This window comes from Amborella trichopoda, chromosome 7 (genome assembly GCF_054954075.1).
Source record: "Amborella trichopoda isolate Santa Cruz 75 chromosome 7, AtrichopodaSantaCruz75HAP2 v2.0, whole genome shotgun sequence".
NCBI lineage: Eukaryota > Viridiplantae > Streptophyta > Magnoliopsida > Amborellales > Amborellaceae > Amborella > Amborella trichopoda.
This window is the reverse complement of record NC_142342.1, coordinates 28,168,966-28,241,054: the sequence shown is the minus strand read 5'-3', so window position 1 is coordinate 28,241,054 and position 72,089 is coordinate 28,168,966. Positions and strand designations below refer to the sequence as shown.

Genomic DNA, 72,089 nt, shown 5'->3' with positions numbered 1-72,089 from the left:
TGAAATTCATATTAATGATTTTAGTGATACGTTGAGTACATGATATTGCTGCTTTCGAATGTTTAAAGAGATTTTGAAATACTTTAAGTATGCAAGTGGACTCATCCGGTTCGCCGATGAGGTATAAGTGGACCTATCCGAGACGCCGGTAGGGATTAAGTGGACTCATCTGGTATGCCGGTGAGGTATAAGTGGACCTGCGGGGATTAAGTGGACCTATCTGGGACGCCGATAAGGATTAAATGGACCTATCAGGACGCTGATGGGGTATATAGGTGACCTACTTGGGACGCCAGTAGGGTATTTTGTGAAATCCTTTGAATTATGCATTGACATGTTAAAGTGTTATGTGCATTTCAGTTATTCAGATTATACTTAATTATGCATTTATTGAAAGTGAAACTGTTGATGCATTTCTGTTAATAGATCTTCATTTTGAAAATATTGATATCTTTCAACCATGATTATTTTTTAGGATTATGATGATCACTTACTGAGTAGCCAAACTCATCAAACTATGGTAAACATTTTTTCAGGATAACTACGGATTCATTTTTAGTGCTAGTCAAGATCAACCTTGGAAGATATTGTTGTTGTGCTAGCTTTCTTTATTTACTTTGTAAGACCTCGCCACTGTAAATTTGTCCTATCAATAGATGTATATATGTTTTTTCTGTCACATCTCAGGAATAACAGTATTGTAAATTCTTGGGGTGTGACATAGACCCTCAAGTAACTGTCCACCATCTCGACATTGATCCGACTATCAAACTCGTCAAACAGAAATCAAGAAGGTTCAGGCCTGACCTCGAGATGCAGATAGATGCCGAGGTGACCAAACTCAAACAAGCAGGTTTTATTAGCAAAGTCAGGTATGCGAAATGGCTAACAAATGTTGTTCCAGTAAAGAAAAAAAATGGTCAAATCATGGTTTGCATTGTCTTTCGCGACCTCAATACCGCCAGTCCCAAGGATGACTTCCTGTTGCCAGTCACTGAGATGCTCATCTACTCTACAGCTCACTGTCAAATCTTTTCCTTCATGGACGGATACTTTGGGTATAATCAGATAAGGATGGCTCCCGAAGATGAAGAAGCACTGCGTTCTTAACTCCAAAAGGGTCTTCTGTTACACGATGATGCCTTTTGGATTGAAGAACGCTAGTGCCACATACCAGAGAGCAATGACGACCATCTTCAAAGACATGATGCACAAAGAAGTGGAATGCTATGTAGACAATTTGGAGGTAAAATTCAAAGAGGTGGATGCTCGCATGAGAGACTTTGGAAAGGTATTCACACGTTTGCGTCTTCATCAACTTAAAATGACTAAAATACGCTTTTGGCGTGCAGTAGGGAAAATTCTTGGGGTTCATCATCAGACATCGAGGGCTTGAAGTTGAGCCAGTTAAGATTAAGGCAATCCAAGAAATGTCGTCACTGACTACACTTCGAGAACTGCGCTCCCTCCAAGGGCAACTGGCATACATTTGCAGGTTCATCTAAAAACTACTTACGTCGATGTAAACCTTTCATACACCTACTAAAGAAAGATACCCCATTCATCTGGTATGAAGCATGTTAGGCAGCCCTTGACGACATCAAGCATTATTTATTCAACCCTCCAGTGCTCTCTACATCAGTATTGGGAAACTCATTCTATACATAACTTCTTTAGACAAGTAACTCGGAGCATTGTTGACACAAAACAATGAAGAGGGAAAAGAGACTGTGTTATATTACCTCAGCCGTAGGATGCAAGGGGCCGAGAAGAATTATTCCCTGATAGAAAAGATGTGCCTGACCTGATCTTTGCAGTACAAAAACTCCGCCATTACTTGCTTGGTCATGAAGTGAAACTTATATCAAAAGTTTATCCTATAAAGTTTCTCATGACACGCCCATGCTTGTCGGGACGCCTCGCTAAGTGGGCATTATTGCTAATGGAGTTCGACATCATGTATGTCCCACAGAAGGCCATCAAGGGACGCCTTGGCTGACTTCCTTGCAGCACACCCCGTATCAGCAAAATCTCCTCTATCAAGCGACCTCTCTGATGAAGAAATATTATGTGCTGACCTTGCTCATATGTAGGAATTGTACTTCGACGGAGCATTCCAATCAAATCGAGGAGGCACCGGAGTAGTACTCTTGACTCCGAGAGGAGGAATATTGCCACTTTCTTTCTCTCTCGCTTAAGCCGGTTCTCATAATGAGGCAGAATATTAGGCCCTTATAATCGGACTGGAGCTAGCCTTCGACCTTGACTTAAGGCAGCTCAAGATCTATGGCGACTCTGAGTTGGTTATCCGACAGCTCAAAGGGATCTATGATGTGAGAAAAGACACGCTCAAGCCTTATCACAATACTGTAAAATCGTATGTGGCCCAGTTTGAGGACATATCCCTTAATCAAATCCCGAGTAGGCAAAACTCACAGGCTGGTGCACTTGCAAAACTTGGCGCTACAATTTAGTTGTCCTCATCAGGACCCACGTTTCTTTGGGTGGCAGAATGGAAGCATGTCGATCTAAGAACCAAGGTCGCCGCAAATGACGAGAGAAATATCTTCCCGGAGTGCCCTCCTTGTCCGTTCAGCGCACTCCTATCGGCCAAAGAAGCAATCAAAACTGAACAAGGAATAACACATAGTCAAGCAGCTAAGGGGTCAAATTCAAGAACCAGAATTCTTTGACCCAATATCAGGTAGAAGATTGGAGAGAACCATCACTAATTTCCTAAAACATAGCAGGCTCTCGGAAGATCGTGCCGAATGGAACAGCATACGTCGAATGTCCACCAAGTATACCTTCCTTGCAGGAGATGCTCTCTTCAGACAGTCGTTTGATGGAATTCTTCTTAGATGCGTTGTTATCTAAGAAGCAAATAAGGTGTTAGAAGAAGTCCACTCAGACATTTGTGGACTACACCAGTCTGGTCCTAAGCTCTATGGACGAATACACAGATTGGGATAATATTGGCCTTCTATGATCTTCAATTCCTTAAGCTATGCTAAAAAGTGCCAAGTATGCCAAATACACTTCAGCCTGGTTCATCAGCCTCCAGAGCCCTTACACCCTACGGTTGCATCATGGCCCTTCTCATAATGGGGTATGGACATCGTAGGGCCTACTAACCCTCCTTCCGCAATCGGTCATGTTTTTATCCTAGCTGCAACAGATTATTTCTCTAAGTGGGCTAAAACGGTCCCCCTTAAGCAGGTTTCTAGGACAGCTGTGGCTTACTTCGTTTGATATCATATCATATATCGCTTCGGAGTGCCCGACCGGATTATATGGGACAACGATCCTCAATTTAGGAGTCTTCACATCAATCGCTTAATTAATCAGTTCCGTTTCAAATGGAGGTACTCGACTATGTACCACCCTCGGACGAATGGATTAACTGAGGCTTTCAATAAAACTATGTGCAACATTTTAAGAAAGTCAATCTCAAAAACAAGGAAGAACTGGCATGAGAATCTTCCCGAAGCACTATGGGCTTATCGTACTACTACTCGAAATGCTACTGATTCCACTCCTTATTCTCTGGTCTATGGGGGTGAAGCAATTTTGCCTCTTCACTGCAAGTCGTTATTCACCAAGGAATAACCGAAGATGAGAGAGTTAAGCTCCGGTGTCAAGAATTGGACGCACTGGATGGAAAGATGTTAGAGGCTCAGCAGAGCCTTGAACTCAACTAAGGGAGAATGACAAGGGCTTTTGACAAGTCTGTCAAAGTCCGCTCATTCACCCGTGGTGATCTAGTCCTAGCTGTCAAGAGGCCTATTATTATGCATGGCCGGCATAAAGGGAAGTTTGAGCCTAAGTGGGAAGGTCCCTTTATAGTTAAAAAGGTCTCGCCCAACGGAGCCTACATACTGGCACATCCTGAAGGAGGGGAAGCAATGCCCTATCAATGGACAATACTTAAAGAAGTAGTAACCGTAATGCGTATTCAAAAGAAGGGACTCAATAAGAAAATAAGCAAGATAGTCTAAACAAACTCTTAACTATTTTTACTGCAGTAAAACAGAGTTACAAGTTACAAGAAGCCCGTTACTTAGAAGGTTACAAGTCTCTTGCATCTGAGGATAAGAGGACAGTTACAAATATCAAAACTTGTACTTTTGCTCTTGCATTTGAGAATAAGAGGACGGCTACATGCCAAAACAAATGCCCTCCCCATGAGGAAGAAGCAAACCCACCAAATAAAGGCCCTCCTCATGAAGAAGAAGTTAAACCACTTGGAGAGTTGGCTTTAATTCATCTGACGAGTAAGAGGATGGTTACAGGGCAGAAGATAAACAAATCCACTCCAAGAAGTTAGCCTCAGTCCATTGGATGTGTATGTCAAACATACAAGCCAGATATTTCATCTGACATGTATATCAGACATACATCGTAGGATTCATTAGACGTGTATATCAAACATACAAGGTGGGCTGCCCTGGCAACGAACAGGCCTATGACGGAAAGCATACCCTGTTCACAGTGGATGCCCTTCCACAGAACAACATGGACCTCACTGTTGTGCTAGAGGATTTGGCTTCCAACAGGTACCACAAGCCACGCCTTATCATCATTCACCACTTTTTGCCGACCCATGAACATCGTCGTACGTAGCTCATCGCAGAGCGTCGCAACTCTCGCTTAACTTACTGTCACAAGCGAGCATCACTTTCAATTATGATAAGCCACATGTACTGATGAGCGCCAACTAAAGCCAGCATCGGCTGTGTCCTCCAAAGATCAGTGCGGTTTGTGTTCCCAACCCCTAACGCCGGTTGCTTTTTTTTTAGGTTCAGCGTTGGTTGTGTCAACACTCCAAACCACCAGCGCCCATTGTCTCAGTGTCGTCTGCACTTCTATTTGCACTAGCCCTATCACGATTATTCTCTTCCCGAGACTCCATTATCCCCAGTGGAGTAGTACTCAAGCCGTGACTTGTCATCCCCAAAAGACTTGCACCCAGGCTGCTGCACCTAAGCCATGTCTTGTCATCACCAGTAGACTTGCACCCAGGCCGTTGCACCCAAGTCGTGACCTATCGTCCCCAATGGAGTTAGAAGAAGGCCACTACCCCTCATCCCCCAGTAGGAGTCACACTCGTACTACAGCCCACTATCCTTAATGGAGTTATCTTACTTCTTCAATTCCCAGTGGGTGTGTTTCACACCAAGCTACCTTATCCCTGGGGAGTTAGATTGCCACCCACATACCTATTCCCCAAGGAACTCCACCTACACCGCGACCCAATCACGGTCCGTGCTGCATGACCTTAAACTACATAGCCTCTGTTCATGCTACATGACCTTAAACTGCACAGCCTCGGTCCGTGTTGCACGATCTTAAAATGTACAGCCTCGGTCCATGCTACACAACCTTAAACTGCATAGCCATAGACCGTGTTGCATGACCTTAACTACACAGCCTCGGTGTGTGCTGCACGACCTTAAACTGCACAGCCTCAGTCTGTGTTGCACGACCTTAAACTGCACATTCTCGATTCATGCTGCAAGACCTTAAACTGCACAGCCTCGGTTGATGCTGCATGACCTTAAAACTCACAGCTTTGGTGCAAACTATATGACCTTAAACTGTAGCGGAGTTCTAAATGCACGACCTTAAACTGCACGATCCGAGTTGTATGACTTTAAACTGCATAACCACTATCTAGTTACATGACCCCAAAACTACTTGGTCAGAACTATATGACCCTAAACTGTAGCTGAGGTCTAGTTGCACGACCTCAAATTGCACAGTCCTAGTTGTATGACTTAAAGCTACATAACCACGATCCAGCTGTATGACCTTAAACCATAGTCTATGTCCTAGCCGCATGACGATAGAAAGCTCAGCTTCATGGTCTGAACTATATGACCCTAAATTGTAGCGCAGGTCTAGTGGCATGACCTTAAACTGCACGGTCCTAATTGTATGACTTAAAACTACACAACCACGGTCCAGTTGTAAGACCTTAAACCATAGTCCACGTCCTGGTTGCATGATGATAAATTGTTGTGCACAGGTCCCAAAGGCATGACCATAAACTTTCTCCACATATGCGCATACACCTTTATGTGCACTTTCACACACGCCTTCCCTAACCCACCTGTTAGTGTGTGTGTGCCACCTTCATTACCTCCCCAGTGTGTCCATTCACTTCAACACCATACTTCATTCCCCAGTGAGTCTCACCCGTGCTCACAAAACGGTGAACCATCCCGCCATCCATACTCATTGTAAGTCATAGGTAGTCTAACGTCATTTCCCCAAGTGAGTCAAACCACCACCATACTCACTCCGTGCTCTCCACAGACTGCCATTCATCACCACCACAGTCCTGTTGTTTGACCTTAAACTATAGTGCATGTCCTAGCAGCATGACGTTAAACTGTTTCGCACAGGTCCAGGAGGCATGACCTTAAACACGCCTTCACAAAAAAAATGATAAAATAACGGACATGGTGTATACCTGAACAAGGGTGCGCCATGAGTAAAAATGATGAATGGGCATGGTCATGAAACCGTGGTAAAAGAGTTTCGTGAATAAAATAAAACCGGGCATGGTGAAAACCTGAAAGAGCATTGTGAGTAAAATGGATGAAAGGGGTGGACATGGCCGAAGGTCATGGGTAAAAGATCCCTAAAGGTCATGGGTAAAAGAGCCCCAAAATGAAAAGAAGTTGGTGAAAACCGTCTCTATGATGCCACTTCCCTAGTTCAAGTGAAAATCTGTAAAGGACGCTTAGACCAATAAATAAGTTGATGCAGCACTCTCCTCAACAGGCGACTTCAGCCCTCACTCAAAAATAATACAATTCCTGGTGTCACAATGCCAGGACTCCAAAATACGAGCTTCAAGGAAAAGATTCTGACAGCCTGAGTCCAGTTGCAAAAGGACTCGAAAGGCAGAAAACTCGCCAAGACGGCAAGACAAGTCTCATGAAGACTAACATTATTCCCATGAAGTCACAAACATACTCTAGAAACAAACATTACAAAGGCAAGAAACTGACAAAGCCAAGGTGGAACCTGTCAGAGACTTCAGCTCGCGTAGCAGGCACGCGGAGACCTTCGGGATTAGCTAATAAACCTGCCCCCGACTGGACTCGGTAGACGAGACCTACAGTGGTACTCTGAACGTCAAAAGCAAACTTGGTGTAGCAGCAAACCGCACCGACCAAAATTAAATAAATGAACACAGAAAAAATGGGAACAATGCCCTTCCACTTGGCACTCAATTGCTAGACGGGCCTGATTCTGACTGACGAGGTCCGTACAAACTCCTCAACTTCATAATCACCAACAGTCTGCACGAGGATGAGGACTTCGACAAGATCCCTCAAAAAAATGTCTCTTCTCCCCCAAAAGTCTCCACGAAAGGACCCGTGAACAATGCATCCCTACATCTGAGCAGCTTAGTTACATCATTACGTGAATTTCCTCGGTGTTCACGTGGTTCTGTGGCTAGGAAAAAAAAAATTAAAAGCCGAAGGAAATTTTTCGAATGATTGTCCTTCTCGCTTCTCCTAAAGTACAACATTTGGTGGGGCAAGCTGTTTGAGCGTATTTTTCAGCACCTTGATCCCTGGTAGGAAGCAGGTCAATAAAAGCCTACAAAACAGTGGAAATTCGTGACGGTGTTAGAATGACCCCATAATTGGTCAAGATCTTCATCAGCACTTCAAAATACTACTTACCAAGTTTCATCTCGATTAGACATGTCTAAGGCAGTGAACACAAAGAAACAATTTCAGCGAAATCGATCTCTTGTACTCTAAAATGGACCCTGTAACTAGATCCATACTTTTGGTGTGTCAAACAATTGTGGGACCATCGCCATTAGATCTGACACAGTCGAAAACCTTTATGAGTCAAGTTTCAGCTTAATCGGGCACTCCAAGACAAAGTTACAGGTAAAATACCGACAAGGGGTAGGCCACACACTATTCTTGTGTGGCCACTCTACATTAAAACACCATTAAAGGTGGTTGTTTTTACAGTCATGGGTGGTCACTTTTAGGGCCTATATCTCACTCGTTCCAAGTCGAATCGCTCTCAAATTTGATGAGTATGTTCGTCTCATCAAGACGAGCAATTCGATATGTGGTACGCCCCATGACGACGCCCGAGCAGAGAGAAAAACTAAATGAAAGTCGCTGATCCGTGAAGGTAGTTGCAGAAAATACAACAGCAACACGCCTCGTTCGAGCAGCCAGATCACGATGCTTGCATACCCGATCGGCACGAAACCAATTGCATTATGTGCGTAAGGTCCGAGGCTATCTCTTATCGAAACTTTCCATATGATGAACGGTTGGATTTTGTACACAAAGGCATCAAAGCTGTTACAAATTCTGGTCGCTGAATGTCAAGATTCTAGCAAAAAACTCAAGGTGACAAAATCTTCATCCGGACATGAAATCAAGTTATGTTCGTTGCAACGTGATCATGACGGCATGCTCAGTGTGATTCAGCAAAGAAATCATGAAGAAACATTAAGGAACGTGCACATAAATGATCCAAAGTTTTCAAGATTCATACAAGATTCATGTCTCATAATCATGGCTAAAAAGCATGATTGATGGCTCGAAGTTAGTATCAAAATGATCGTCTTGCCGAGCCTTACAAGAAACAATGATCTTCTGATCAAATGGGCATCAGAACGACCTCGAGTCAACCACGGAAGATCACGTAAGTTCTCGATTCTCTCTTTCATCAAACTCTCAGGCCCGTGCTAAAGGGCGGAACCGTCATCACTTACTCCTCACTCCCCTCACTCCTACCTGATGAATCTCCCGTCATCCTCTTGTGTCTCTTTCACCCTCTTCTTTATGCAAAGCATGAGCTCATGACTAGGGCGTGCCTATCAGCTCATTCATATCCCGTCTATGTTCTCTCTCTTAATAGTGTTTGGACCAACAACCAAAGGGCGGGCCCATTACATCCTCTCTCATTTCACCCACTTACTCAACATCTCTTTTTCATCTCTCACTTTCAACCAACTTACATGGTTTAATCATGATCTCAGCACACACTGGTGCACCTCAACACTAAGTGGTTAAAGAGGTTATGCCGTTTGACTCACTTGCACACACCCCCTAGTGGTAACCTTGTTCGAGCTAAGTGAAGTGCAGAACCTAGAGCTCATTAGACCATTTTCAAACCCTCTAGGTTTAGACCATAAACCTGTTAACCCAATAAAACCTTGGGCTCAGTTTAATGAATTTTGATGAATCTATGTTACCCATCCAAAAACCACTTTAAAAACCATCTTCAAAACCGTCAGGTTCAGATATCCTAAAAATAATGTACCTCACCCAAGTCATAATCATTGTTGAGGATGTATCTATATGCATGATCCTCAATAAAGACACATTCTTAAAATGTGTACGTTTGAACACATTTTTCAGCACCTTGGTCCTTGATGCGAATTAAAGAGGAAGCAGGCCAATAAAGCCTAATAAAAAAGTGACAATTTTGATAGTCTCAGAATGGCCCAGAATTGGTCACCAACTTCATCAGCACTCCAAAAGGCCACCTATCAAGTTTTATCACAATCAGACATTTCTAACACTATATTTTTTGTGTGTCAAATAGCTGTGGGACCACCTCCGTTGGATCCGAAAAAGTCGAAAACCCCTATGGGTCAAGTTTGGACTTAATCGGATACGTCAGAACAAAGTTATGGGTAAAATACAGAAAGGGGTAGGCCACACATTATTCCCGTGTGGCCACCCTGCACCAAAACACCATTAAAGGTGGTTGTTCTCAATATCACGGGTAGTGACTTTCGGGCCTATATCTCAGTTGTTCTGAGTCGGATCATGCTCAAATTTTATGAACGTGTTCGTCTCGTTAAGACAAGCGTTTTGATATGTGGTACACCCCGTGACGATGCCCGAGCAGGGAGAAAAACTAGAGAGAAGTTGTTAATCCGTGAAGGAAGTTGCAAAAAATTTAGCAGCAACACGCCTCACTCGAGCGGCGAAATCACGACGGTCACACGCCCAATCGACACGAAACCAATAGCATTATGTGTATAAGGCCCGTGGCTATCTCTGGTCTGAACTTTGCATATGATGAACGATTGGATTTCACACATAGAGGTTTCGAAGCTGTTATAAATTCTAGCCACCAGATTTCAAGATTCTGACCAAAAACTCAAGACGACAAAATCTTCATTCCGACAAGAAATCGAGCTATGTTTGCTACGATGTGATCGTGACAGCATGCTTAGTGTGATTCAGCGAATAAACTGAAGAAAAACATCAAGAAATGAGCGCACTTTCGATCCGAAATTTTCAAGATTCATCCAAAATTCAAGTCTCATGATCATAGCTCAAAAACATGATTCATGGCTCAAAGTTGGTATCAAATCGATCGCCATACCGAGCCCTACAAGAAAATCATCATCTTTCGATCAAACGGCATCAGAGCAAGGCCGGATCAGTCATGGAAGATCACGCAAGTTCTCGAGCAGTAGCAAGGACGGTTCTGAAATTCCACACATTGTTAGGCAGGGGCAAAACAATCCTTTTGCACCCCTTTTTAGAATTTTTTTTAATTCAATAAATTGTAATTATCTTTAATCTTAGGTAGTCTTTGGGCATCCGCCCATGTTTGGGCCCAATTCTATATAAACATGGAAAGCCAAATTGTAAAGGACATTGACTTCATTTCACAAAAGCATCAATAAAGTTTCAATTTCTTCTTGAGTTCATCGTTACGTCTTGGAGAGAGAGAGAGAGAAGAAAAGGGATGATACCCTTTGGTAAGATAACTTTCTCTCTCCTCCCCTCTTTCTCTCTCCTCTTCTTCCTCTTTCTCTCTCTTCCTCCTCTTTCTCTCTACTCCCCTCTCTTCTCTCTCCTCTTCTTCCTCTTTTTCTCTCTTCTTCTCATCTTTATCTCTCTTTCTCTTTCTCTCTCTCTCTCTTTTTCTCATCTTTATCTCTTCTCTCTCTTCTTCTCGTCTCTATCTCTCTCTTCTTCTCATCTCTATCTCTCTTCTCTTTTCTTCTCATCTCTATCTCCCGTACTCTCTCTTCTTCTCATCTTTATTTCTCTTTCTCTCTCTTCTTCTCATCTCTATCTCCCTTTCTCTCTCTTCTTCTCGTCTCTATCTCTCTCTTACCTTTCTGCCTAACCCAACTGATAATGCTTAAGGCCGACTGCGTCTTCTCTCTCTTCTCTATCTAGCACAGTCGGTAAAGCTCAGTGCCGATGGGATCTTCTCTCTTTTCTCTGTCTAGCACAATCGGTGAAGCTCAACGCCTGCTGCGTCTTCTCTCTCTCTTCTTTGTCTAACACAACCGGTGATGCTCAACGTCAACTATGTTCTCTCTCTTCTTTGTCCAACACAATCGACGATGCTCAACGTCGATTATGTTCTCTCTCTCTTCTTTGTCTAACACAGTATGCGAAGCTCAGCGTCGACTGTGTTTTCTCTCTCGTTTTTGTCTAACACAGCCGGTGTCGCTCAGTGCTGACTGTGTTTTCTCTCTCTTCTTTGTCTAACACAGACGGTGACGCTCAGCACCGACTGTGCTCTCTCTCTTCTTTGTCTAACACAACCAATGACGCTCAACGGCGACTATGTTCTCTCTCTCTTCTTTGTTTAACACAGTCGGTGAAGCTCAACATCGATTGTGTTTTCTCTCTCTTCTTTGTCTAACACAGTCGGCAAAGCTCAGCACCGACTGTGTAGTCTCTCTTGTTTGTTTAACACAGCTGGTGACACTTAGCGCTGATTGTGTCTTGTTCCTTATCTTTGTCTACCACAGCCGGTGACGCTCAGCGCCGACTGTATCCTCTTCCTCGTCTTTGCCTAATACAGCCAGCGACGCTTAGTGCCGTCTGTGTTCTTCTCTTTTCTCTCACACTCTTCTCCTCCTTTCTTTCTCTTCCTCTTCTTTTTTATATTCTCTTCTTCTTCTCTTATCTTACTTCTTATTCTTTCTTTATGATCTTCACTCTTTCTGTTATTCTTTCGTTTGATTAAGAGAGGTTGAGATTAGCCCATCATGATAGTCCTGTCATCTAGTCGAAATATTGTTGTGCCAGAACTACTGTGCCTGCTTTAGTGCTACAAGAGACTAACCATCATGTCTAACTAGTCAGTATCAGTATTGACATCTAATAGTAATTATGTTGAGCCGATCTGAGTTATCAAGCCCATTTTCTACCACGTTAGGCCAATTACCCACCCGCTTAGTCACTGTGTTGATATCCTCGCCTAATCAAATTCTTCTCTCTCCCATCTTCCTTCTCTTATTCTTCTCTTCTTCTTATGAATGTGCATGCTTTTGTATGTTCACCAAAGAGGCAAGGTGAGGTATGTTGACCCACCTGTCTTATAACATTTGCCATATGTGTGTGATTGCAGAAAACAGGAGATATAAGCCAAGGGAGGCAATTCCGAACTACTTTTACGACTAGGGGGCTTTCTTAGTGATCTAAGAGGGCGCCCACGCGAGCCAGCCCAAGAAAGTCCTGAATCCACCTTAAATTCCTCTCTCATCAGTTGGTAATACCTGCCCTTGTTCTCAAATGAGGTCCCAAGAGAACGTTCTCGAAGTCTCGGGTCTTCTTTGAAACCTGAGATGCGTGACGCCCAATCATCTTGATCTGGATGGCGAGATCGAGGCACCTAACCAGCTTGGCGAGTCCATTGGGGACTTACTACCCCTTAGTCGGATCCTACTTGTTTGGCTAAGTTTCTCTATTTATTTTCAATGTTTGCACTTATGGCTGCTGGGTTATGTAACCCATTCATCCGGATCGACTATTTTCTTATCCTCGCAATCGCGAGTGTCCCCAGGGAACAAGTTCCTCCAACTTCGTTCCCAACCCTTCTTTCGAGCAAAGACCCCAGGTCTAGCTCCCAGGTATTAACCTAGGTTGGCGTGAGGAGGGACCCAAAAGTCCCTCACTCCCCATCTCCTCGCTCTGATGGAACCTCCACCAAAGCACCTTGCATCGGTAGCACATCTATTGCCCCACAAAGCATGCACCCTGCCACGGGCAAGTCACTTGTCGGTTGTATTGCCAAGGTACGTCGAAAGGCTGCTCAGTCCCTCTTTACAAAAGGCAACCAAGTTGCCATTGCTCTTGTGGGTCACCGCAAGGCTACCCTCACATTCCTGCACCACCACGAGTTTCTTTCCCTAGAGGCTCGACACATCAAGGCGGAGACCCTGCCATGTCCACCCCTCACACACACCACAAGGCTCGTGATCACCCATGCGAGCCATACCTCATGGCAACCCTCAAGTCACCCCGAAGGCCGGGTCCTGCATACACTACTCATATGCATCTCACTGCTCAAGACAACGCCGTCAGTGTGCCAACCCGAGTACACAGGAGATGATCTTCTTGTCCTCCTACTCAACACACACAAGCGCACCCTATAAGTGGCATGCCTCCACCTGTTCTCTTGTAGACACTTGCTCGCAGTTCTCGGCCTCCTAATGCCATACCACTTTCTCGAGCCCGGGCTGACCCCCAGGTCAACCGTGATCCTTCGTCAAGGGGTACACACATGTCGCCATTTCAGATAGCCCCTTGCCCTCGACTCAAGCATTCTCATGAGTCAACCATGCTCTCGCCTGCTCCCCCTTCTTCGAGTAAGCGCCTCCAGCCATGGTACTCGAAGACCTTCCCTAAGAGTACCATCTTGAACCAGCCCCGTCATTTCGGTCATGTCTCCGGAGCCCACAAGAGAGCTTGGGGTAAAGACTTAATTGAAGATCAAGTCCTTCATCCTCCTCGGCCCAAGATGACTTCAATCCCTGGCCCTCATCCTTTGAGGCACCCGATTGAGACAGCTCTCTTTTGTGTAAGAAAAGTCGACCAGAAGCAGTCCTGATCATAGTTTTGGCGTGAGGTCCATCATAGCCTTAGAACTAAGCGTGATAAAGGTCTGTGAATTCTGACTAAGGAAATGACCAAGGCGGTCGTGGCATACAAAAGCCGAGTTCAGTCAAGGCATGCCAACCTCCTGCTGACCGATCTACCATGCATGACTCGTCAAGCTCGCAAGCCCTCCACCGCAACTAAGGTTGACCCCCCTGAAGAAACAGTTAGCGTGATGGTTATAGACGAACCTGATCACAAGAAGATCGCATGAACAAGTTTGAATACATGGTGCGCACGACGATGGAGAAGATTGATTGTATAGATGCCGCACGACAATCAGCCAACCATGAGGTCAATTCTCACCACTCAGATGGTGCACCTCCAAGGTAGCCCCTTCCCTCTGCCTCACAAGACAACTCTGTCCCCCACCCCATCTCACAGGCCGACATTGATGCTATGGTGACCCATAGCTTAAATAACAGGCAAATTTCAGGAATACAAGGTACAACACCTTATCAAAGGCTGTACCCCTCATACATTGACCGGGTCCCGTTTCCCTCATATTATAAGAAAGGGAAATCCCCTATTCAATGGAACCAAGTCCCCCAATCAGCATATCGCCTACTTCCAAGCAGCATGTCGAGAAACAACGTCTGATGGGAGACTCCTTCTCCATCAATTTGTTGAAACCCTTGACAGCTCAGCTTTTCAGTGGTATGCTCGACTCCCTCCAAACTCAATACATACTTGGAAGTAAATGGAGAAGTTGTTCCACTAACATTTCTATGAGGTCGAGAGAGAGGTTCTAACCATCGAGCTTCTCACCCTGACTCAACATCCCAATGAGCCCATGAATCAGTTCATATCAAGATGGAGAATTTGGCCTCTCACCATCCCAATCCCATGCCTAAGAAGGAAGTAGTCCAAACTTGCGTGCGGAACATGCGACCTAAGATTATTCTACACGCCGAGGCCTCTAATCCAACTTCCATATCAGAGCTGATTTCTAAATCAGTCTGCATAGAAAGTCTATCACACCACCACGACTGGTCACGACAACCGTCTACAAGCTCAAGGAACAATTGGGGTAATGGTAGCTCTCAGGCTAACATCCAGGGCAGCCAACAGAAAGGAGTGATCAGTGCAGCTGTCATAGTCACTGATCCAAAGAAAGCTCCCTCCCAAACTTTGGACCTCACTAAAGGGGTGAGCACAGCAAAGATAATGCCCCAGGCGGCAAGCAACAACAGTCGTACAACTGAGTACCCCCACCGGCGAATCTTAATCGTGATGATTATTTCACTAGGCTTAGGAACAAGGTTTACCCCTTTGAGAAAGAATGGCTCATGCACTATTTTTGTTATTGTTGGAACAAAACATGAAGCCAAGTTCCCTGAGCAAGCTGGGCTCGACACCTAGGTGAATTAATGTGCCTACCATCGAAGCATCAATCACCCCACAAATGATTGTTACGTGCTAAAAGATATTATCGAGGCCCTGATCCATAAAGGTCAGATAAAGAAGGCATTCGGGGCATCAGAAGCCTCCCATGCAGTAACCATCCAAGAGGAAGATGAAGCCCCTGGTATCCTTCATGTCTTCTTTGTTATAATGCTTCAGGAAGGCCTAATCACACTGAAGCCGGTAAGGCAGCCTCGACGCCTTGCTCAGGGGACTGAGGACCGTTGGTGCTAGTATCATCAGATATGGGGCCACTTCCAGTGGGAATGCACCAGTTTCCATGATATATTCGCAAAGAAAATGTAGAAATGTCAGAAGTTTTACAATGTCTCAGTAAGTGATACCCACTGCTCCACCGATACAAGAGGATCTCCCAAAACAAAACCTTCCTAATAATGATTCAGACTCTGATAAACCCTTAACTTCCCAACCGTGGATAGTCCACCATGAGCGAAGTAGAGTCAAGTCCTTAAGAAGAGAAGCAGTTCAACAAGCTAGTGCTGTTCACAAGCCTAGCGAGACGAATCGAACACCACTTTAGAGAGTCAGAAGGAGACGCGCATTAAAGGCTGCTCGTTGAAGAAAAAAGACTGCTCAACCTCCAATTGAACTGGGATTTCTCAGGCCCCTTCCCCCACTGCCAACTTTACTAGACTTTATCCCTGGCACGGTCCTTCTTCCTTCTCCATCCCATGAAGAAGATGTTCCCATTTCATCTTCTCTTCAGAGCACGTCCAATGGGGGTGACGAAGTTAAAAGCACTCCCCAACGATCTAAGCACAGGAAAGACCAGAAAGATTCCCTACACACATCCAACCCTGGTGATGACTTAACAAGACGCTCAGATCGATCCGATGAGGGGAACGACCTCAAAAGTCCCCCACTTTCTAACCCTTCTCCGTCTTCTTTTACTAATTCTCATCTGTCTTCTCCTATGTCTCTTGCAGGTACAACAATGAAATGTCCGGACTTCGAGGCTCTCGACAAAGAATTCGAAGGAATCAACATAAGTAAGACGCAACAAAAACGAGTGAGAAAGACCCTGACACAGGCAGCAGGATTCCTAATAGTTGCTGACTCCCTGGCAGCTAAAGCTAAAGCGGAGCCATCCACTTCAAAGAAGCGTAAAAAGTTAAAGCTAAAGAAACCCCAGTGGCCTCCTGAGCCCAACTCTAAGCAGAGACTGAGAGAATCAAGAGGGAAAAGCTTCTACTCTCAGGAAACTTACCACATGGTACAAGTCTACGAAGTGCCAACCAGCGAAGCACAAACACTGTAGACACTCGTTCAAAGACCGTGTGATTCGTACGAGGACACTTCTTACGCTACAATTGCTGAATCTCAAATTCCCTATAACCTCCAAGTTGAACTCATTCAGCCTGAGATACAATCTATATTTACGAAAGATCCTTTTGTTCCTCAATCAGGGGAAGGTGCAGAAATTATGATCCACCCTGGACCTCTATTGGAGGCGGAGATGTCAAGATGGTGGGTCTCAGCACTCGAGGTTGATCAAAAGACATATGAAAACAATGAGGAAGAGTTGCATGAGGCCCCAAAAGAGTGGAAGGAAGGCGGTCAAGCCACAACTGACTCGAGGAGATAAATCTTAGAGACAAAGCCTACCCCAGGCCCACTTTCATTTCAGTGAATATGTCTTCATAAGAGAAAGAAGATTTCGCTACCTTCTTAGAAGAAAACCGAGACGACTTTGCTTGGCATTACCATGAGATGCCTGATTTATACCCTCAAGTCATCGTTCGCCGTATCGGCATTGATCTGACTGTCAAATCTGTCAAGCAGAACGCAAGAAGGTCTAGGCCTAACCTTGAAATGCAGATAGAAGCCGAAGTTACCAAACTCAGACAAGCAGGCTTCATTCCTGAAGTCAAGTTCCTGAAATGGCTAGCAAATGTGGTTCCAGTCAAGAAGAAGAATGGCCAAATCAGGGTTTGCATCGACTTTCGTGACCTTAATACTACCTGTCCTAAAGGATGACTTCCCGTTGCCATTCACCAAGATGCTCACTGATTATACGACTCATTGTCAAATCTTTTCCTTCATGGATGGATACTCCGAGTATAATCAGATACGGATGGTGCTTGAAGATGAGGAAGCCACTGCATTCATAACTCCTCAAGGGGTCTTTTGTTACACAATGATGCCTTTTGGATTAAAGAATGTCAGTGCCACATACCAGAGAGCAATGACAGCTATCTTTAAAGACATGATGCATAAGGAGGTGGAGTGTTATGTAGATCACTTGCTGGTAAAATTCGAGGAGAAAGATGCTCATATGAGAGACCTTGAAATGGTATTCGAGCGACTACGCCTTCATCAACTAAAAATGAACCTGCTGCAATGTGCTTTTGGCGTGCGTTAAGGAAAGTTCTTGGGGTTCATTGTCAGACATCGAAAGCTTAAAGTAGAGCCCGTCAAGATTAAATCGATCTAAGAAATGCCATCATCAACTACACTGTGGGAATTGTGCTCTCTACAAGGGAAGTTGGCATACATCTGCAGGTTCATCTCAAATCTCTCAAGTCGCTGTAAACCCTTTACACACCTGTTAAAGAATGATACTCCTTTCATTTGGGATGAAGCATGTCAATCAGCCCTTGATGACATCAAGCAGTATTTGCTCAATCCTCCAGTACTTTCTACACCAGTGTTGGGAAGACCCCTCATCCTGTAAGTGATCGCTCTAGACGAGTCACTTGGGGCATTGTTGACACGGAACAATGATGAGGGAAAAGAAACAGTACTGTATTATCTCAGCCATCGGATGCAAGGGACCAAGAGAAATTATCCCCCTATAGAAAAGAAGTGTGTTACTTTGATCTTCGCAGTTCAAAAGCTTCGCCATTATTTACTTGGTCACAAAGTGAAACTTATAACAAAAGCAGATCCTGTAAAGTTTCTCATGACACGCCCCTACTTGTCAGGGCGCCTTGCTAAGTGGGCATTATTGCTGATGGAATCCGACATCACGTATGTCCCACAGAAGGCCATCAAGGACCAAGCCTTGGCTGATTTTCTCGCAGCACACCCCGTACCGGTGAAATCTCCATTATCGAACAACCTCCCTGATGAAGAGGTGTTATGTGTTGACCTTAATCATGCGTGGGAATTGTACTTCGACGGAGCCTTCCAATCAGATCGAGGAGGTGCCGGAGTAGTATTCCTGACTCCGAGAGAAGGAGTATTGCCACTTTCTTTCTCTCTCACTCAGGCCGATTCTCATAATGAGGCAGAATATCAGGCCCTTATAATAGGGTTGGAGATAGCCTTCAACCTCGATTTGGAACAGCTCAAGTTCTATGGCGACTCTAAGTTAGTTATCCGACAGCTCAAAGGGATCTATGAAATGAGGAAAGACACTCTCAAGCCTTATCACAATACTAACAAATCATATATGGCCCAATTGGAGGACGTATCTTTGAGTCATATCCTTAAGAGGCTAAACTCGCAGGCTAATGCACTTGCGAAACTTGGGGCAACAATTCAAGTATCCTCGTCAGGACCCACATTTGTTTGCATGGTAAAATGGAGACACATTGAACTAAGAACGGAGTTAGATGGGGATGATGAGAAAAATATCTTCCCCGAGTGCCCTCCTTATCCATTCGGAGCACTTCTATCAGGTAAATAAGTAATCAAAATTGAACACGAAATGACACAGAATCAAGAAACTAAGGTTCAAAACCAAGAACAACAATTCTTCAACCTCATGTGCATAGAAATTGAGCAGGTAGAAGATTGTACAGAGCCCATCACTAGTTTCCTAGGCAAGCTCTCAGAAGATTGTGTCGAACACAATAGTATACGTCGATTGTTACCAAGTATACTCTCCTTAAAGGAGATGTTGTCTTCAGATGGTCATTTGATGGCATTCTTCTTAGATGTGTGGATGTGCAAGACGCAAACAAGGTGTTAGAAGAAGTACACTCAGGAATTTGTGGACTACACCAGTCTGGTCCTAAGCTTTATGAACAGATACGCAGATTGGGGTATTATTGGCCTTCCATGATCGCTGATTCCATTAATTATGCCAAAAAGTGCCAAGTGTGCCAAGTACATTCAAGTCTCGTTCACCAACCTCCAGAGCCCTTAAACCCTACAGTGGCGTCATGGCCCTTCGTACAATGGGGTACGGACATTGTAGGGGCCTATTGACCCTCCTTCACCAATGGATCATGTCTCTATTCTGGCTGCAACAGATTATTTCTCTAAATGGGCTAAAGCGGTCCCCCTTAAGTAAGTTCCTGGGGCAACAGTGGCCAACTTCGCTCGATATCACATCATATATCGGTTTAGAGTGCCCGACCAGACCAGATTATATCTGACAACGGTCCTCAATTTAGGAGTCACCACATTGATCGCTTGGTTAACCAGTTCGGTTTCGAATGGAGGTGTACCACCCTCGGGTGAATGGCTTGGCTGAGGCCTTCAATAAGACTCTGTGCAATGTTTTAAGAAAGTCAGTATCAAAGACGAAGAACTGGCACGAGAAGCTTCCCGGAGCACTATGGGCTTATCGTACTACTACACGAAATGCTACTAATTCCACTCCTTACTCTCTGGTCTATGGGGGTGAAGCGGTTTTACCTCTCGAAATTCGGATCCCTTCATTACATGTCATTATACATCAAGGACTACCCGAAGATGAGAGAGTCAAACTTCGATATCAAGATTTGGATGCGCTCGATGAAAAGAGGTTAGAGGCTCAACAGAACCTCGAACTCAACCAAGGGAGAATGAAGAGAGCTTTTGACAAATCAATCAAAGTCCACTCATTTGCCCGTGGGGATCTAGTTTTGGCCGTCAAGAGGCCGATTGTTATGCATGGCTGGCATAAAGGGAAGTTTGAACCCAAGTGGGAAAGTCCCTTTATAGTCAAAAAGGTCTCCCCAAATGGAGCTTACATACTAGCACATCCTGATTGAGAGGAGGCAATGCCCCCTATCACTGGGCGATACCTAAAGAAATACTATCCGTGATACATATTTAAGAAAAGAGACTCAACTCAAAGCAAGCAAGACAGTCCGAACAAAGTCTAACTCTTTTTATTGCAGTAAAAACGAGTTATAAGTTACATGCCAAAAGGCCCATTATTAGGGAGGTTAGAAGTATCTTGCATCTGAGGATAAGAGGATGGTTACAAACCAAAATCTATAGTTTTACTCTTGCATCTGAGGATAAGAGGATGGTTACAAACCAAAATCTGTAGTTTTACTCTTGCATCTGAGGATAAGATGATGGTTATAGGTCCAAAAGAATTGCTCTCCTCATGAAGACGAAGAAAACCCACCAAAGAATTGCACTCCCAGAAGAAGCAAACCCACGAAAGAATTGCTCTCCCAGAAGAAGCAAACCCACCAAAGAAGCACCCCCATCATGAAGAAGAAGCAAAACCACTTGGAGAGTCAGCTTCAATTCATTTGATGAGTGCCACCATAAGAGGATGATTACAGGCCAAAAGAAGAAGCCAACCATTTTCGAGTCAGCTTCAATCCATCTGACGAATATATCAAACATACAAAGCCGACTTCTCTGGCAAGGAACTGTCCTATGAGGGAGAGCATACCCTGTTCACAATGGATGCCCTTCCATAAAACAACATGGACTTCACTGTTGTGCTAGAGGACTTGGTTCCCAACAGGTATCATAAGCCAAGCCTCACCACCCGTCACCATCCTTTGCCGACCCAGGTCAGTGCCACCCAAGAACATCGCCACACATAGCTCATCACCACGCGCAACAATTCTTACATGCAACGCACTGCCACATGCGAGTAGCATTGAACGCATCATGATGCTCACCATGCGCTGATAAGCGCCGTCTAAGGCCAGCATCGGTTATGTCCTCCAAAAGCCAGCGACGGTTGTGCTCCCAACCCCTAGTGCCGGCTGCCTTTTTTGAGGATCAACACCCGCTATGCTTCTAATCGCCAATGCCAACTGTCTTTTGAGGGTCAGCACCAGTTGTGTCAGCACCGGCTGTGTCTAGCGCTGGCTGCCTATCCTAAGTCAGCGCTGGCTGTGCCAGTGCCGGATGTGTCCAGCGCCAGCTGCCTATCCTAAGTCGGCGCCGACCATATACTTCACCGCAACTGTTCACCTCTTGATGACTCCTTTTTTTCCAAGACTCCTCATTTTTAGGGCCTAAGACGTTTCGCCTCCCCGAGGGTTGCATGATTTCCAATGCAACTGTCACCGCAATGACAATCCACCTCTCATGACCGTTCATTTCCCTAGACCCTTCGGTTTCTCGCTATAAGTCCCCTGACACTACCGGGAAACCCCTGCAACTTTCCCTAAGTCGTCGGGTAACCCCTTTCAATCACAAAGAAACTGCTGAAACTGTCAAAAAATCCCCTGGAAAAATTCCCAAAACTAGCAGATATTGCTCACTGTTGTAGTTCCCACCTCTTCTACCCTGAAAATCCATGGCTAAAACTCCTTGTCGTCCCAAAAAACTCCTTGAAGAATCCCTTTTGCTCGCTCCCTTCCTGCAACTTCACCAATCCCCGGCAAACTTCTCCTAGGCTTGCCGAAGCCTTCCCAGTTAACCTTGCCGAGACACCCACTGTTTGCCAGAGCTTCCACCAGGAACCCTCTTCTCACCGTTAAAAGTTTTTTACTTAATTCCTTTTTACCTTTGGTCAAACATAGTGGAAATGGGGTTTTACCCCTTTTATATAGTCGAGGTTTCCCTCAAATGTCCTTTGCAAACTGGGAATTCCAGCCTCATCCTAGAAAGCCAAGTGACAAGCGGGTCGAACCGGGTCGGGCTCTGACCTGAGGCTCAGGTAAAGTTTCATTGCTGCCTCATCAAATGCCACGTGACACAAACCAGGACCAGGTTGGGCTCGGGTCATGGCTTGAGTATCAATCCTTACCCAGCACCGGCCACGCGGTCCAAGTTGCCTAGCGCTTACGGCGTGTTAACAACCCTAGCACTGGCTGTGTTCACGAGATAGCACAGGCCGTCCTCAGTGCGAGCTATGTTTTTAACAAATTCAGCACCGACTGAGTCGTTAAGAAGCATTGTTGATTGTTTACAACGTCGTTTGTATTTTCGAAGACTCATCGCCGGCTACGCACTCAAAAGAAATAATGGTTGATGTGCCCGACGTCGACTGTGTTCTAAATAGTCCATTGTCGAACACCCCATGCTGAAGCCGTGTGTGTCTTATTATTATTATCTCTAGGGACTCTAACCTATTATCCCTAGCAAAGTGGAACCCAGGTCGTTCAAACTCAGACCATGACTTCTCATCCCTAGTAGGAGAGTCATACTCGTACTACATCTTGTTATCCCCAGTGGAGTTAGGGTCATTTTATTGCTGCAACCCCTAGTGGTCTGCCTCACACTTATTTATTATGTCCTTTTTCCCAATGAGGTCGGCATTCCTATCTGAACCCCTTGTTGGTCTTACCTATTTTTCCCCCAAGGGGTTAGATTGTCGTCCAGAAACCTATTCCCATGGAGTCTCACCTACATGATGACCCAGACCACGGTCCGTGCTGCATGACCTTAAACTGCATGGCCACGGTCCGTGCTGCACGACCTTAAACTGCATGGCCATGATCCGCGCTGCATAACCTTAAACTGCATGGCCACGGTCTGCGCTGCATGACCTTAAACTGCATGGCCACAGTCCGCACTGCATGACCTTAAACTGCACAGCCACGGTTCACGTTGCATGACCTTAAACTGCATGGCCATGGTCCTAATTGTATGCCTTTAAACTACATGACCGCGGTCCGCGCTGCATGACCTTAAACTGCACAGCCTTGGTCTAGGTGCACGACCCTAAAATTGCATGGTCCAAACTATACGACCATAAACTGTAGTGAAGGTCCACGTGCACCCTAAACTGCATGGTCCAAGCTATATGACTTTAAACTATAGTACACATCCTAGCCGCATGACGTTAAAAGGCTCAGCACCATGGTCCAAACTATACGACCGTAAACTGTAGCGGAGGTATAGTCCCATACCTTAAACTGCATGGTCCTAGTTGCATAACTTTAAACTGCATAACTACGGTCCAAGCTATATGATGCTAAACCATAGTGTACGTCCTGACCGCATGACAATAAACTGCTTTGCATAGGTCTCGGAGCTATGACCATAAACTTGCCCCCGCATATGCACACACACCTTTTATGTGCATCTTCATGCACATCTTCTCTAACCAACCCATTCGTGCGCATGCACCACTTTCACTACCTCCCCAGTGAGTCCATTCATTTCACCATTCTTCATCATTCCCCAGTGAGTCTCACCCATGCTCACAAAACGGTGAACCTTCTGGCCACCCATACTCGTCGTAAGCTAGTGGGTCACCATTTTTAACCCATCTTTCATACATCATCCATCTTTCATAGGTAGCCTTGTGCCATCTCCCCAAAAGTGAGTGAAAATCACTGCCATACTCACTCCATGGCCTTCACAAACTGCCATTCATCTCCACCACGATCTAGTTATATGATCCTAAACTAGAGTGCATGTTCTGGCCGCATGATGTTAAAAGGCTTCACAAAGGTCCCGAAGGCATGATCTTAAACATGCCTTCACAAAAAGTAATGAGCATGGTGTATACTTGAACAAGGGAATGCCATGAGTAAAAATGACAGATGGGCACGGTCACAAAACCATGAGTAAAAGAGTTCCGTGAAAATAAAAAACCCAGACACAGTGAAAACCCAAAAGGGCATCGTGAGTAGAAAATAGAAGAATAAGGGTGGACATGGCCGAAAGGTCATGAGTAAAAGAACCCCAAATAAAAGGAAGTTGGTGAAAATCATCTCTAAGGCGCTGCTTCCCAAGTTCAAGTGAAAATCTGTAAAGGACGCTTCGACCAATAAATAGGTTGATGCAGCGTTTGCCTCAATAGGCGGCTTCAGCCCACACTCAAAAAAATAAAAAATCCTTGGTGTCACAATACTAAGGCCCCAAAATACGAGCCTCAAGGAAAAATTCTGACAACCTGAGCCCAGTTGTAAAGGACTCGAAGGACAGAAGATTTGCCAAGAAAGCAAGACAAGTCTCATGAAGAAGAGCATCATTCCCAGGAGGTTACAAATATACTCCAAGATGCCGAAGACTCCTTGAGAAGGCTAAGTCAACCATGACTTTGGACCTGCTATATAACGACCTGCACAGCAGTGGGTAGGGGTTATACTCAAATCTGGTCACCTCAAAAAACTGAGGTACCCTAGTCGCCAAGGAACAACCGGTGCATAATGCAGAAGAGTGCCAACAAAAGGCTCTTTTAGTAGAACAAACAAACAAGAAAGTCATTCCAATAAACCAAAGATGCCCATGAAGACAAGAAACTGACAAAGCCAGGGCCAAACCTGCCAAAGATTTCAAGGTGATGCCTCGCCATGAGGCCGCCTCCCCAAAATCCCTCCCTAGCCGACAGGCTTAGACTTTCGGGACTAGCTAACAAATGCCCCCGACTGGACCCAACAGGATGGGACCCACAGAGCCTGCTTGTCAAAAGCAAACCTGGTGTAGTAGCAAACAGCGTCAACTAAAGGCCCTTTGGCTGTCTATCCAAAGACAAACAAACCCAGACCAAATGGGAACAACGCCCTTCAACATGGCACTCAATTGCCATACAAGCCTGATTCTTACTGATGAGGTCCGTACAAAATCCTTAGTTTCAAAATCACAAATAATCTGCACGAGGGTGAGGACTTCGATAAGATCCCTTAAAAAGGTCTTTACTCCCCCTAAAGTCTCCATAGGCATACCCGAGAGTAATGCATCCCTAAGTCTAAGCATCCTAGTTGACCACTACGTAAATCTCCTTGGCGTTCACGTGGTCTTGTGGCCAGGAAGGAAAAAGTAATAAAGCCGAATGAAATTTTTTTAAAGTTGCTCTTCTCACTTCTCTCAAAGCACAACATTCGGCTGGACAAGCTGTTTGAACATATTTTTCAACACCTTGGTTCCTGATGCGGAATAAAGAAGAAGCAGGTTAATAAAGCTTGATAAAATAGTGGAAATTTTGACAGTCTCATAATGGCCCGATAATTGATCATCTTCATCAACACTCCAAAAGGCCAACTACCGAGTTTCATCACGATCAGACATTTTTAAGGCAGTGAACACAAAGAAGCAATTTCGGTAAAATCGGCCTCTAGCACCCTAAAATGGACCATGTAACTAGAACTATATTTTTAGTGCATCAAACAGCTATGGGACCACCATCATTGGATCCAGCACGATCGAAAACCCTTATGGATCAAGTTTTAGCTTAATCGGGCACTCTAAGACAAAGTTATAGGTAAAATACCGAAAAAGGTTAGGCCGCACACTATTCCTATGTGGCCACCCTGCACCAAAAAACAATTAAAGGTGGTTCTCACAGTCATGGCTAGTAACTTTTGGGGCATAGACCTCACTTGTTTCGAGTCAGATCGCGCTCAAAATTTGTGAGCATGTTCATCTCGTTACGACGAGCATTTCAATATGTGGTACGTACCGTGACGATGCCCGAGCAGGGAGAAAAACTAGAGAGAAGTTGCTGATTCGTGAAGAAAGTTGCAAAAACTTCAGCAGTAGCACGCCTCACTTGAGCGGCCAAATCACGATGGTCACGTACCTGATCGACACGAAACCAATTGCATTATGTGGGTAAGGTTCGTGGCTATCTCTACTCCGAACGCGACGTATGATGAATGGTTGGATTTCAAAAATGGAGGCATCTAAGCTGCTGTAAATTCTAGCTACCGGATTTCAAGATTTCGGTCAAAAACTCAAGACGACAAAATCTTCATCCGGACACGAAATCGAGCTGCTTTTACTGCGATGTGATCGTGACGGCATGCTTAGTGTGATTCAGCAAAGAAACTAAGGAAAAATATCAAGAAATGAGTTCACTATCGATCCGAAGTTTTCAAGATTCATCCAAAATTTAAGGATCAGAATCATGCCTTAAAAACATGATTCATGGTTCGAAGTTGGTATCATTTCGATCATCATGCCAAGCCCTACAAGAAAACCATCATCTTTCGATCAAACGGGCATCAAAGCAACGCCGGATCAATCATGAAAGATCATGTAAGTTCTCGAGCAGCAACAAGGACTGTTCTGAAATTCCACACATTGTTAGGTAAGGGCAAAATAGTCCTTTTGTACTCATTTTTAGAAATTTTTTTTAATTCAATTAAATTGTAATTATCTTTAATCTTAAGTAGTCTTTGGGCATCCACCCATGTTTGAGCCCAATTCTATATAAACATACAAAGCCAAATTGTAAAGGACCTTCGGTTCATTTCACAGAAGCATCAATAAAGTTTCAATTTCTTCTCGAGTTCATGGGTGTGTCTTGGAGAGAGAGAGAGGAGAGTGAAAAAAAGGGTCGATACCCTTCAATAAGGTAACTTTCTCTCTCCTCCCCTCTTTCTCTCTCCTTTTCTTCCTCTTTCTCTCTCCTCTTTCTCCTCTTTCTCTCTCCACTTCTTCCTCTTTCTCTCTCATCCCCTCTCTTCTCTCTCCTCTTCTTGCTCTTTCTCTCTCTTCTTCTCATCTCTCTCTTTCTCTCTCTTCTTCTCATCTCTCTCTTTCTCTCTCTTCTTCTCATCTCTCTCTTTCTCTCTCTTCTTCTCATCTCTCTCTTTCTCTCTCTTCTTCTCATCTCTCTCTTTCTCTCTCTTCTTCTCATCTCTCTCTTTCTCTCTCTTCTTCTCATCTATCTCTTTCTCTCTCTTCTTCTCATCTCTCTCTTTCTCTCTCTTCTTCTCATCTCTATCTCTCTTCTCTTTCTTCTTCTCCTCTCTCTTTCTCTCTCTTCTTCTCATCTTTATCTCTCTTTCTCTCTTTTCTTCTTATCTCTATCTCCATTCCTCTCTCTTCTTCTCATCTCTATCTCTCTCTTTCCTTTCTACCTAACTTAGCTGGTGATGCTTAGTGCTGACTACATCTTCTCTTTCTTCTCTATCTAGCACAGTCGACGAAGCTCAGTGTCGACTGCGTCTTCTCTCTTTTCTCAATGCCGATTATGTTCTCTCTCTCTTCTTTGTCTAACATAGCCAATGACACCTAATGTTGATTGTGTTCTCTCTCTTCTTTGTCTAACACAACCGACGAAGCTCAGTGCCGACTGTTTTCTCTCTCTTCTTTATCTAATACAGCTAGTGACACTCAGTGTCGACTGCATTCTCTCTCTTCTTTGTCTAACACAGCTAGCGACGCTCAACGTTGACTGTATTCTCTCTCTCTTCTTTATCTAACGCAGTCGATGATGCTTAGCACCGACTGTGTTCTCTCTCTTCTTTGTCTAACACTGTCGATGAAGCTCAGCGCCTCTTTGTCTAATAGAGCCGACGAAGCTCAGCATCGATTGTATTCTCTCTCTCTTCTTTATCTAACGCCATCGGTGATGCTCAGCACCGATTATGTCATCTTCCTCGCTATGCCTAATACAGTCAGCAACGCCTAGCGCCGTCTGTGTTCTTTTCGTTTCTCTCACACTCTTCTCCTCCTTTCTTTCTTTTCCTCTCCTTCTTTCTATTTTCTTCTTCTTCTCTTACCTTACTTCTTATTCTTTCTTTATGATCTCCACTCTTTCTGTTATTCTTTCGTTTGATTAAGAGGGGTTGAGATTAGCCTATCATGGTAGTCCTGTCGTCTAGCCGTAATGTTGTTGTGTCAGAATTACTATGCCCACTTTATTGCCACGACAGACAAACCATCTTTTCTAACTAGTCAGTACTATGAAGCATGAATAGCATGAATGATGTATGAATTATGTATGAAAGAAGCATGAATCCAAGCATGCATGAAGCATGATTTAAGCATGAATGAAGCCTGAATTTAAGCATGGGATTTGGCCTGAGATTGTATAGAATTGTGTGAATGAATAGGGTTGTATGCATGTTTTGTGTCTTGTTTTCCAGGAAGTGAGACTTGTTTGTATGGTATGCTAAGCATTGTTGTAAGTTATGTTGAGCCTTAAAATTAGTGGATTGATGCTCTTGTGAGTCTTGTTTAAGCTAGAAATGGTTTCATGTGGTTATCTTGTGTAGTTTAGAAGTTGTGCTTTGATCTTTGAAGTGTGTTATGGTTGGACTATGAAATTCCATGAATAATTGAGGTTCTTGTGACTCTCTGTCGACCCATCAAATTATCTCAGAATAACCTCAAACCACTACCATTGGAAATATCACTAAGTCTAATTTATTTTTTATTTTTATTTCTACTTGAGTCTTGATAATTTGGAAGATATGCCTCAATTTGTGTATGTATGTCACTCTTAGCAGACTGTGATAATTTCAGGAATATTGCTTCTGTTGAACTGAGACTTTACCTAACCTATTGGAGTCTAAATGACATGAAATCATAGCAATTTGAAAGATACATGAGTCTTTTATGACTTTGATATTTTAACCTAGTTTTAATCCTGTATAATTGGGAAGTTATGATCCAAATTATGGAAGCATGTCACTAATTAGTGGATTCACAGAATTTCAGAACTGTGACTTTTGTTGCCATGGGTTTTGGCTGATCAAATGGAGTCCTATTACTCGCAAACCTTTGTCATTTGAAAGATCAGTATGTTGGCTTAAAGTTGCATGTTGGAACCCTCTTGATATTCCCTCAAGTTTGAGAGTTCCATAACTGTGGGTTATGTTGTACCCAAGTGTTGACTAATAAAATGCTATCAAATGACTTCATACCACCTTTGGGTGAGAAATAGTTGTGTTTAATTCAATTGTCATGTTGTGACTATGTCGAGATTCCTGATGAATCAGGGGCTATGTAGATCATTCTATGGCATCGTGAATGCTCTGAATCAGAGAATGCTTAGGAGATGAGATATGCGGATTATGTGATATATGTAAAACGACACCTATTATGTGAATGATGGTGTCAGCATACTGAGATATTGGCGTGCTTTGAACGTATTGCATGGCCTACTGTGACATGGTGACATTTCTAATGATATGGGAATTTCTCGGCATGTTTTGTGTCTATCGTATTGCTTAGGACATGTGACTTCTCATGAGATGCGCATGAGGTGATAAGCTATGTTTGACTTCTCGGCATGCTTTGAGTGTATTGCATTGCCTAAGATATGTGACTAACTGATATTAGTGAGGTGTGTGCTTTGAGGGTATTGCAGGGCCTAACTATGTGACTGATATCTGTGAGGTGCGCCTGAAGTGATATGTGAGTGTCCGACATGCTTTGCGTACATCGCATTGCTTGAGATATGTGATTGATCTGAGATTTTATGGTTGGCCTGATGGATAGGGCTAGAGACTGAGTTAGTGTCTGTTGATCTTGTTATACCCTCTTGAATGTGTTGATCTGTTGAATCTGATAGTTTGCTAGTATATGTGTTATCTGATATTTTATATTGTGCCTGCTCTCTCATGAAAAGCATCATTCCATATTTGTGACATAAATTGTGATGCATGACTTCTATTTTATGAGTATGGCATAGAGCCTTGGGCATTGTTGTGATATTATGTGTATAGGTAGGGAAGCATGATGTTGTGATCTACGTAGTGGGCGTTTTAGCTCATTCTTTTGCTTCCGCTCATTCTTTTGCTTCCAATCTTGTAGTTTGACAGTTGCAAGTCGAAGTCAGGTGAGCGGTGATCGTGTTTGGTACATTGAAGGCCCGCACTCGACGAGTAGATTTCTGCCCTTGTGTAGGTGTTTGTTAGTCGTCGGCCTTGCAGTTGTTGTTTTATGAAGTTATGTATTTTATAGCCGGGCCTATAGTGCCTTGGATGAATTGTAACATTCTGGATATTGTAGTTATGACTTTTGGAGAATGCTTATAGATATAGGAAATGGTTTTAATTTTTTCAGCTTTTTTTTATGTTTCTGGTGGGACTTTTAGTTTTTCTTTCGTGGTTTGTTTCTAATTCCGCCTATCATATGCATTGTGCCACTCCCACCTGTGTGACGTTCGCGACCTCCAGTGGCGATCCTGCACTATGTCGCGCTACGGCGAGGGGCCAGGGGGAGGGGTCGTGATAGAGCATGGGCTAGAAGAGGGTATTGTAGAATGGTACTCTTGGGAAAAACTTTCAAGTACCATGTCTACTAAGGTTTCGCCGGTAGAAGTGGGGCGAACGGGGGAGGAATTGGCTGCCAGTGGCCTTCTAACTAGGATCTTAGTGAAGGTCGTGGGGTTGGCACGTGTGGGCCCTTTGAAGAGGGTCTTTGAGTGACCTGAGGGCATCCTAGGCTCAAATGACGGCTTTGGGGGCAGAAATCCTAGCACTGTGAGCGGGTGTTTGTAAGGAAACGACCGTGTGACCCTTCCTCACAAGGTGAGCAAACATGTGCCGGGAGGGACGACTAGGAGGTCGTCTCTCTTGTACTCGAGAGGGTACAATAGCAGGGCTGCCCCGAGCAGTGCGATGCTTATGAACAGAATGTGGTGGGCAAGGTCCAAGAAGACCCAAACCCTGAAGATGTCTCGAAGCAACCTGAGGGTTGCCCAGAGGTGTAGCTCGAGTGGATGAACTACAAGTCTTGGTGCATGTGTGGAAGGTGGAGGTTCTTGAACCTCCTCCTCGGTGTGCTGAGTATCTCAATATGGGGACTCGAGGTGGAAGAGAATGAGGTGGCAGATGAATCGCTGGTCGCAGAAGGGAAAGGGGTGGCCCTATGGCTGCCCCGAGCAATAGGACCAACAAACGACTTGTCGGTAGCAAGATGCATGAGGTGTGCGGCGGCTGATGTGCCACCAATGCAAGGAGCGTCGGCAAAGAGTCTACCAATGCTGGAAGGTGAGGAGCAAGGGATTTTCACGTCCCTTTTCCCCTCTATTCGGGTAAGAACCTGCATGACACTTGGTCGTTGCTCAGAAGGAAAGTTGGGAACAAAGCTCGCGGCACTTGAGCTCGAGGAGGATTCACGAATACAGGGATCATAAAGCCCCCAACTCGGATAAAGGGGTTGACCAACCCTGAAGTCATGTATGTGTGTAAAAAGCAAAAAAGACAAAAGGAAGAGCCGAGCAAGAACGATCCGACGTTGAGGTAGCATACCCCCAGTGGAGTCGCCAAGCTGGTTAGGCTCCTCGGTCTCGCCCCCCGGGTCGGGTCAACCTGGTGGCATGTTCACGGGTTCGAGATGGACCTGGGACCTGAGACCGCTCTATCAGAAACCGCATAGGAAGGACGCGGATGGGAAAACCAACCGTTGAGAGAGGAATTTGAAGGTCGCGAGGCGGGATTTACCTCGTGTGGGTCCGTGATACGGTCAGGCTGGCTCGCTTAGGCGCCCTCTTATATCATAAAGAAATCCCCCCAAGTTTGAGACTGGTTCGAGCTCGTCTCCCTTGGCATCCTTTCTTCCTTCCTGCGACCACACACACACATAAGAATATCCAGACAAGTGGGTCAAGGGACCTAGGCTGGTCTTCATTCGGGAGTATGCATACACGTACATCCTTGGGGAAAAGGTGCAAAGGCGATAGAAATGAATGATGGGAATGTTACTGGTTCTTTATCAATCTGGCAGCCTCTCGGCACCTTCTTAAGGAGGAACCCATGATATATTGAGTACATGGGGGAAGAGGTAAAGGAGGATGAAGATGAGGGAGAAGAGGGAGGGAGACAAAAGAAGACAGGAAGATTGGAGAGAAGAGAAAGGAAGTAGAAGATGAAGAGGGAAGAAGAAAGTTAGAGATAAAAACAACATAGAAAGTGAGAATGAGGAAGAAGAGAAGAAGAGTAATAGGATAGAGAGAGGAGAAAATAGAGGAGTAAAGGAAGGATATGGACAGCGGCCCATGCTACCGTCCTGAGAAGAGAGACAGATGAAAGGGGGATACAAGCGGCGGCTTGTGCTGCCGTCCTACGAAAGAAGACTGACGAGGGGAGAGTCAGGCGGTGGCTTGTGCTGCGGGCTGAGGAGGAGGACAGACAAAGGAAAGGGACAGGCGGCAGCTCATGCCATTGTCCAAGGTGGCGATAGGGGATGGAAAGAAGAGGACATAGAAGAGAAGAGAGGAGAAGTGAGGAGAAGGGTGTAGACGGTGGCCTATACCGCCGTCCGAGAAAGGGACAAGAGAAGAGAAGGGAGAAAGAGGAGAGAGAAGAGAAGAGCGAAAAGAGTCAAACGATAGAAGAAAGATGAAGGAGAGGAAGAGACAAAGAGGAGAGAGAGAAGACAAAGAGGAGAGAGAGAAGACAAAGAGGAGAGAGAAGAAAGGACAAGCAAGGAGAGAGAGAGAGGAAGAGACAAAGTGAAGAGAGAGAGGAAGAGAGGAAAGAGAAAGGGAAAGAGAGGGAAGAGAGAGGAAGAGGAGAGAGAGAGAAGAGAAGGGAAAGAAAGAGAGGGAATAAGCAAGGAGGAAAGAGAGAGAAGAGAGGGAAAAGAGAAAGGGAAAGATAGGGAAGAGAGAGGAAGAGGGGAGAGAAGAGAGGGGCAAGAGAGAGAGGGAGAGAGGGAAGAGGCGAAGAGGAGAAAGAGAAGCGAGGGAAAAGAGAGGGAGAGAGGGAAGAGGCGAAGAGGAGAGAGAGAGAGAAGAGAGGGGAAAGAGAGAAGAGAAGAGAGGGGAAAGAGAGAGAGGGAAGAGGAAAAGAAGAGAGAGAAAAAATAGGGGAAAGAGAGAGAGAGAGGAAGGGAGAGAGATAATGAGAGGGAAGAGAGAGGAAGACGAGAGAGAGAGAGGAAGAGGGGAGAGAGAGAGAGAAAGAGGAGAGAGTGAGAGAAGAGAGGAAAGAGAAAAGAAAGAGAGAGAGAAAGAATAAAGAGATGAGACGGGGTCAGGCGCTTGACTGCCGGCCCCTTCACCTCACATGTAGGGAAGAAGGAAAGTTACCTAGCTGGTCTTGGCTCGGTGGCTAAGACTAGGGGCAATAGGCAAAAATATTCTCTCTCCTTTCTCTCTCTAAAGAATAAAACAAAATTAACTGCAACAATGGGGGAATTCTTTACTGACAATAATCGAGAGTTACACCAAGAGATTAAGAGGTGATCTATAAGGTAGAAGCCTCTCTTAGAGATCAAAATGAGACTAAAGGCCCTTTGAGTTATTACATGTTGGGTATCTATAGGAAACCATGGGAAATATGGGTGGATGCCCAAAAGATAACCTAATTGTTAAAAATATACATTTTTCATTGAATTAAATAAATGCTAAAAATGGGGGTAAAATGATGATTTTGCCCCTTGCCCGTAACAAGCTGAGTAATTCCATATGAGTCCTTGCCATGGCCATGAGTTCACGTGAACCTCTTGTGGCTGTCATGGGGTCCTTTAGGCAACTGTTCAGCTAAAATAGTATCGACAACTTGGAGAGATCAGTGAGAGGATCATTTTGATATCAATTTTAAGCCATGAATTAAGGTCTTCGGCTGTTTACTCAGAGCAGCAAAATAGTAGAGATCTTGGGAGTTTTGGATCCAAGATCTCTCTCGCTCACAAATTGCTTTCCTCGATTCCTTTGCTATAGATTGACGAGCAAGTCGTCCTGGACATCTTGCAACAAGAATGGCTCAATTTGGTGTTTGAATTATCCTTTTTTCAATTTGAGAATTTTGGCTGGAATTAGGATTTTGGTAGCCGAAAATTGCTTCTTTTTTGTCCCTGAAATACAATGAATCTGACTGTTCATCATGTACGAGGTTTGGCTTGAATGGAGTTCTTGACCTTTGGGTCGTGATGCATCCATTCTCAGGCCGATCGAGTGCGAAAGCATCATGATCCGGTCATTTGATGAAAGGGACTTTCTTCTTCAAATTTCCTACAACTTTTGCTTTTTCCATGGTGATCTTCTTTCTTTGATTTCTCTCGGCTTAGGCTATGCCATCAAGCGAGCCATATGTCAAAATAATTGGGTCGATGAGATGAGGGAGATACAATCATAGAAAGTTCAGCCCGAGATTGGAGAGCATAGTTTCCGTAAGTGGAAGTTGGTTCTTCGAGGATGCACCAGGTTTGCGTGTGGCCCACCCATTTTTAGTAAGTCGGCCAAAAGTTGGTCCAGCGGTGTCCAAATGTCCCGAAATTTGGCATCAGAGGCTTTTTCGAACCTTCTGAATCCAACGGATGAGATCTGGTGGTCGTTTGAAGCTCAAAAAATAAGGCTGTAGTTATGGAGTCTCTTTTCAGTATGATAGAGGCAAATTTCTGAAAACGGATTTGGCATTTGATCTACCTTAGTCTCATCGAATTGCGACAAGGCGTAGCGGATGTTCTTGGGGGACCCTTAACCACGCGTTGGGGCCATTATGGGACCATCAGAAATTATACTCAGTAAAGGTTTATTGGCCTACTGCTTCCATAGTCCACAAGAATTTTGGTCCCTTTGGTCTTGGGTCGCAAACTGCTCTCTCCTTATGCGAACCAGGGATAACAAGTGTCGAAAAATACACTTCAACACCCGAAATTGGAGCCATTCCCGCTCCCGCTCCCGATAACTATGATGTGATCATCATGGCCAACATAAGGCCTTTCAAGTGTCACATCATATAAAGAGGGAGTTTATCTTACGAGGCTTGATTCACATGTATCCATAAAAAAAGGAAGTTCATTTTGAAACACAAATGGTCTTTCAATCTATCTTCATAGAGAAAAATAATCAATTTTAGAAACATAGTAATGTAATTATCTCAACATTAAACTATTTCTCATGATGTACTATGGTATACTACCATTCTTCTATATATGCATGTTTTCTCATATTCAGACACTAAAGTGGAGGAGGAGGTAACATTGGAGAAATGCAAGGTTAAAAAAAACGAATCCGTGACTCGAATTGGTTACGCCCATAATCGTGTCCGATTGTTGGATCGGTTCGGAGAATTGGCGGAATCGGCAATTTGTCTCAAATGTTTTTCAAAAAATCACTATAAATCTTTAAAAATAGTGTTCTTTTAGTTTCTAAAAGAAATTAGGAGTTGTGCATTATGTATTTTCATTACTTTATAAAAATAGGTGAATAATGAGACGTTGTTTTCCTATCTGGATGCCTATATACTTATTAATTATAATGAGTATTATAATATTGCATCAAAATAATTTTAAAATATTAGAAAACACTTCTATATTATAAGATTAAAAAAAATTCCCATATAAAGTGAAATTAATATCACATCAAACATTTATTAATTCTCTTTACTAGTCCAAAATTATTACAACCTAACAATTGAAATAAAATTATTGGTTTATATCTTATAATTATTTCACTATAAAAATAATAACAAATCTAAAATATCCTATAACATCATCTAATTTAAAAATCTTATTTACACCTATAAGAAAATATAATATATATTACGTAATTTATAATGCAAACAAATTTATAAATAAAATATAAAATTTGGTTATCAATATATAATTATTAATTATAATATTATAATAAATATGATTTATGAATTTCTATATAACAACTTAATACAATTCAATATTATATTAAATTTTATTGTTGTATAAAATAAGTTATTGTAATAATAAGAAATTAACAATAAGTTATTTGTTAATATTTATAAGAATTATAAATATATTCATTTAAAATTACAAATCTAAACTAAATATGAAAATAACATAATGTATATAACAATAATAATTAATTAATTAATATAATAATTTCATATATTAAATTATGTAGTTTTTAATGTATTTATAACAATAAAAATCTCAATATAACAATATTAATTTTAATATAATTATAGTAAATAAGTTAATAATTTTTACATAATTATATTCATTTAATAATGTAATTTTAATGTGGTCGTATTTAATTAAAATACTATAGTAAGGGGCTAATCATAACAACTATGTAGAGAGAGATAGGGCAGAGTGAGTGATTTTTTATTATGGGAGAAAGGGACAATTTATTTTTCCCACATCCAGAAAAGCTTTATTGGGTATAAAGTACTCACAAGAGATCCTAACAATACGCGCGCAAGCATGGTAGGGGTATCGTGGGCATGGACAACTTTTGCCACGTGTTGAGGGGTAACCTATTGCCACGTGTTGAGCGGGGTACAATTGTGTATTTGTTAGCCCCTGGTACCTGTATTGTGAACCGATAAAAAAAGTGTGACATAAAAGTTGGTTACCTGATGAAAAACCGGTTTCATAATCTCAAATTTGGTGTTGTATTGGTTGATGACATCACCCAACCGATTAATTGTAGTGGTAGGGCCGAATCTCCTTCTTACCCCAGATTCGAGACGGGTTGGGCAATACCTGATCTGGATTGTCCAATTCTAAATCAAGTCACCAATTTTTAAAATACTCTCTAAATATTTTTCCTTGGAAATATTATGTGATTTCCCTTAGAGATATTATGTGATTTCCCTTGAAAAATTTATCATCTCCCTTATATTTTCCTTTTTCCTTTCCTTTAATGAAATAACTTAGTCCACTAGAACTAGCCTTGGGGAGGCGGGTCTACTGCCTTCATGGACATAGACAACCTGCTACCACGTATTGAGGGCGTAACCTATTGCCACTTATTGAGGGGGTACAACTATGGTATTTTGTGTATTTGTTGGTTCCCGGTTTTACAAAAAATTTCGAAACTTCCCCCTTGCGAATTGGATCTGCGAACCGATTAGAAAAATGAGACATAAAAATTGGTTACCTAGTGAAATCCGGTTTCATGATGTTAAATTTGGTGTTGTATCCGGTTGATGACATCACACAACCGATTAACTATACTGGTAGGGCTGAATCCCCTTTTTACCCCGAATTTGGGATGGGCTGGGTGATACCTGATCCAGATTGCCCAATTACGGATCGGGCCACTGATTTTTAAAACACTAGCCAAATTTATAGCTTCTTCTCCTTAGAGTTATTATCTGATTTCCCCTTGAAAATTTTATCATTTCCTATAGATTTTCCTTTTTCCTTTCCTTTAATGAAATAATTTAGTCCACTAGAACTAACCTTGGGGAGGTGGGTCTACTGCCTTCATGGCACCCATGGCATGCATATTGAAAGGAAAAGGAGTAGGGATATGGTTTAACATATGGACCATAGTCTTTGGTCCATCAACTCATGCAATCCTCCATTCTTCTTCTACCTCCAGGAAGGAGACTATATCATCAAAGGAGAGTTGTGTGTCACGAGCTGACAGATTTTCCATGAAGCTAATAGTGTTGACAAAAAAAGTGTTATCTGAGTTGGTAAGTCAAAAGACATCCTGCTGCTTCTAGTTCTCGAATCATGAGCTTGAAACTTCAAACATATTCGCCAACCTTGCAGTGATCGGTCATACGAAAATCCAATAAGTTCCTCATAACTAGCACCTTGTGATTCTGAGAGGGGTGCCATATGCCCTCTTGAGTTTATCCATGATTACTTTTGCTAAGGCACATACCTCATACTCCCTTGCATAAGTTTCAGCCATATTGGTTAAAAGGATATTCATTACCGGACGGTTCTTTTGGTTTCAACCATAGTGGTTCAAAGAATATTCATTACGAACGGTTCTTTGTTACCCAAGTAGTGTATGCATCTTTCGTTGCTTGAGTCACATTCTGTCTGAGCTCAACGAGGGGTTCTTGTGAGATGAGCGTGATTAGTCTTTCCTCAAGTTATTTTCTATTCGAAGTAGTTATATCCATTAAACTTTCCATCGAGTAAATCAGTCAAAATCCCTTTGACTGCCATATATTATCTAATGATGTGAGTAGGAGAAATGGACTTAAGAAGACTTAGCTTTGATACTAATTATTGCAGCATTACGGGCACCACACAAGGTATATGAAAATAAAACGTCTCACTATAATTTCTTTTAATATATGAAATTTATATCAGAGGTACCTTGGGGAAACCCCTAAAGGGTTACACATTCAATATATAAATAAAAAAAATTCAAGATTCTAGACAACTATACCCACTCACTTAATAAGTACAAACTAAATAACCTCAATCAAGTGAAAACAAAACTAAGTGCCCTAGATTAGACTGGCATGGGAAGCCGATTTATATTCTCAAGGTATCGAGATGACCCTCACGGGTTTAAATACAACCCTCATCCAAACTCTCCACTGACAACACAAGATTATGGGCTTAGATTGAAACTAGATGGGAAGCATGCATTCACAAACTTGTCACCAAGACGCATATCTACTTTATTAATCAAACAAAAGAGAGAGGGCCTTCTAGCGAATCACATGTAAAAAATAACAAGTGAAATCAATGTGCGAGATTGAGAGTGAAACTTAAATGCAAACACAAGAAAATACATTATGAGTACTCCACATAACATAGTATGAAGAGGGTTTGAAGAGGCACTAAAATAAACTTATGAAGAACTCAAATGCTTGATCTTATGACCAAAGATCTTAGAAACCTCAGCACTGGAACACTCACAAGATGTAGTAGATAAAATGCTCAAAACTATTTCAAAAAAGCGTCGCATGCAATATTACACATCCTAGCTTTAAAATATGAAGAAAAATTCAAGCAAAAAGTTAAATGAGAAGCTGAACCTTCCTATTTAAAATGATTTACAGTAAGGTTTGGTCCCGTAGATGATGAGTGAAGCCAATGTGAACGAGTAAATGAGCTTTTAATGGTTGCATGCACTATTCACTCTTCTTTAATGTATTATTCTCTCATGAAGTGGATGAAGGAAAAATGCATGCCTTTAGAAATTGTTAAAATTTGTGGGAACATAGAAGGGAGAGAGAATATTTACGTGGTTTAGGCCGAACCCTTACGTCTACGAATCCAAAGCCCCAACCGGCTATATCTTCATTATATTTGATGAATCTTTACATCAAGAAGTATGTCTATATATAGAAGACAATCATACAATTAGAATAGATAATTATGGTACGATAACTTGATGACCAAGTAACTTGGTCTCTATCTTCTAGATACCTAACCTTATCAAGGGACATATGCATCCATAATGATATATATCGATATGAACCCAAGATATCTATATCCCAACAGAAATGAGTTAAGGTTGAGGTGTTCATATAGGTGGTTCAAGTGTGGTCTTAACTCTAGATTTAATCTATGTCATCAATTGAGTTAACCAAAGGCTAAGAAAGGCTCTGATCCTAGTCTTGCTCATTAATATCTTGCCTATCATAGGATAAATGGGATTTAAACATTATTATCACTAAATACCCAAAATGCCATCTAAATTTCCCTTATTCTCATTTTGACCTTAAAAAACCCTATTTCTTTGGATGCTTTTTATCATCATCCATTATTACAAAACTTGATATTGTCCATTGATTTCAAAAATAACATATGTGGCGCATCCCACTATTTGAAAATTTCACATTATTTCTCGTGATAAATAGTCACTCTCACTAGGAGACAACATCTTGCAACATCTTGCATAATGTCATAATCCTTATCATTAAGCCAATAGAAATTCATCACATGCATAGAACATCTTTGACCCCATAACCCCATTGGTTGAGATTTTTCTAATACAAATAATTATTAAGATAATAAAGTTTTGTATGCACACATGTGCATACACGCACATGTGGCTATATCTAAATTTTGCATAACACACTTATCCAAATATGTGGCTCATTTAAATAAGGGCCTCATGCCCCCCTTGGATTATATATGTCACATCCACTTGGAAGTGACGTGGAATCTTGTGTGGGGCCCGCACGTGGTATGCTGGCATACATTAGCCATTTGTGTGCTACACTCCATGTGTGGGTGTCTTTAGGTGAAATTTTGTGCAAACAAAATTTTTGAAGTAAATGAGTAAATGAGCTTTTAATGGGAACGAGTAAATGAGCTTTTAATGGTTGCATGCACTATTCATTGTTCTTTAATGTATTATTCTCTCATGAAGTGGATGAAAGAAAAAGGCATGCCTTTGGAAATTGTTAAAATTTGTGGGAACATAAAAGGAAGAGAGAATATTTATGTGGTTCAAGCCGAATCCTTACGTGCATGGATCCAAAGCCCCAACCGGGCTATCTTCATTATATTATATGAATCTTTACATCAAGAAGTACGTCTATATATAGAGGACAATCATACAATTAGAATTGATAATTATGGTATGATAACTTGATGACCAAGTAACTTGGTTTCTATCTTCTAGATACCTAACCTTATCAAAAGACATATACATCCATAATAATGTATATCAATATGAACCCAAGATATCTCTATCCCGACACTCCCCCTCAAACTCAAGATGTTTTGACACAAAGCAACTCGAGTTTAACAATACTAAGTTACCAAAAAAAAATCACTTGCTACCATGGTCTTTCAATAAACAAACTTTATTAGGCTCTCTACTTTCTTCTCTGGATGTCTTCTCTCTTCAGAGGCTTCTCTAAAGATCTCTCTTCAGAGGTTTCTTTAAAGATCTCTCTCTTCAGAGGCTTCGCTAAAGATCTCTCTCTTCAGAGGTTTCTTTAAAGATCTCTCTCTTCAGAGGCTTCTTTTCTTTCCAGAGACTGTCTCTCTCTAAAAGAAAAGTATTTTTCTTTCTCTCTCTTCGGAACATCCGAGTAATGAAAAACTCGACGATCATCACACAGGATGGAGCAATGGAAAACTCTATCATCAAATAAGATTAAGGAACGGAAAACTTGATCATCAACCAGAATCGAGAAATTCGATCATCTTCATCTCCTCATATGGAGATGAAACTCTTGATCAACAACCAAGACTGTGAAATCCGATCATCTTCATCTCTTCATCTGGAAAGGAAACTCTTGATCAACAACCATAACTTCCCTTTGCATAGTAATTGGACTGATCCAAAATCTGGATTTTCTTGTCTACATAGCGGTTACATTAGAGATGTCGACTTCATCTCTACTCATCTCATCTCCATATCTCCTATACTTCATCTATACTCATCTCATCTCATCTCCATATCTCCTGTACTTTATCTCTACTCATCTTATCTCCATATCTCCTATACTCTTCCCCTCAAGTTGGGTGTGGATGTGGAGAAACACCCAACTTGCAAAAATACAATTTTTTTCTTTTGAGTACAACCATGTCAAAAAAAAAAAAAAAAAATGCCAATGAAATAGGTTCTAAATTATAGCTCAATCTTAAAAAAATACCACCCAATTTTTTCTTTCTTCTTTTATTTTTTATCCATTTTATTAAAGTTAAGGACACATTTGAATCTCTCCCCTTTGGCTTCATAGAAGACTGTTTCAATTTTGACACATAAACCCTTGACACAGTCAACCATGACAAAGGCACCATCTCATATGAAGGGTTGTCATAACCTCTTAGCAAAAGCCCACATGCACTGGCAAATCAATCAAATTGATGAGATATTTATTTCCACATCTTTCCCTCTTTAAACTCCTAGGAACTCATTGGACATTTCATACCCCAAGCAATTTGATGGTTACATGTTGTGACTTATCTAGTCATACATCTGTCATCTACGCATCTGTTATTTCTTGAGATGGGACAATGGTAGCAGCCACATGATAGTCTGTAAGACTCCCAGCTTCACACCTCCTCTTTTTTAAGATCATCAAGAAGCTTTTGTTACTTTTGCGACCTGGTCGCCCAGTTGCTCTTGATGACAATGGGCCGCACATCTTGATCATCGACCAAATCCTCGTTGCTTATCATCTTCTTCCTATCTCTTCTACGAGGGCTCGTATTCACTGCTTTCTTTGCAGAGGAAGCCTTTTGCAAAGCCAGCAAAACATCCAACCCACTAAGATGTGGCTCCTGCAGGGCCTTCTTCTTCTCTTTCTCCACTCCACAGCCTCCTCGAGGCATTTGCGCATCTTCGCCGCTGTACGATTACTTGCGGGAGAGCTTCTTCGGAATGGGTTGGGATTGGATAGAGGTGAGGAGAGCACGACCTAAGCCGCCTATGCTGCTGCTCGCATTTGAATCGTCTGGTGGTGTTGAGATGAAGATGACTAGGGCATTTGAAATTTCTCAACTTCAGATCTGAGGTTCGTGAACTCAGATCTGAGCTGGAGTCGTGAGCTCAGATTTGAGCCGGAGTCTATGGCTTTGATACCATGTTAGAATTTGTGGGAACATAGAAGGGAGAGAGAATATTTACGTGGTTTAGGCCGAACCCTTACGTCTACGAATCCAAAGCCCCAACCGGCTATATCTTTATTATATTTGATGAATCTTTACATCAAGAAGTATGTCTATATATAGAAGACAATCATACAATTAGAATAGATAATTATAGTATGATAACTTGATGACCAAGTAACTTGGTCTCTATCTTCTAGATACCTAACCTTATCAAGAGACATATACATCCATAATGATGTATATCGATATGAACCCAAGATATCTATATCCCAACAGAAATGAGTTAAGGTTGAAGTGTTCACATAGGTGGTTCAAGTGTGGTCTTAACTCTAGATTTAATCTATGTCATCAATTGAGTTATCCAAAGGCTAAGAAAGGCTCTGATCCTAGTCTTGCTCATTAATATCTTGCCTATCATAGGATAAATGGGATTTAAACATTATTATCACTAAATACCCAAAATGCCATCTAAATTTCCCTTATTCTCATTTTGACCTTAAAAACCCCTATTTCTTTGGATGCTTTTTATCATCATCCATTATTACAAAACTTGAAATTGTCCATTGATTTCAAAAATAACATGTGTGGCGCATCCCACTATTTGAAAATTTCACATTATTTCTCGTGATAAATAGTCACTCTCACTAGGAGACAACATCTTGCAACATCTTGCATAATGTCATAATCCTTATCATTAAGCCAATAGAAATTCATCACGTGCATAGAGCATCTTTGACCCCATAACCCCATTGGTTGAGATTTTTCTAATACAAATAATTATTAAGATAATAAAGTTTTGTATGCACACATGTGCATACATGCACATGTGGCTATATCTAAATTTTGCATAACACACTTATCCAAATATGTGGCTCATCTAAATAAGGGCCTCATGCCCCACTTGGATTATATATGTCACATCCACTTGGAAGTGACGTGGCATCTTGTGTGGGGCCCGCACGTGGTATGCTGGCATACATTAGCCATTTGTGTGCTACACTCCATGTGTGGGTGTCTTTAGGTGAAATTTTGTGCAAACAAAATTTTTGAAGTAAAATTTTCTCAATAAGGTTTCTAAAAAATACTATAAATTATTTGAAAATATTTTCTAATAAATTTGCTCAGTTTGGCATTCAATAAAATCCAAATAAGGGAAGTAGGATCATTTGATATGTAGGGTTGTATAGTATTCCATTGGGCTAACTTCATAATCGTAAGCTATTTTTTCAAGTCAACTCAACAAATCCATATCCCATAGTCTCAAGCAAGGGCACACGTTTGGTTTATTAAAAACTGACCCAATAGATGTTCAAGTTTCTAGATGTTCAGTGGATTATAAGTGCATGCCTAAGGACATGCACTCTTATAGATGCAAGGGTCTTCAATCTGCACATGTGCATAGCTCTGACCAAGCATATCTACTTTATCATAATGGCTTCCCGCTAGCGACTATCGTATGCACATGCTGTGAATTAATTGAATTATCAGGGATTTAAGCTTATGCCATCTCCAATCTAGTTCACTCATTCAGGGCTTCTTCACACACATTTGTTATATCAGTTTTTCCAATCATATCTCTTGCACCATGGCTCATATATTCATGAGGTGTTCTCATACCTACCCCAACTAGCAGAGACCCTCAAACCTCTCGTTTCTGAATCAAGCATTCGAACTCGCTTCATAACTCGGGGTATTAGGACTTCCCGGATCCCAATTCGCTAAAATCTGGTAAGTGCAATGTTCTGAATCTCTCCCATTGTGACCAAGAATTATTATGAATAGTGGAGTCAGGGCCTTGAGAGAACATAACTCCAACAAAACATCCTCCAAATCCACCAAGGTGGTCCGTCACTACACCAAATCAGACCCAAAATTAGTGGTGCATTGTTAAAAAGGAAGTGGAAAGAAAAAGATATATTTTAAGGGACTTTATGGGAGAAAAGCAAAAGACATAAAAGGAAAATACGAAAATGGTGGGAAAACTTCACAAAAAGTGCTTACAAAGACACAAACCTGTGGTGAAAAAATATGCCCAGAAAAACAAAAGACGGATGCGACGGAGAAATAAGAAGAAAAACAAGAGAGAGAAACTTCACAAAGAGAGAGCTTTGATTAGTAGTAGACCAACAAAAGAGAGATAAAGAGCTATTTTACATTGCAGTCACCCAACAAGAGAGAGAAAGAGAAACCTCAACCTCCAGCTAGAGAGAGAAACACAATCAAAGAGAGAGATTGAATGTGTTTTAAATGCATCAACGAGAGAGAGATATTACGATTTTTTAGAGAGAGATTACGTCTTTTTTAAAGATAAATGTCCAAAACAAAAAGGCAATAGAAAGCACATACAAGAGACAGTTACGAAGAGCTCTCCCTGTGACAAAAGCAGAGTTCAACATATCTCAAGAATCAGCTCTAGCAAGAAAGAGAAAGGGATCTACTACAACGTTAGTTAATCTTTATCTTCTCTCAATCCTTAATTTTTTTAATAGGTGCTCTCTCTCTTATCTCAAGCTTTCCAACTCACTGTAAAGTATGTTTTTTTATAGAGGTAGTGAAATTGTTCACTCTTCTAAATTTGCATAATTTCATTGACGTAATTTACAACATTTTAGGTTTTTCTTGGAAATTAATGTTTACTTTTATTATTATTTTTTAGGGATTAACATTTAAATTAGCGTTTCCCTTTAGAATTATTTTATTTCCCTCAGATATTCAGGTTTTATATAGTATGAAACTTGGATTTTACTTTGTAATTTCTTTACTAAATATTCAATAGCTAGAATTTGAGTTTTTTAAAGAAAAATCTTGATTAGGGTTTCTCTTTGTAATTAATTTTTTTTCCCTTTGAAATCAGGTTTTACATAGCATAAAACTAGGATTAAATATGAAATAGCTAGAATTTTGAGCTTTAAAGGGAAATTCTTGATTCGGGTTTCTCTTTGTATTTTTTTTTGTCACTTTGAAATCAGGTTTCACATAGCATGAACCTAGGATTTTACTTCAAAATTTTTGGATAAATATGGAATAGCTAGAATTAAGCTTCTCCTATGAAATTATGTAATTTGATTACCATAATTTACCAATTAATATAATTTATTTCTACAATGCTTGTACAACGTACGAGCATTTTACTAGTCTTTTATAAAAATTATTACTTTTTAGAAGAATTTAAGGTTACTAAACACTTTATTTTAATATTTTTAAACTTTATATATTTTCTTCATTTTTTTTTTTTTCTAATTGTCCACAGGCATGAATACAAACCACAAGAAATTCCCATTTTAGAAATGTTTTTGTCCTTGGATTTTCTAGAATATTGAGCAACAAAAATAAAGAAATAAGATTTTTTTTTATAGGGTATCTTATGTGTGTAGGTGTGCAAAAACACTTAAAAACGCCCTAAAATATTTTGTTCATGGGTCTTCACCCTCTAAAGTCTAAAATCCATCAAATAACCGTGATTATTTGATAATCTTTTAATTTTAATATTTCTTTACAAATCGGATTAACATCAAATTTTGATGGTATACAACTCAATAAGGCATACATAAATAATATATAAATAAATAATAAAACAATAAGACCATTTTATAGGATATCTCATGTGTATATGTGTGAAAAATACTTAAAAATGCCTTACAATATTTTACAATATTTTGTTCATGGCTCTTCACCATCTAAAGTCTAAAATCCATTAGACAACTGTAATTTGACAGTCTTTTTAATTTTAATATTTATTTACGTATCGTATTAACCTCAACGTTTGATGTTGTATACCTCAATAAGGCATAAGTATATAAATAAATAATAAAACAATAAAAACATCCACCCATTACCCCTATGAATATTTTAGGGGTATTTATGTAATATGATTGATGTATACATATCCAAAATTTTAAATAAATCCAATTCGTAGAAAAGTAACAATGTTAGAAAATCGAGGCCGTTTGATTGAAGTTCGATGCTGATGAGTCATGGGCGAAATACTATAGAAACTCACTTCTGAGCATTTGTAAATGTTATATATATATATATATATATATATATATATATATATATATATATATATATATATATATATATATATATATATTGAGATTAGCCCACTAGCTCATATGAACATATGAACCCAACGACCCAGATTGTATTTGGACGAATTTAACGGTCACGACTATATTTTGTATTTGAATTTTAATTTGTTTTCTATGAATCCAAATAATTTAAAAATTTAGGTATGTATTTTTCTCATCAAGGTACACCTAATAAAAATATTTTAAAGATAATTTGTAAAAAAATAAATTGACCAAAATACCTCCCAAAACTTTTCAGGGGTATTTTGATCAACTTATTTCTTGCAAATTATTTGGATTCCTAGAAAAACAAAAAAATTAACATACAAAATGAGGTTGTGACAGTCAGATCGGCCCAAATTCAATTTTGACCGTTGGACTCATATGAACACATATGTTCATATGAGCTAGTTGGCTAATATCAGCATTTTCTATATATATATATATATATATATATATATATATATATATATATATATATATATATATATATATATATATATATATATATATATATATATATATGGTGTCCAACTTAAACAATTAAAATACGGCACATCTCTAAGTCCAAAAGATGCAATTTCCGTACCATAAATGCCTAAAAAATTATTTTCACCCTCACTTCTAAAATTTAAAACTCCAAAAAAGTATGGATGAATTATATCTATAAGTACTTTAAAGTTTGAAAAATAGAAAGTCTAGATACTGCATTACAAAATGCACTATTGTTATGATTTAAAAATCCTTTTTTTCATAATCATATACAGTTGAGATGTGTATTACATAACAGGTCTCACATATGAAACAAATATTTCCCATATATATATATATATATATATATATATACACTTTTATATTGAGTCTAGGTTCTAAACATTCATTAGAATAGGTTGTTTTGATGTCTGAATATCATCAAATTGATCATCTCGATATCAAGATCCATGAATATAAGAAAAAAATGAATTTCAACTTTTCGAAATAAGGCATCTTGTAACGTATTTTTCGACTATCAATTTTTAAGATTTTCATAGATCTAATCGATCTATACTATTTTTGAAGCTTTAAATTTTATAACTAAAGATGGAAATATAATTTAAGCCTATCACAAAACTTTGTGGCATTGAAACTATATTTTTTGACATTATTTGAAGACGGGCTCAAATTTGATTGTTTAGATCGGCACTATTTGGTGGGTATTTTGGTCATTTTATTTTTTACGAATAATTTTTTTAATATTTTTATTAGGTGCACCTTGATGAGAAGAACACACCTAAAATTTTAAGTCATTTGGATTTATAGAAAAATAAAATAAAATTCAAGCACTATCGGACATCTGTAATCATCAGATCGGCCCAAATTCAATATGGGCCGTTGGGCTCATATGTTTATATGAGCTAGTGGGGTAACATTATGCCGTTCGAAAAAATCGGTTGGCACCAAGCCTACAGGCGAAAATACTGTTCATTTTTGCCCATAGGCATTGCATATAATGGTTGTATCATAGTATAATGCAACCACACTTCTAGAAAACCATGTTTGTGGTTTTTGTATCACTCAAAATTTTGCATACACACTCTCATCTCAGTAATCAATATAAAATTATATAATAATAATTTGCACCCTATATATGGTCAAAATGAGTCCCCTCCAACAATAAATCTAGACCTTCTATTTGATGAATTTCAAGATCTAGGCCTTTATGAATTCAAAATCATTTTTGTCTTTTTTTAATATTGTTAATCTAATAACAATAAAGTTATCTAAAAAATTTGGAAACGAAAAAGATTATTCTAATACCTAGACCTAAGCATCTTACCAAAATAGATTGCTTATGTTAATTGGGCTAAAAAAACACTTTCTAGATTGTGTTTTCAAATTTTTCTTTTTGTCATTGTTCATTAGAATAAAAAAAGTATATATTTTTAAATTTGGATCAAATAAATGGCCCTAACATGGTTTTTGAAGATTACTGTATTATGTTATTATACAACTGTTACATGAAAAGAAAAGCTAGGTTGTCCCACTAGCTAACTATATAGTATTAGCCCAATGGTCCAGATTGAATCTGGGGCGATACGACGGTCACGATTTCATTTTGTATGTGAATTTTAATTTTTTTTTATAATTGAAATCTCTTGAAATTTTGAGCCTCTATTCTTTAAAAATATCACAAAAAATAAATTTTAATATTTTTCATATTCAAACCCAAATTATATAAAATTTTAGACATCTATTCTTCTCATTAAGGCACACCTAATAAAATTTTCATAATCCTTTTTTTTCATAATCATACATAATTGAGATGTGTATTACATAACAGGTCTCACATATAAAACAAATATTTCCCAAACTTTAAACTGATCAAATTATCTCTATTATTTTCATGGGTATTTTTGTCATTTTAAAATTTGGATTTGTTTTTATTTCTATAGATCCATAATGTGTTAAGTACATATACCTAAAATTTTAGTATAAATAATTTTATAGAAAACATATTAAAATTTAAATTGTGACATACATTTAAAACATCTAATCATGATCTCATGGAAGGGAGTTACCCTATGGTACTATTCATTATAGGTATAACCCATTGGTAGTCCACTAACTAACAATTATAATGTTAATCCAATGACCCTGATTGAATCTAGACCGATCTGACGATCACAACCTCATTTTCTAATATAATTTTAATATTTATAACATAAATCCAAATCACTTAAAATTTTGAATGTCTATTCTTTAAAAATAAGAAAATCCAATAAAAATATAAAAAAAATCATTTTCAAAAAATAAATTGATCAAAATACCCCTAAAATATTTCAGGGGACAAGGGTATTTTGATCAATTTATATTTTGAAAATTTTATTAAGTATGCCTTAATGAGAAGAATAGATGCCTAAAATTTCATATAATTTGGATTTGAATATGAAATATATTAAAATTTATTTTTTATGATATTTTTAAATAATAGAGACTCAAAATTTCAAGAGATTTCGATTATAAAAAAAAATTAAAATTCACATACAAAATGAAATCGTGACCGTCGTATCGGCCCAAATTCAATCTGGACCATTGGGCTAATACTATAGAGTTAGCTAGTGGGACAACCTAGCTTTTCTTTTCATGCAATAGTTGTATAATAACATAATACAACAATCTTCAAAAACCATGTTAGGGCCATTTATTTGATCCAAATTTAAAAATATACACTTTTTTTATTCTAATGAACAATGACAAAAAGATAAATTTTGAAAACACAATCTAAAAAGTATTTTTTTAGCCCAATTAACCTAAGCAATCTATTTTGGTAAGATGCTTAGGTCTAGGTATTAGAATAATCTTTTTCGTTTCCAAATTTTTTAAATAACTTTATTGTCATTAGATTAACAATATTAAAAAAAGACAAAAATGATTTTGAATTCATAAAAGCCTAGATCTTGAAATTTATCAAATAGAAGGTCTAGATTTATTATTGGAGGGGACTCATTTTGACCATATATAGGGTGCAAATTATTATTATATAATTTTATATTGATTACTGAGATGAGAGTGTGTACGCAAAATTTTGAGTCATACAAAAACCACAAACATGGTTTTCTAGAAGTGTGGTTGCATTATACTATGATACAACCATTATACGCAATGCCTATGGCAAAAATGAACAGTATTTTCGCCCATAAACTTGGCGCCAACCGATTTTTTCGAACGGCATGATGTTAGCCTACTAGCTCATATAAACATATGAACCCAACGGCTCACATTGAATCTGAACCGATCTGATGATCACAAATGTCCGATAGTGCTTGAATTTTATTTTATTTTTCTATAAATCCAAATCACTTAAAATTTTAAGTGTATTCTTCTCATCAAAGTGCACCTAATAAAAATATTAAAAAAATCATTCGTGAAAAATAAAATGACCAAAATACCCACCAAATAGTGCCGATTAAAACAATCAAATTTGAGCCCATCTTCAAATAATGTTGAAAAATATAGTTTCAATGCCACAAAGTTTTGTGATAAGCTTAAATTATATTTTCATCTTTAGTTATAAAATTTAAAGCTTAAAAAATAGTATAAATCGATTAGATCTATGAAAATCTTAAAAATTGATAGTCGAAAAATACATTACAAGATGCCCTATTTCTAAAAATTGAAATTCATTTTTTTCTTATATTCATGGATCTTGATATTGAGATGATCAATTTGATGATATTTAGATATCGAAACAACCTATTCGAATGAATGTTTTGAAGTAAGCTCTAATTTAATTATTTAGAACCTAAACTCAATATAAAAGTATATATATATATATATATATATATATATATATATATATATATATATATATATATATATATATATATATATACACACAAAACTCCTATAGGCACAAATGATAAGTGATTTCGTCTACCCTCATCACCGTAAAAAATTCATCGCACGATCACGATTGTCGGATAATGTTCTATTTCATTTTTTTTTCTACAAATCGAAACAAACTGATTATGGGAATTTTTTTCACAAAATATTTTCACACCAAGTTTTGGGCATCCACTCCACTCTTAAACTTGCATCTGTAAAAAAAAAAATCTAAAAAATAAAAAAATTCTTCATAAAACAAAACGATCAAAATACTCCTAAAAGTTTCAAGGGATATTTTGATCATTTATTTTATCAAAAAATTCATTATAATTTTTTTTTTGAATTTGCCTCATTAAGATGATGACATGTATCGAATTTTATATTAATATAATTAATATAAAAAACTAAAAATAAAATACTTTGAAACGTCAGATCTAAATTAAATAGTTAATAGCTCACTTGTTCTAAATTGCATGGCTGGATAGAATCTTTTATCCAGTAGGGAAAATATTGAAACCTTTCCCTCTTGTGCATCCCTTCAGAGTTTCTTCAATCAGACACTGGGCAGACCCAACCTTTGAGAGTGAGTTATTTCCTTGACCTGAGTTTCCATAAGTAAATTGGCGCTCATTCAAAAATAAATACAGAGGTGGCTTCCATGGTCTGGTCGTCGATATTGGACCCTGATTTTAATAAGGTGAGTTCAAATTTCGGCTGCTCCTTTACCACCATTATTTTACCCAGCCAAAAAATGTGAGTAATAATTTCAGAGTTTCAGACCAAGTTCTCAAAGATTACTAAAATTTCCTCTCCAGTCTGCTTTAATACGCCTCTCAAAATGCATTGGTTGATGGCATATATCACCTTGCCCCCCACTCTAAGCATGAGCTACTCCATGTGGGTGCCACCCGATCAGCTGAAATCAAGTAACAAATATAAATTCTGTTACACAAAATATTCAGCTGTCATTTGAATTACAATAGTACAGTGTATATTTTGAGGAGTCCACAACATCAGCAATTACCGTCAAATGATTACCGATAGAGAATTTTTCATACTCTAACTGCAAGTATTTCACTTCTTCTAAGACAAATAATTTGGTGAAGTCTCAAGAAACTTTCAACCCAAACCTGAAGTGGAGCGAGATTTACTCTTCCTTTTATCCAAGTCTTTACTTTTGACTAGCTAGAAACTGAAAGTTCTTTATGTTTCAGAGGTTTTTAAGAAATTGAAAATTTGTTAAAACTGAAAATTAATAAAAGAAGAAAAATTATGGCACTCGCCATGCAGTTAATTTTAGCTTTGTTTTGATCCTTGATCTTACTTCTATGCCTGTAAGTTCAATTAGATTAACAAAATTTCCAACAATTTCTTCAATAATATCAACAATGCATTTTAAGGTGGTATGAAGTCCCTCACACATCCAAATGATGAAGCTTGTCAAAGCAGAATGCAACCATGTAAGGCCCAGCCAAGTCCCCGAGTGCACAACCTGTGAGAGAGAGAATTCCTGTCATGCTTCACATAAGAGAGCTCATAGAAAGGTTCCCAATGTTATGACTAGAAAACCAGATGCAAAAAATGACGGCTAAAACATGTTAAAGTGGACAACAAAGTAGTGCTAGAATGGGTAAATAAAGCAAGAAAAGTCATTTTATGACGTGGTATATCTCTCATCCGTGTTGAGAAGGAAATGAGGTAATATCGGCACGCAAACTGATTGAGCAAGCTGACCTTAGACTTCCCACACCACGATCGGCCTTCCTAAGTTACATATCCAGAGTAATACAGGTAATACAAATGGGTGGGGACCCTAGTCCCAGCTAAAATAGCCAATATATATATATATATATATATACATATATATATATAAATAAAAAGGAAAAAGTTTATATAAGGTTACAACTTTAAAATGTAGAATTACATATGCGCCTCAAAAAAAGTTTATATAAGGTTGCAACCTTAAAATGTAGAATTATATTTGCGCCTCAAAAATCCATTGGAAAATATTCTTTTAATGATGAAAAACCCTCTAATTGATCATCTCGACATCGAGATGCATGAATATGAAAAAAAAAAAAAAAAATTGAGTACGAAAAATAGTGCATCCTGCATCACATTATCTAGACCGTCCATTTTCAAGATTTTCATATGTTTATAGATCTACTTGATTTTAGCTATTTTTGGAATTTAAAATTTTATAATTAGATACGAAAATAGATTTTAAGATAATCCTAATACTTTTTACACCAACATTACATATTATGATAAGATTTGGATGTGCGCCTTAATTGGATTGCTTAAGGTTGCAACCTTATAGAAACCACACCCTGTATATAATCTCTAACATGGAGATCGTTAATATGTAAATAAATAAATTTTAAAAACAGTAAATTATAATTTTATCAAGAAAATATTTAGACCATTGATTCTTTTTTTCATTTTGGGACGACCACCCGTTTGCATACAACGGGCGCCTAGGGGTTTTGGGTGCCTGGCGCCCAGAGACAAGGTGCCCTCACCAAAATTGAACACCCCCCCTCCCCTACCCCTCGCCCAAAACAAAAAAAACAAGGGAGTTCTTAGGGTATGGTTTTAAGTCTTTGGAAGTTTTTAGGGCAATTTTAGAGCCTCAAACTCCTCATAAAATAAACGAAAATGTAATAGTACAATCACATAACAAATTTACAGATACAAGTCTCAAAGAGATTGTAACTTGTAAGACATTAAAATGCTTGAAATCTCAAATATCATTGTAAGAAATTAGAAGTCTAGACTAGAAATGATACAAAAAGTCAACAAGGAAAAATAAAAAAACAAATACATCAAGTCATCAACCAAATATGTAAATATATTGTAAAAGAAAAAAAAAAGCTAAAAGAAAAAACGCATGATTCGCAACATAATATGTTATAGAAAAATAAAATTAAAACCATCTTTCAAATATGATAATACTTTAAAAATATCAAAATCAAGTCGATGTCGATGCAAATTTCGTATATTGGGTCACTAAAAATCCTCAAAATCAACTACTAGAAGCTCTAAATCCACCCACGAACAATTGCCTTTGTTTTGAGAAGAAATCGCAAAAATAAAAACTTTATCGATCTTTTGATGAATCACAAAAAAGTAATTTTTGTAGGAGTTTTTCTCACCCTAAAAGCCATGGTTTTTATTTTGGGGGTTTAGAATACCCCACAAAACCTTTTTTCCCCCTTTTAAGGAGGGCAAAATGACATTTTTTTTACCATTGCTGAGGGTTTTTTTAATCCACGTCGTCTGAAAAAATTGAACAGCACCAAGCCTATGGGCGAAAACACTGTTCACTTTCGCCCATAGGCGTTGCGTAGTCCCTTCCATATATATATATATATATATATATATATATATAGGACGCATCTACACAAGCAACGCCTATGGGCGAAATGCTACAATGATTTCGTCCATAGGCCAATTGTCGTCTGAAAAAATCGGACGGCGTGTTTTTTTCAACCACCACAGACCTAGCATGTCCATGGCGGTTACCGGTGTTTCAGAAAGTGCTCAGCGGGTCCTAGGCGGCCTAGGGGGTCCAAGTCGCTCAGTGCCTAGGCGAGCGCCCAAGCAGGCGCCTAGAACCTGGGCGGCCCAATTGAATTCAAATAAGGATTCTGCAGTGCAGTTATGTGAGTATCAGTTATATATATTGTAGTACATAATTCAACTTATGCTACATATTAGCATTTAGCACACACTCTATAAACATAATCATAATCCAAAGTCGGTTCATACTCCATATTCAGTTAAAACTTAAAATTTATAACCAACCAAATTACCAAACCAAGTTATCAAATAGTATCACACCTATACTGCAGTACACCATCATGAGGAAGAAAACAAAATTGAATTATGAAACTATGAAAGTAATACTTGAAGACTCAAAAAAATCTTCAATAATTCAATACACAATACTTCGATCAAAGTTCAAACTTCAACGTTTAATAATTATTCATCAATCAATATTCATCATTCATTCATCATCAGAAAATCTTGGGTCAGCTGCATTGGCATCATATTCATCGGAGTCGACAAAGTCGTCACCCTTCTCGACATATTGGTTGTCCCCGGCCTCCTCCGTCTCTTCTGAATCAGCCTCTTCTTCCTCCATCCTTGTTCTCTGTGCAGAAGATCTAGTGGCCCTAGGAGGGTCAGTTGATGTCCCTGAACCATCCATGATTATGTCCCATGTCAATCCTTCATGTCCCTCGACCTCATCATCATCAACTAACCACACCATAGCATGGTCCATATTTTTGGATTTGATGGGGTCTTTTTTATATCTCTTAGCAAACCTGTCCTTCAAGAATCGATTGTACTTGACATAGACTAGGTCATTGAGCCTCTTTGATTCAAGCATATTCTTTTTCTTTGTATGAATCTAACAAAATCAAATGAAACTAATTAAAATCTAATATCTATGGTTCATGTATTATTTATAAAATTATACAAATTACCCTTACGGCCTTACCCCTTCAAAAGTACTCCAATTGCGCTCACAACCGGATGAAGAAGTGGTTAGGTTTAAGATCCGAATGGCTAATTTTTGTAAATTTGATAACTAAACCCATGTTGGCTCCATCAATAGGCTGCAAAGATATAGAATAAAATCACAAATAAATAATAGAAATACTTGATTACTTGAACTTGATGAACTTAAGAATATTATTAATACCTGGATCAATTTTGGCCCTTTGCCTCATCGCCATTAGATTTCCAAAAGATTTTAATGAGCACTTGTAATTTATCAACTCATCAATATATATAATATCCTACATATCAGGATTAGGGACTAGCACCTCTACACACTTATTAAATCCATTCATAATTGTGTCATTTGTTTGTATATCCTTGTCAATATAAAAAAAAGCTGGGTTCAAATAATAACCAGTTGCATGCAATGGCCGATATAGCTGCATATCCCACTTCTCATCGATAATCTCTCAAACAGGCTTGTAGCAAGTTTCTTCATCATTGAAATTTTGGGCAATCTTCTTTTGCATTTCTCCATAACGTCATATATATAGCCCATAGAAGGTTTGTCACTATCAACCATGAGAAAGACTTTGACAAGAGGAAAAAATACCTTAAGAGCACCCTTCACCCCTCTCCAAAAAGCTTTAGAGAGTATAATATCTCTCACCTATTTTCCAACCTGATCCTTAGACCACTTGCATGCTTTCCACTCATTTGAGATAAACATTTGCCTCAACTGCACTCTCCTCGAATGTATGCTATGTAGGTATAAGTACCATGTTGCAAATCTCGTGACCCCAGGCCTCACAATCTCTTTCTTCTTTGTAAAGGTACGCATCATGCTAAGGGTGAGATGGTGGCTATAAATGAAATTTGTAACTAACTTAGCCTTTCTCACTACACCTGATATCTCGATTAAACCGCCAAGAGCCTCAAGCATGAGGTTTATACAATGTGCTGCACATGGTGTCCAAAAGATTCTAGGATAAGCTATGCGCAACAAATTAAATGCAGCAATGTTAGAAGCAGCATTGTCTGTGACAACCTGTACAACATGCTCCCCAACCTCCTTGATTCCCTTCTCTATCACTTGAAATATGCAGTGGGCATCATGGATATGATCTGAGGCATCAATAGACCTCAAAAAGACAATCCCTGCAGGACAATTCACAAGTAAATTCATCTGACTTCTTCTCTTCCTATCACTCCAAGCATCACCATAATAGAAACCCCATACTGAGCCCATACATTCTTCTTAAGTTCTACAGCTTCCTTGGTGGCACTCACTGCCTTTTTTAAAAACAAGCTCTAAAAGCTCATATGAGGTTGGGGATTTTATCCGAAGGCCAAATTAGCCAACGGCCTCTATCTCGGCATAGAAGCTGCTTAAACTAGCGGTATTGAAAGAAATGTCCACCTCATAAAACCATGTAGCAAGATAATACGCAGCTCTATCTCTCTCTTCCTTCTTGATTCTATTTTCAATGGTCGTTTGCTTTTTTGTTTTCTCTCCTGTAACCTCAAAGTCAGGCGGAGGTAAAAAACTATCAATAAGGCCTCTAATCCGAGGCTTCTTAGTCCCAGAACTAGAAGCAAGTACAACTCCTTTCCCCTTTCCCTTAATAATGGATTGCTCAACCTCTTGACATCCCTCCATTTCCTCATCACTATCATCATCATCAAAATTGACCCGAACCCCAAACCTAATCTCTGCTATAGAGGCAAATCTTTCATCTTTTTTCATTTTCACCATGTTCAAAAAATTGTTTATTTCCTCTTTAACAGCATCAAGAGTCTTTTTATATGGGGCAACATTCCCTTTGATACCGGCAAGATGTTACTTGAACCGGTTTATGCCCCCTTTTGTATCCTTTTCACAAAACTTGCATCTTTTACAATTTTTATCATTAGGATATGGGTTATAGCCATATTTCCAACCGGGATCACCACTCATATTAGATCATGAAGAAGACATCTAAAAAATAATGCAAATTACTAAAGCAATAAATAAAAATCACTTACTTTGAGTTTGATTGCTCAATCTTCAAACTTCCACCTCAAATATGCTTCTAAATACTCAAAATCTTCCAAAAAAACCGCTAATAACTTTTTGTAAAATATCAAAAAGTAAATCTAATATCAACCGGTGATGTTTTGATCAATTTTTGTTAACTTTGAGAAACCCTTCGATCCTAAAAAGTTCAAGTTTTTGGGGGCTTTCTCTTATTAAAATTGGCTCCAAAAAGTTTTAGGGTTCAAATGAATCTAAAACCCTACTTTTTGGCCCTTAAAAGCAAAAAAAATGACCTAAATTGCCCTTACTGAAATCACTTTCCGCCCCTGAGCGGGGCGTAGGTCCTGGGCGCCCGCCTAGGCGGGTCCTAAGCAGCCGCCTAGGGATCGACAGCCTAGATTTGGCGCCTAAGCTTGGGCGATGAGCCCAGGCCTTTCGGACCACCTCGGCGCTGGGCGGCCTACTTTTAGAATCAAGAGGAAATAAAAAATTGTTTATTTCCTCTTTAACAACATCAACAGTCTTTTTACATGGGGCAACATCCCGTTTGATACCGGCAAGATGTTACTTGAACCGGTTTATGCCCCCTTTTGTATCCGTTTCACAAAACTTGCATCTTTTGCAATTTTTATCATTAGGATATGGGTTATAGCCATATTTCGAACCAGGATCACCACTCATATTAGATCCTGAAGAAGACATCTAAAAAATAATGCAAATTACTAAAGCAATAAATAAAAATCACTTATTTTGACTTTGATTGCTCAATCTTCAAACTTCCACCTCAAAGATGCTTCTAAATACTCAAAATCTTCTAAAAAAAACCCTACTAACTTTTTGCAAAATATCAAAAAGTAAATCTAATATCAACGGGTGAGGTTTTGATCAATTTTTGTTAACTTTGAGAAACCCTTCGATCCTAAAAAGTTCAAGTTTTTGGGGGCTTTCTCTTATTAAAATTGACTCCAATAAGTTTTAGGGTTCAAATGAATCTAAAACCCTACTTTTTTGCCCTTAAAAACAAAAAAAATGACCTAAATTGCCCCTACCGAAATCAATTTTCGCCCATGAGCAGGGCGTAAGCCTTAAGCGCCAGCCTAGGCGGGTCCTAAGCGGCCGCCCAAGGATCGACCGCCTAGATTTGCAGCCTAGGCTTGGGCGATGCGCCCAAGCCTTTGGGACCGCCACAACGCTGGGCGGCCCGCTTTTAGAATCACTACTGTAACATTTCACCTATAGGCGTTTTTTAGGTTTTTTCTATATATATATAGGAAAACTCTTGCCGACACCTATAGGCGAAAATGAACAATGATTTCGCCTACCCTCATCACCATCCAAATTTCATCGCACAGTCACAATTTTCCGATAGTGTTTCAATTTTAATTTTTTTTCTACGAATCCAAATTACTTGAAATTTGGAACGTGTGTACATCTTAGTGAGGTGCACCTAATAAAAATATGAAAAAACTAATTCACAAAATATAAATTGACCAAAATACCTACGTAAATTTCAGATCATTCCTATTAGTAAAAACAAAATGAAAATTGAAACACCACCAGACAACTGTGACTGTGCGATGAAGTTTGGAAGGTGATGAGGGTAGGCGAAATCATTGTTCATTTTTGTCTATAGGCGTTTTGTAGTATCTTCCATATATATATATATATATATATATATATATATATCTGAGGGAGAGAGAGAGAGAGATGGGTAAAAGCTATTGATAAGTTGTCAGTCAAAATGAATGGTAATGTTGGTTATGATCCCAGTCGTCTAATCTTGATCGTACGGTTGAGAGTGCATATATTTGAATTTTAATATTATTTTTTGCAAATCACATTGAGTTGAAATTTTGGTGTGTACAACTTGTCTAGGGGCACCAAATATTTTTAAAACATTAAAATCACCAAAATACCCCCAAATTATTTTCGACGAAATTATAGTCACATTTTATATTTTTGGAGTTTGGACATTTGTTTTACGTTTTTGTCTTATGTGTGATGGTGTCAAGTACACATGTCCAAAAATTCAGCTCAATTCGATTAACCCTAACAGTATTCACTTTATGTGAGAACCTATAACTAGTTCTCTCTCTCTCTCTCTAATATATATATATATATATATATATATATATAATTTGGGCTAAATAAAATCTAAAGATCATTATGGCATTGATATTGATCACCAACGCCTTCCCCCACAACTTCATTGTAAACAGTGATCAAGTTTTGTTTGAGTGATAAACTTTTGATTGTGTCACAAACATCCTCCTCCCACAACAAAATAATAATAACATTACCGGGCTTGTGTGAACATTCAGTTCCCAAAGACCTGCCCAATATAATGGTAGAGGGCACAAGTGTACTCCCTCAAGAGCATACTATACATTAACTCCCTCAAGCAAAAGAGCTACTTCGGAGAGGGAAAGGGGAAGGGTAATTGATCTGAAATTTCGGGATCCACCTAAGAATCACTAGAGGTTATTTTCAACCGGAAAAAAGAAAAAAGAAAAAGCTAGATTTGAGTTCTTCAACACTTAGATCTTGGCCTTCAAGAAATGGATGGTCCCTGTTCAATCTTGAGATGTTATTGTTTCCAAGCACAATGAGTGTGCAGTTCGATTTTTTTTTTTTTGGTTCAAGAGGTTACATCCCCAAAATTTGGAATCCTAAAAATACTTCTAGCTTGTGTTTATCTAAGGAGCAAATGGACTCAATGCTCCCACGCTACCAGCAAATCATTTTACATAATGGTAAACAGCGAGTGGCAAAACCAAAATACACAGGCCAGTATACCATCGCTGGCAGAATAAAAAACATTCAGTAGAATCGTAGAAATGAGCAGCTCAACTAAATCCCAACCGATGTAGGACCAAGAAGCTTGGCTCCTACACAAGAATAGCTTTGTTGGAGCTAGAATTGAGGTCAAAGTTAAGGATTTTAGGTTAAATTATGGACAGCAAGGTTGGTTTGATTTGATTAGGATTTTAGTGCTTGCTTTGGTTCTAGAAGTAAGCACTAGGGTCTGTAATAGGGTTCCAATGGGGCATGGAGCTTTTGGAAATTGGATATGCATTTGGCAAGGGAACAGGATAAGGTTAGGACGAAGAGTTGGAGTTTGATTAGTGTTAGGTTTTAGCTATTATTGGAATAGGTACTAGCACTGCCACAGTATTATCAGTAAGGAAAGGAGTAAAATGGTTTGGGACACAATGAGGGTGAAAGGTGTGGATCATATCTAAGGGTTTTGTTTAGGGTGAAGTCAAGGTTTCAAAAAATGCTAGGCAGCCCCTAGGTGGCCTGCCTGCGCCCAGCGCCTAGGCAAGCGCCCAGCGCCCAACACCTAGGCAGGCGCCCGTAGTTTTAAAAAAACGAGAAACGCTTAGCCCGCTCAGGTACATCCACCCTGGGCCACCTGAGTCTAGGCAAGCGGATTTTTGGTCGAGGCTGTCTAGGCGAGCGCCTAAGTGCCAGACCGACCGTTTTTAAAACATTGGGTGAAGTTTGATGTCTTTTAGCAAGCCATGATGATAAGCAGGTGGGATGGACTTAAGGTTTGATGGGGAGGTCATGGGGGTTAGGTTTTAGTAGGTGGATTAGATTTAAAAGATGGGTTTGAGATGATAAGCAGGTGGGATGGACTTAAGGTTTGATGGGGAGGTCATGGGGGTTAGGTTTTAGTAGGTGGATTAGATTTAAAAGATGGGGTTGAGAAGGCATGTCTGGCCCTTTGCAAGAGGGCGGCTCGTTTGTACGATGATGAAGGCATAGAAGTTTATGTAGTGAAGAAGACAAGGTAGTTTTGAGTATGCACCTACTGGATTTGGGCATGCTAGGCTGGACTTCAGGGGTGAGGATGAAGAAGGTGAGGACGTGGAATGGATGAATACGGATGAAGAGGGAGAAAGTTAAGCCTACACATGCACAAAATCAACAACATACACAATTAGGGTTCTAGGTCTAGCATATAGGAAACAAGACCAAAAAAACCTAGAGTTTCATGGCATAAGTACTGACAAAGGCATCAACATCTCAAAGATAAAGTTAACACTATTAAAGGGAAGAAGCCAAATTTCCTAATCAAAATTCAAAGATCTAACCATAAACCTTCATGTGCACTTATACTGCATTTCAAGTCCTATTTTACCAACACATGTCCAGAGAGACTAAGACTCCAAAATTCAATAAGAAGCACATGTTGATTTATAAAACATCCCAATCCACCTAGGAAACACCTTATCTTTTAGAAAAAGAAACCAACTCACACAAAACCTAATACAATTAGGAAACCAAAATAAAAGAAAAAGTAATCCTCATCTAGGTGGGTCCACATGATGGGTTTCTCTCTCTCTCTCTCTCTCTCTCTCTCTCTCTCTCTCTCTCTCTCATGTTCTTGCAAGGTCCATATGGCCACCCACCTTTCGTGGAGGTCTGCCCCTACTTAGATGCAGGGTGGTATAAACCATTATGCATTGTTCTTCTTCACAATATCCATTTAATATTAATCAACTAACGGTAGAGGCTAACATACATGTAGTTTATTGATTGTACACCACATGTAAATCGGACGGTGGATAGGACTCTATCTCCACCATTGTCCACCCAGGTAGAGGGACAGTTCACTTCCATCACCCGTGAAGGAGAATGAAACAGGACATTGGAAGGAGGACAACAATAGTAGTAAAACAAACAGTGTATGAGTAGTATCATATATATTCCCTTAAAAAGTTATATCATATATATTCCCATAAAAAACTATATATGTAACAAGTATCTTATATATCATATTAAGAAATTATAGTAATAACAACAACAATGAATAAGTGACACATACCAACCCATTGTCCAAGTGAAGGATGGATAATCGCTGCACCAAAACCTGCTCCAATAGGAGCAAAAGCCAAAGAAGCTCCACACCTTAGAGTCGCTCCCCAAACATTCCTCCAAAGTAGTTGGATTTGCTCTGATCGAAGATCTTCATCACTACTTTCAACAAAAACATGCACACATCGATATATTTCTATTCCGACTTGGACCAACCATGAAGCAGCAACTCCAAGGAAATGCCCTGTCACATTTGACGAAAGAAGGGAAAAGCCAATAGATACAACTTTTGAATCTTTGATATTGATTAAAAAATTTCAATGCGGAAACCATGGAAGCCAAAATTGAAAAGCAGGTGCAATGGATAATGAAGTTTCACCTCTCAAAGTTGATTTGGCAACGCCATAAAACAACAATACAGTTGGAGTGCCTCTTTGGTATTTGCGAGTAGCTGATTTCGGCATATCTACAACCGTTAGGTTTATCTGTTAGTTCTCCTTTCTTAACTTCTTGATAGTAGACAAAGAAAGCCCCAAATTAGTATATACTATTTACCTCTAATACCTAAAGTCAGCTAGGCTAAAGCATCACTTTGGAAAAATGAATAAACAAACATTGTCATCATGAAAACATCCGAAATGAAAATCTGAATACACCCCAACTTCAAAGCCTTACTCACGCAAACCAGGCTGACCATACCAATCAATCTTTTTTGTGAATTGTTGGCCAGACCAACAAGATTTGGCTTATTGTATCATATTTTTGAATTGTTACCATATTTATACTGGTTTAATAAACCAGCCACATTTCAGAGTTTGAATTCCAAGTAACCTTTTAATTCATGGCAGATTAAGGAAAATTGCTTGAAAGATCACATATCCAAAGCATATAGCGACCATTGAAGTGCAGTCATGCATAACCAATTACGCTATAGTCACCAAACAATAGAATGCAGCTTGGTGCTAACTAGAAGACCAAGAGAATTCACTTTCAAGCATAATCGATCATCAAAGTCATTAACCAATAATCTAAAGCACAACCAATCATCACAGTCATTAACCAACAACCAAAGCAGGGTAGAGGCTTGGGAGATGTTGATTTAAATAGACAACATGGATGAGATGGACTGGGGCGTGGATGGAAGATTGAGAAGAAACCTAAATGGGAAAGAAATCAACACCACACCAAACTGCAGTTCGGGCTAAAAGTGACAAAAATCAACATTATAAAAATCTACCGATTCATGAAATCAACACCAGAGATGGTTTGAGGAATCAACATATCAAGAGATGGAAGCCACCATCTAAAACAAACTTTGTTTCAAATTGTTAAACGTCATTGTCTTGGGCATAGGCCTACACATGAAGTTATAGTGTTCTTCGACCCCATGAAGAAGGTTTGAGGAGTTTGCACCTCAAGATATGGAAGCCACTATCAAAAACAAAGTACCATCGCAAACAAACTTTGTTTCAAATCTTCAAATGTCAGTCACTTGGGTGTAGGCCTACACATGAAATTGTAGTGTTCTTAAACCCATAATCTCAATAAACTTTGGCCAACTCAGCCATTACTTGACTAACAACAAAATCTAATTTAGGAAACTAACATAATGTCTCAAGTCCTAACTATATGAAAATTGCAGAAATAAGGCAATCAAAATTGACAAGGATCCTAAATCTAACGGGTTTCATTACGTAGGCTGGACTCTATAGCAGGTCCACCCCTCTCTCTTGCTCTTTAGTGGGTCCCGTGAGGCCATCTAAGATGCGAGTGGGCCTAACCGGGCCTTCTAGCTGATCCAGCCCTCATAGTATCATCACCATCATCATCCAAGCCTTATCCCAATTATTTGGGGTTGGCTAAATGGTCTCATAGTATACAATGCCATATAAAAATGCATCTCCAGAATTCATGGAACAGAAAGAACCAGTCTTCATTAAATCCTGTTCTGGTCAAACAAGGATGCAAATCATTATCTGTCAGGGTTAAGAAAAGAATACTCAAAACCATGTTCTCAGTGTTCGATAACATATACTTATGGAAACTAAGTACCTTTGAGGAGTTTCCAAGCCATCCTTCTTGAAACATAATGGACAGCAATCCTTTCCAGAACCCGCCTAGTTGTCACCACAGTCGTCTGAAAATGAAACCCGTCACTACAACATCTTTTCAGATACACTTGAAAAATACAAGAGAAAATTTTTTTATTGATACCAAAAATTGAAAAAATTATAATACTACAAGATCCATTGGTGCCACATATTTTGTAATGCTATGAATAGAGAACAAGAAAATTTCTATTGAACCTTGAGCAAGTATTAAGACCACCTCCACTACAAAATATAGCATTTAAAAGGGAAATTCAACCAAACCACCCCCAAGAGATGCACAATTTAACATTTCACCTGTTTGCTTTGCCCTAGTTTCAAAAGTGTCCGTAAAGAACCCATCATAAGGGGCCAGAAATTGTTTCAGAGGTGATTTACAATTTTGTCCCTCTAAAAGCCAACCAATTTTTAGGAAAACCACCGATTCGCAAGACATTGGTGCTTCAATGTTTTCAAAAGCAAATTGATGGGTTGGATTACCTACCCACCAGTCCCAATCTGGATTCGCAAGATTGGCAATCCGGCAAAATAAATAATGATGATGATGATGATGATGATATAGTAGTTATGAACTATAAAAAAATAACTTGAAGAGCCTAATTGGCTAGCCCTGTGGTTGACAACCACAAGGTCGGAGGTTTGAGTCCTCCCTCTTTTAAGCTTTAAAAATTGTTTATACCACATAATATAGTATATAACATCCTCCGTCTTTTATGCTTTAAAAATTGTGATATAGTATATAACGAACCACACACACACACACACTAAAATTTAAACAAATAAATAAATAAATAAATAAAATAGAAGAAGAGTGCGCCGGGCTTCAAATCTCCGACCTTATGGCAAGGGTCAACGGGCTCTAGCCAACTGAGCCATTTAAAAGTTGTGATATCATTTGGCTGCATTATTATGATATATTAACTTGATCACCGATTTAGACCAAGAACCAGCACGAGCTTGGTTGATTCCAGATCGATGACGTGTTAATCACTACAATACCAATATCACAATCTAAACACCTAGTGAGATATTTTTATTTTCGAACACCAATAACTCACTTAGTAAATTACCCTTAAGAGTTTTAGACATATTGGTGTTTCTGAACAGCAATATTCCATCATGTAAACCACCCTTGAAACCAATATATCAATAAGTCACCTTGTAAGATATTGGTATTTTTGGCACGACTATCTTACGATTGTGAAGTTTTCCCAAGATATTGGTGTTCCCAAACACAACACAAATATCTGACTCTAAATGACCTGTGAAATATTCTCCCAAACACCAATATTCTCTCAAAAAAAGATGACCTGTGAAATATTGGTAGTTTGAAACACCAACATATTCATATATCACCTTCTGTTGGTATATTCAAACATGAACATCATAAGTATGTCAAGTTTTGGCAAGATTATGGTATTAGAAATACTGATATCTTTGCAAATAAGTGGTTTCCTTAAATTTCTTTGGTTTCGAAGCAGGGACTACATTGGAAATTACCCCTCTGACAATTTCTAACCCTATAAAATGTACTTCAAGGGGATTTATGAAACTAAGGCAAGGGAAATACATGAAGTGTTAAATAGGGCATCTCATGAGGGTGGTTTGAAAATTTTCCTTGTTTAAAACACTGAAGGAATCAGTATTAGCTCATATGGTCTAATGTAATGGATATTCTTATTTTATTCCATACACAACACACATTCATGAGGAAAGAATAGGCCTAAAGCTCCAGATGCAAAGTAAGTTTGAAACATAGGGATTAAAACTCCCGAAGCAAAGACAGTTTGAAGCTATGAATGGATGTTACAAATTAAGGAAGTGTCAATAGGTGTGCGTACAGCCAAGGAGGATGAATTGGGAGCTGGCAAGAAGAAGGGATCCAAATGGTTGGGAGGACGCCAGTGTTTCAAAAAGCACTAGGCGGCCGAAGGGTCCAGGGGGCCCCGCACCTAAGTCGATGAACGGCCCAGTAGAAAGAAAAAAATTGTGGCGTTTTTCTCTCTCTAAAATAGGCTCTAATGAGTTTTAGGTTTCAAATGAACCTAAAACCTAGAATTTTACCCTTTTAGTATTAAAAAAATGATCAAAAAATGCCCTCAACGAGGGGTATTTCCGCCCCTGGGTGGGGTGCAGGCCCTTGGCAGCCCGCCTAGACGGGTTCAGTCGGCGACTTAGGCGGGGGTTTCCCGGGTGCCGAGGCAGGTGCCCAAGGATATCGCCCAGGCCTTCTAGACCGCCTCGGCGGCTGCCCAGGGGCTAGGCAGTCCGCTTTTAAATCACTAGAGGACGCAGAGGAAGTTAGTCATTTAATGATATAGCACAGTTTTTTCAAATCAATGTGCTGAAAAGCTACATGATGGGCTCCATAAATACCATGTAAAGAGCTAACCTTCAATTTTTAGGGAACCTTTCTCTCATCAATATTTCTTCAACAGCATCCAACAAGATAACTGATTCAAAAGCATCTAAGCATATGACCAACAAGTCATTTCTATTGCATTCCATCTTTTCTTTCTTATCTTCAAGTCTTCATGTCTATGAGAATGACTAAGTACTCCACTTTTTTGCATTGAAGTTGACCACAAAAAATTGTAACTCAAACATTTCATGGTGCATTGCATCCCACTTATTTGAAGCTCACCATTCTAATGTATTTGTGACCCTAATCTAATCAATTCAATTGCTTTTCTTGGTTTTATACTTTTATCCTGCACTGACTAAGTTGCCCCAATTTCAGATAATATCATGGTTGACACAATTTAAACCAAAATTTGATCGTGAGAGTGTACTGATGTAAATCAGCGAAAAGATGGCCCTATATGATGCAGGATCATCCTATCTCACAAAGATCTTTGAAAGCACTAGCATCTAGGTCACATTGTGCTCAAGGGTGATGACCAGTAGTCAGCAATACGTTAGTAACAGCTGCAGGCTGGTTTATATTTATATAGGATGTATAACTTTAAACAACCAGTTAATGATTGTCACAGGCCAGCTCAAACCAAAATCAGCTAGTTGGCACAAATAATCTTTCTTTATCTAAAAGTAGGGAATATCTCTTTCTTTATAATTATCATCTAAAGTAGGGATAAATATCACAACTTAGAACACCGCATGGATCTTGAAAGAGGCCCGGAAATTTGAAACATCAGGAGAGTGCCCTAACCAGTCAATTATTAGAATGACGCATTTTTCCTTCATTCACTTTGCCACTTTCACAACATTATTTCAAACACCATTTGAGATAAAAAGGTCATTTACTAAATCAACAGGCCCAACCACTGCCGTGACAGTTCAATTTTATGGACAACCTGCATGATCACTGCAAATTTCCATGTATTCTCCTGATTTTTACCCCAAGAGCAAATGGATTACCTCTCGAAAGATTTGAATCACTGACTTCTTTAAGGGAACAACAAGATCAACGGGCTGCTTCTCTTCAGGTTCATCAGTAAGGAGATCATCATCATCATCATCATCTTTTGGGGGTGGATGAGGTTCAAGGAGAGGCAAATAAAACATCAGAAAAGACCTCAATGATGTCAATGCAAGGGCCTTCCAATGAAAAGCCGAGAACAAAGGCTTTAACTCTACGGGATACTCCTTGGTTGTGTATGAATAAGGGTCTGTGCTATAATAACCCTTCCAAGAAACTCTACGACTATTGGAAACATAATCTCCATTCAATACTGCAGCAGCATCACAAAAGGCAGTGGAACGTCTGAAAATTAAATGTAAAAATCTGTTAGCAGAGAGGATTTCTAGAGTATCAAATGCAAAAAAAGGAAACGGAAGGTTTATAAGCAACAAAATTTAACACTTATAAGCGTGCATGTTCACAAAAACCAAATAACTTATAAAAGATATAAATCCAGAGAAGTAGTTTGTACTTCACATTACCCCAATAAAACAATTTTGCAACACTATTGAAAAGAAGGCACAAGAGAGAATTGACATCTAAAGGTTTCTCAACAGGAATGTACCTTTTTGTTGTATTCTCAACAGAAACGTATCAGATTTAAGTCATATAAATGGGTGAAATTTTATTGGTTCACTATTGGAAGAATTCATCCAAAGGTTCCATATGCACTATAATCGCATAAACTAAAATTGTTTTCTCTAAAGCCCTCGTTTTCTAAGTGATCTTAATTTCAAGGTGTTCAAAAGTGCCAGGCATATTTTTTTTTTTCCAAAAAAGAAAAAAAATGAAACATGAAAAGTTCGACAATAACTAGGTAAATGTTGGATCACATCACATTTAACAAGTAACACATCACATCACATTTAACAAGTAACACACAAAGAGTAAAAAAAATTTCTTTTTTTCTTTTTTTGAAAGAAGGTCTATAAGGTTGAAGCCCTAAACAATCAAACTAAAGTGCACCTCAAAAAGTCAATAGAAGAGGTTGTTTCGATGTCGAAAAACCTAATCGATCATCTCGACTTCAAGATGTATAGATATGAAAAAAATGGATTTCTCAAGTCAGGGAAATAGTGGATCTTGTAATGCATTATCTAGGTCGTCAGTTTTCAATATTTTTTAGCGTTTATAGATATCCTCAATCTAAAATATTTTTGAAGCTTTAAATTTTATAATTAGAACTGAAAATAAATTTTCAAGCCATCACAAATATTTTTGCTACTGAAAAATTATCTTTCGACGCTATTTAGAGATAAGCCTTACTTTGATTGTTTAGAGCCTTAACCTTATACAAACTGCACACTTCTTTTTTGTTTCGTTTTTTTTTTATGTGTGTGTGTGTGTGGGAGGAAAAGAGGGAAGGGGGGGCGGGGGGGCACAAGACCATTGAAAACACTTACAAAGTTTCATTCTTATTATTCTTTTTAATCCTATAAAGATTCAAATAATTGATTTCTAAACAGTTGCTTGATCCTCAAATAGAAATATTACGTCTTATTAAATTTTATGCATTCGTCTAATACAGTCACAATCCTCATTGATTACCAAGAGAATGAAATGGTTGCCATTTCTCTAGCTTAAAACCAAGAATTTATGAAGCTTCAAATTTTTTTTTTTAATTAAAATTATGACGCTTCAGAACTATCCATTGCTACCTTTGTTTGAAACTTTGAAATTCAGGAGCCTAACTGCTATAAGCTGTAATCATTAGTGCTTACTTAATCATACACTTTTTCCAAGATCATTCAGGATCAATAAAAATATGTACTTTGGTAGCAGATCCCGACAGAAAACCTTACAATCCTAAGCAATATTCCATTCATACTGGCTCACATATAAGAATTTGGATTTTACCTTCTCACTCCAATTCTCCTTTGGCCAAGGTTAGCTCAGATCAGTCTTGAAATATTTCATACCTTCTCTTTCTTGAGAAAGATCAACATTTAAATAAAATCGTTGTGCATATACCACATAAAATTAAAAAACATGCTGCAAAAGGCTTCTCCTTAACCTTCAGAAACTATGGTGAACAAATATCATGTCTTTATAATGTACCCTGTAATAGTATTGGGTACTCATACCCAGCATCTAACATCTCTACTTATCCCCTGATTGTGGAGATGAGAAAAAGCAGACCATCTGTAAGTATGAACACTAGATTTTGGTCTAAGTACCAAACATTACATTCATACACAGTGAAGGATCCTCAAATACCATCCCTATGAGAAAGTCATACATCAGTGAATCATTAACATGGGTAACCAAACCACATTTCACAAATCCATTGAACCTTAAGATTAGATGAACTCATCATTTTTGGAAAAATAATAGAATTGCAAAACGAGAACCCACCACTACAGAAGTTCAAAATACTCGTATAAAAAATGTACTCAACCAACCATAAGAGCGTGGACATCATACATTCAAGGCATTCCCAACAACTAAATGTTAATTGCTTGAAAGCCCCATGTTTCACGGATCCTTTCCTCGAAATAGGCTTTTTCAAAAAAGATTTCTCAAGTCAAACTTGGGAATTAGTGTTGCAACCATCAACATCTAAACCCATTGATCCCAAGCCCAAATCCTAGCACAGGGCTTGAGTCCGTAAGCTAAGAAAACCCTGAGAATGATCTTCTGGTGCTTTTTCTTCTTTTTCTCTTCAAATAAATAAGCATTCGTCTCTCAATTACATAGCATATTCAATAAGACTTAATAGTGCTCAACTCCTTAGAGATCTTGCCAAAGATAAATATCTCATGATCCTAAATTACTAATTGCACAGTATATTCGATCAAAATCAATACCCAACCGCCAGAACTCTCATGTACGTCACTGCTCAACATCAACAATACCAATAGAAAAACAAGAGCAACTACAATATTAATAAAATAAAATAAAAAATTCTGAGCTTACCCAGAAAGAAGCCGAGAAGCGAAAGGCGATGCAGCCAATGTAGCAGAAACCGCAAAGGAAGCAGAGACGACCCCACGAGAAAGAACAGAAGATTTGTCTGATAACCCATGATCCTTGCTGATAAGATCAAGCAACAATGCTATCCCAGCCATTCCCTGATGCTACAACTGCTACACCTCTGTACAAGAACAAATCCAAGTCTCCCATTAAACAAATAAGATCACCCCCAAAAACCCAAAGAGGAAGAGTTCAAATGAAAATACTGAAAAGGGGATAACAAATAAAATCCTTCCAATAAAACCAACAAGAAAAGCTCACAAAGAAAGATCAAAAGGGGATAAAAAGAAGAGGGAGAAAGACTAAAACCCAATTAGGAAAGGAAGCAAAAGCAGAGAGAGAGAGAGAGAGCACTAGCTTTAAGAGTGACGGCAGCTTTGCACTTGGTCCGGGGTAAATTTAGGATGGAAAAGGCAGAATTTTGAAGCGTGAGTAAAAAGGCCACCAATTTATGAGGAGAGAGAAGAGTCCCCAAATGATCGGGAGAACCTCAACCAACAAGGGGCAAGGTATAAAATAAGAATATTTGGACAATTAATCTTGACCATTGATGTGAAATTGGGTGGGGCGTTCATTTTATTGACCACGCTCAACGTTCAAACGAAATTCTTTTGAAACCCACCCAACCTATCAAATTTCATATAAGATAATTGTATCAAATTTCATATAAGATAGTTGTAATTATAACCTCGATATATCAAAGGTAAATGATCTCATTGTATACAATCTTGCTAGCAAATATGGTGTGGTCGCATGATATACAATCCCACTAACAAATAGATAAATGGGGTACGGAAGTAGATATCGAAGCAATAGAAACCCCCAATGCCAATGCCTCTCTTGTTAAACACACATAGGTATCGAAACAACCCTCAAAAAAAAAAAAATACCCGATTGAATGATTGGACCAAACAATAGAAAATAATACCCAATTGAAAGCTTGGACCAAACAATATAATAAAAGAAAAGTAACTTACAAAAAAAATATGAAATTGTGACTGTGATCAAGAACCCAAAACCAAATTAAATAACCCCAAACACCAACTACACCAATCACTCAATCCCAATACTTGACCAAATTGTACAACCTCAAACACGAACTACATCAAAAATACTCCGAAGTCCCACACTAAAAAAAATTGCAGAGACTCGGGCAAGATGTGGCACAAAAGAAAAACAGCATCACGAGGTGAACTTGCACCGCAAGTTCTCCACCAAATCAAATGTCGAACCCTGCGAGTCAACACGGGTCCTTTATTGATGCTTCGTGCTAGCGCAAAGACGGAACCTTACACAATATATTTACGAGAGATAGACATAGCAGGCAATCTTGCACATCTATTAGGTTTCAATAGCCAATGTAAAGCACACAGCTATTAGGTTTCAATATCCAATGTAAAGCAAAGGTGATAGATGTACCGGGCAGTTTTGCACGATTATTGGGCTTCAATAGTTCTTTTGGTGTGCTTGACACATGGAGTTTTTGGAAAAGGAAGA

The 72,089-nt window shown here is 39.4% G+C and overlaps 2 protein-coding genes across 15 annotated transcripts; both read right to left on the bottom strand.

Moving 5' to 3' along the window:
• Positions 1–41,325: 41,325 nt before the first annotated feature.
• Positions 41,326–43,987, bottom strand: LOC110007134 (death domain associated protein). Its single transcript, XM_088871045.1, is given in 2 exon segments — positions 41,326–42,190; positions 43,927–43,987. Coding segments are annotated over 2 exon segments (504 nt in total). The 3' UTR covers positions 41,326–41,747.
• Positions 43,988–51,307: 7,320 nt separating this feature from the next.
• On the bottom strand, positions 51,308–71,192 carry LOC18432839 (isopentenyl-diphosphate delta-isomerase). Of its 14 annotated transcripts, none has more exons than XM_088872542.1 (8): positions 70,947–71,192; positions 70,536–70,713; positions 67,577–67,922; positions 64,143–64,227; positions 62,470–62,556; positions 62,101–62,334; positions 52,160–52,232; positions 51,308–51,656 (listed from the first exon to the last, which is right to left on the bottom strand). In XM_088872542.1, the coding sequence occupies exons 2-8, from the start codon at positions 70,685–70,687 to the stop codon at positions 51,653–51,655; spliced, it is 981 nt and encodes a 326-aa protein (XP_088728668.1). In that variant the 5' UTR covers positions 70,688–70,713; positions 70,947–71,192; the 3' UTR covers positions 51,308–51,652. The 14 variants fall into 14 exon arrangements, 9 of the variants coding, with proteins under 9 accessions (XP_088728668.1, XP_020522055.2, XP_020522052.2 ...); XM_020666396.2 differs by having other exon boundaries at positions 52,160–52,250; positions 70,947–71,141; XM_020666393.2 differs by having other exon boundaries at positions 52,160–52,250; positions 70,951–71,141.
• Positions 71,193–72,089: the final 897 nt, after the last annotated feature.

Excerpts from the sequence above, each read along its gene's own strand:
- LOC18432839 (XM_020666396.2), bottom strand. The coding sequence starts at position 70,687 with ATGGCTGGGATAGCATTGTTGCTTGATCTTATCAGCAAGGATCATGGG. Across the intron at positions 67,923-70,535 it reads GCTTCTCGGCTTCTTTCTGG|ACGTTCCACTGCCTTTTGTG; the intron begins GTAAGCTCAGAA and ends TTTAATTTTCAG. Across the intron at positions 62,557-64,142 it reads GGCTTGGAAACTCCTCAAAG|ATATGCCGAAATCAGCTACT; the intron begins GTACTTAGTTTC and ends TAACGGTTGTAG.